This window comes from Nicotiana sylvestris, chromosome 1, assembly GCF_000393655.2.
Source record: "Nicotiana sylvestris chromosome 1, ASM39365v2, whole genome shotgun sequence".
In the NCBI taxonomy this organism is placed as follows: Eukaryota; Viridiplantae; Streptophyta; class Magnoliopsida; order Solanales; family Solanaceae; genus Nicotiana; species Nicotiana sylvestris.
Window position 1 is genome coordinate 134,744,038 of NC_091057.1, and position 72,089 is coordinate 134,816,126.

Genomic DNA, 72,089 nt, shown 5'->3' on the forward strand with positions numbered 1-72,089 from the left:
CAAAAGTTGTCTGAAGCCATTCAGGACCCTGTACGTATAGTTTATATGAACGAGTGATTATTACCTGTTACGATTAATATAGTCGAGTTGATGTATGTCGTCAATTAGTTTCAGCCATTAATGGTAACAACTTGATTCATGTTGTTTGTTTCTGCTGTGATCGTATTTGAAATACATTAGGAACTGAATTGTGTTGCCTATTGATTTTGTTCAATTTGAATCCAAAAACATTTAGGGGGTAAGTGATAATGGCAGTTCAGACTTTGGTCTTAAATGGATGGCATGTTTACTTGGTTCAGATTGTGGGCAGCATGTGTATGGTCAGCTGTTAAGGAATTAAAATAATTGGACAGCATGTGCTGTCAGATTATATTCCTGCTGCCCATACTTTGGCTAAATAAATAAGAGATTAGGACACTTTAACAACAAAATAGAGAGGGGCTGTAAGCACGTGATTTTTGCCCCATATGAGAAATACTCCCAAAAAATGCAAAATAAAATGATTTTTCTTGATGTGCAATTTTGAGTGTTTTTGTGATATTTTTGGATAATTATTTGTATTTGTCTGTGTTTGCTTATTTGTTAAATTAATAAAAAATACAAAAATATGTCGCATTTTGCATGTAGGATTTAATTCTACAATTGTTAGTAATTAAATTAGTTTTACAAAAATTAAAAATTACAAAAATAGGCATTTTTGCATTTTTAGCATTTAATGTCCAAATGAACAATTTTGTGCTTAATTATTACCTAATTGTGCGTTAATTGTTATTGGGAGTTAATTTGCGCTTTTATAACTTAATTTAGTTCTTAATAATAATTTAAGTACTTTTATAATTTAGTTTTAGAAAAATAAAAGAAGAAAAGAGAACAAAAATACAAAGAAAAGTCGGATTGGGCCATTTCTTCAATTATAAGCCAAAGGCCCAAAATATTGCTCAATCTTCTCTATGACCCAGTCCACTTCAGACCGGGTCGACCCGGTCCGCCCCATTGACCCATTGACCCAATACCCTTTCTTCATTTGTCAAAAGACAAACCAAAAAACCCTAAGAAAACCTAAAAACGATCCGCCCCCACCCTTTTGGCTTTCTTCTTCCCAAAGACTCAAGAACACCTCCCATGGCTTCTTCTCCAAACCTTCAGAACTTCAGGCTCGTCCATGGCTGCCCTTAGCACCACCATCCACATCGACCTCCCCGTCTGCTTCGCCGCTGCTTCGCCGGAAAAACCCTCGGCCAAAATGGAAAGAAAACCCATCGCCATGGATGCCATGTTTTGTATGTTGCTACTGCTTCATCTCCTTCACTGCCCCATCTGCATCGTTGCACCCCACCAAAACTAACTAAAAATCAGTAGCGAAACCCACCAGCCCATCGAACACCACCCAAACACCGTCCAAACACCATCTACGGCCATAACCAGTCGACGACCAAACGACCCAAACCATCACCCTCGTCCCCAGCTGCTCGTCGCAGCTGCTGCTGCGTCGTCACTATCCCGTCGCCCCAGCTCCCTCTCCATCTTCACGTCAGTCAACCACGTCTTCAGCTCCACCAAGACAGCCATGGCTGCTGCACCATCTTGTCCGAAAACCACCAGTCCAAACACCACCCCCACGACCCCTCGTTCTTTTGAAGCAGCAACAACCACTGTTGCGTCGTCAACCACCATTGCATCGCCTCAATATCGAGCAGCTGTCCGTCGACCTCCCCGTCGACTTTGTCGCCGTTGCTTCTCCGTTTCCTCCATTTGATGCTGCATCGACTGCTGTTGCTGTGTCGACTGCCGCTACTGTCTCGACGTGCTTCTTAAAGTCAAGTTCGTCGTCGAGTTAGTCGTTGAATCCGGACAGATTTATTCCCATTCGAGGTTTGACGAAACAGTCCGTACATATTTCATTTCAATCCGGTTAGTGATTTTTGAGTTTTATTTTGTCCGTATTTTGTTTTGATATTTTTCGAATCTAAAATCGACAAATGTTTGTTTTGTTTATCGTTTGAATTAATTTTTAGTTCATGTTCATGTGTTGTTTGTTAAATTAATTTTTTCAGATTCCAAATGAAAGATTAATTAATTATTTTTCATGTTTATTTCATGTTTGTATTGTTGTTTAAGTGAATATTTGTTTGTTTAATGTTTGTTAGATTCAAATTGAAATTTGATTAATTATTTCTTCAATTTGTTTCATGTTTTTTTGTATTTTCCAGAAAATATTAATGTTGCTTGAATCGTTAGAATCCGTCATGTTTATTGCTTAAAAATAGATTTAATTCATGTTCGTCTTGGTTTGAAGTTCATGTTTAAATCCAGTGATTTAATGTGAGTTTATGTTTGTCTGTGATTTGCTTGATTTAATTTGAATCATGCATATTGTTGTTTGTATTATTGTCTCTTTGTTCATCCATTAATGGTCTAAATTAACCAGGATTGGTTCCCGATATGGTTGATTTATTTCCATTAATTTGGAGTTTGTGTTGTTCATCATGTTCATGTAAATTGTTGTTGAAGATTGTTGAGAAATTGGTCATCTTGACTATATTTTGGTTGAGTTATGATTAATTGATTGTTTAGAGCAGAGGGGTAATTTGGTAAATTGCATTGCATTCGGGGGTAGATTTGTAATTGCAATAAGGCCGGAGGGGTAGTTTGGTAATTGAACATTATTTTGATTCTTTATGTTAAGAATGGGGGACAAATATAATAGGGTGGGGTTTTTGATGTACTTGTTTAATATAATGGGGGACAAGACAAAACATAATGGAGAGGAATCTTGTACTTGTTTAATATAAGCATGAGAGACAAATTGTAATGGGTTGGGAATCTTGTATTTATTTAATGTAGGCATGGGGGACAAAATTTAAAATAAAGAAGACATTTAATAGTGGGCCAAAGCATGTCATTGGGGGAATAATTTTGGGGTTGGGAATGGAAGACTTGTCTTGCTATATATAGAGTCATTTTTGACTTGAAAGGGGAGGATTTTTTGAGAGAAAAAAAAGAAGAGAGTTTTTAGAACTTGAATATTATTGAGAGGATTTTTTAGGAGAGTTTTAGAACTTGAACATTATTGGAAGACTTAGAGATTATTATTGAGAGATTTTTACACTTGAGAGAGGATAGACTTGAAACATTTTGAGAGTAAAAGAGAAATGCAATTTGAACTTTAACTCGAATAATTTCCGTTTGCTTTTCTTCGAGTGTTATTCAAAAATCCGAAACTACTGCATCTTGTATCTTTTCTCTCTTCTGCTTTGACTGCGATTGTACTTTTTCACTACTGAGTTTTCAATCTGTTACTGGGGTTATTCTACTGGTTCTTACTGGTTTTGTGGTGTTGCTGAACCTGCTGTTGCTGTGTTATTACTGCTGTTGACTCCTACTTCTTTTGTTCCTGTACTGCTGTTTCCAGGTACACATTTGTACACTCTCGGCTTGAAGAGAAAAATGAAATATTAATCAGGCTTTGTTCCTGTTGAATTCCTCCTGTTGGATTTGTGTTTGAATATTAATTTCCCTCTCTTGGTATAAAAATGTAGTTGATTGATTAAATGAGCAATGATGTCGCATATGTATAACTTCTTCATCTAATAATGTTAGTTTACATTAATCGAAGAATAGTTAATCTGTTTTGATATTATTGTGTATTTATCTCATGTTCTAGCAAATAATAAAATGTGGAATGAAAGCAGTTTTTCCTTGTACAAACGCGATCGCAATTTTCCGTTCACATTAGCCGTAACTTAATAACTAATAAGTTGCGTTTTTCAGCATGTAAATAATTAGGAGATTTTTCTTTTATTTTAGAGACGAACTTAATAGAAAAATGTAGTCGCTATAGGTTTATCCTTTTAAAATAAAAATGAGACGAGCCTCGCCAAATAAATCACAAACCGCCGGGGCCCTCAATAAAATACATAACCATTGACTAGACTTTGGATTTGGCCGTTTAATGAACCTTCACGGCCTCTTCCTAAAATAACAATACGTTAGACTCTTTAGGACGCGCCTTAATAAATCTTACCTTCTTAAACTCGGGTGCACATTTATGTGACCCAAATCCAATTCTCAACGGAGTCGAAATGTGTTTCTAATCACGGGTACATTGATTGTGACGTGGTTCGAGATGCGTGTCCATGACGTTGCAAATTCATTTTAAAAAATAAGAATGAGATGAGCCTCGCCAAATAAAATACAAATTGCGGGGCCCTCAGTAAATATTTGCTTTAAAAATTGTTTAGACTTCGGGATGGACCGTTTAGTAAAATTCCACGGTCCTACCCAAAATAAATACGCTAGTCGCTTTAGGCGCGCCTTTAATAATTTAATTTCCTTAAACTCGGGTGCACATTGATGTGACCCAAATCCAAATCTCAACGGAGTCAAAGTGTGTCGACGAACCACGGGTACATTGATTGTAACGTGGTTCGAGATACATTTTTATAACGTTGCAATTCTTGATAAAAATAACAGTAAATGATAAAAGCGGTTGAAAGATAAAATTTGCACATAAGTTCATATTGTATTTAAAATCAGATAAATAAGCCAAATATAACAGTTGAGCGACCGTGCTAGAACCACGGAACTCGGGAATGCCTAACACCTTCTCCCGGGTTAACAGAATTCCTTATCCGGATTTCTGGTACGCAGACTGTAATATAGAGTCATTCTTTTCCTCGATTCGGGATTAAAATTGGTGACTTGGGACACCCTAAATCTCTCAAGTGGCGACTCTGAAATAATTAAACCAATCCCGTTTCGACTGTCCTTTAATTGGAAAAAACTCCCTACGCCCTAGCGGGTGCGGAAAAAGGAGGTGTGACAGCTCTGGCGACTCTGCTGGGGATAAATACCCAGAACCACTGGTTCAGGGTTAGAAATTCAAGCTTAGATAAATTGTTATATTTGGTTTTATCTGATTTTTACATGTTTGAGCCTAATGTGCTAAATGCTGCTTTTACCGCTTTGATATTATTTGAACTGTACATATAAACTGTGCCGAAACCCTTCTCTTCTTACCTCCGGGGAGAAGCTCGCTGGTCGAGACTCCCTATTCTGTTAGTGTCAATACCTGAAATAAGAAAGAGGCCGGATAAGTTACAAAGCCGGACGACCCCGCGGGTCCCAGGTACGTAGCCCCCTCCTCGACTCGAGTTGTCCGCTCGGGTACACAGTCTAGAACAAATACCCAGGTTTTTGAACATAGAATAACATGACTTCATGTCGGATCCCTAGTAGGAACGTTTATTTGCATCATGTGCATTTGACTTAGGGGACTCAACACAGGGGTTGGGTCCGTCTAGGACAGGCAACCTGAAAATAATAGACCATCTTTTGGAATCCTAAGTGCTACATGTTGTATTTATTCAAGGGTGGATGGGTCATTTGGCGGACCAATGATATTTGTGGACAAATGACACTCCTTATCATGCTGATCACGTTAAATAAGAAAGTTGCACGATTTTTTTTAATAAGCATGCTATTATATTAATTAAGCACATGGGGAACATTGTGGAATTCAAGAAGCCTTGGTATTCCACATGTCCCCCACGCTTCATTTTTGGGAAAAGGCACATGGGGAACATTTGTGGAATCCAAGAAGTCTTGGAATTCCCTATGTCCCCCATGCTTCACATGTTGGGAAAAGCGCATGGGGAACATTTGCGAAATCCAAGATGTCTTGGAAATCCTTATGTTTCCCATGCCACATTTTTGAAAATAATAATAAATATAAAAAATAAAAATACATATAAAAACAAAGCATGAAAATTCAAAAGATTTTGTATGTTTTCATCATTTTCCACGGATTAAAAAAACGTGAAAAAATGATAAAATAACAGTGTAGATATATAACTACTTATTTTTATAAGAAAAAAAAATGAATGTCCGAGTAGTATCGAAACTCTGCCGAAATTTTGAGAAAATGTCTTATTAGTTTGTTATATTAAAAGCAAAGGAAAAATAGAAAAAAAATCATCATTGTTCTGTCAAAAAATATAGAAAAGAAAATAGTTTGTTTTGCCATGAAAATGAAAATGAAAAAGAGTCTGGTTTTTAAAATGTTTTATTTTATTTTATTTGTCTATGAAAATGCCAAAAATAAAATAAAAAGAGTCGGGCGTTGAACGTGATTTTATTATTTGTTCCAAAATAAATATGTATATAATCCAAAAAAAAATTCAAAAATATTTTGATTCTTCTTTAAAAATTCAAGCATTTCTTTTATTAAAGGTAAAAATTCCAAAAAAAAAACATTTTCTTTAGAATAAGAAAAACAAATGAAAAAGAAGGAATGTTTTAGGTTTTACGTTAGTTAGTTTGTTTGTTATGAATGAAAAATAATAGTTTGTTTGTTTGTTATATAAAAAAAGAATAGAAAATGGAAAAGGGTCTTCTCAAAAATAGTTTATTTGCCCGAACTACGCGGGTTTGATTCTCACCGGATGTGAGATACGTAGGCAACCCTCATCGGGTCCAACCCCACCTTTTGCTAAAAAAGCCAAAAAACAAATAATTAATAATAATAATAAAAAAACAAATAATATGTCAAATATTGATTTTTGTCGTAAATAAGTCAGGTGATGTTGTTTTGCCATAAATAGCCGAATGTTCCCGAAAGGGACGCCGGAAGGCTGACTTTGCATAAACAGCCACCTTCGGGTCATTTTTTATGATTTGGTCCAGTTGACCCACACAACCTTAAAAATCTTCGTCCCCGAGACGTTGAAAGGTCGTGCTTGCAATATTGAGTTTTCTAATTTGAAAAAATGATAAAAAGAGTCATAAATAAGTCAGGTGATGTTGTTTTGTCATAAATAGCCGAATGTTCCCGAAAGGGACGCCGGAAGGCTGACTTTGCATAAATAGCCACCTTCGGGTCATGTTTAGAATTTTTGGTCTAGTCGACCCACACAGCCTTATAAATCTTCGTCCCCGAGGCGCTGAAGGGCCGTGTTTGCAACACCACGTTTTTATTGTAGTTTGGAAAAAAAGTCAGCGGTCAGGTGAATACCTTTGGGTTTTGTCAAAAATAAGCCAAGCCAGCTTCAGCCGCGTCTTAAACCGTTCTTGCCGAAATAGCCTTAGAGTATCTTTCAGTTGTCGAAAGGCTATTTTCGTAAAAGAACGGACAAGTTTGTAAAGTGTCATAAAATAATCCTCCTCGGCCTCAAAATTCATGTGAAATTTGGAAGGGGCCACATTTGCAAAAATAGCCGTTTGGTTGCATTTGACAAACGGGGAAAGGAAGCTGGCGTTTGTTTTTGAGTTTGTAAATCTTTTGATTAGAATATGCGGGTTGTTTGATTTTCAAGTTTGTAGGTCATCTTTAAACCTTTGAAACCCAATTTGTTTTAATATGAAAATAAAAAAAATGTTGAGTATTGTTTATCTTTATTGGCCCGAACTACGCAAGGTCTGATTCATGCGGGGTCATGATACGTAGGCAATCTCCATAAGATTCGACCGCCACCATAAAACAAAAATAAAACATATAATAATAACACCACTAATAATAATAAATAAATAAATAAATAAAGGAAAGTGTGGGAGAATTTTCAGAGGGGCACAATTGCCTAACTACTTAGGTGCACTGTATTTCTGACATATGATTGTCTGTCAAATGCCCTAACACTAACGTCATGTCTTCCCTTTGCTGTGTTCATATATAGAAAAGTGGTTGGTTGTGGTAACTCCTCCCTGCAATGCAAAGTCAAAGGACGATGACTCAAAACCACAGAACCGAGTGGGTCGGTACTGATGACCGACAACAATTGGTCGAACGGAACAATGAGTTGGTAAAAGAAGTGAAAATGCTGAGACAGCACATGGCCGACATGTATCAGGCATGGACGACTGGGAGCGCACCACCCCCTCCACCGCCAAGCTTCTTGAACTCTGTCTTTACCCAAGCACCCAATACCATAACGGAGGATCCCCCATACTCTCCATACCAACCCACTTATGGCAGTTTTTCCAGCTACCCGAGTAGCTCCATCACTCGTCAACACTGCTATCCTCCCCAACGCTACTATTCTCCACGAGATTCCCAAGAACGGACTTCACTGTACAAATACCCAGCTCCACAAAAGGCCTATCCACCCTCACAAGCCTACCGAAAGCCCCCTGGATCAGGTTTCCGGCCCAATAAAACATTTAGGAATGAGAGGTTGCTGAAACGAGAAAAGGCTATCACCCCTATCGGAGTATCTTATGCAAGTCTGTTCGAAAGGCTAAATCATATTGGCCTGATGGAGCCGCTCCCCGCATATACTCCAGATCCACGTGCAAGAAACTTTGATCCGGCAGCACGATGTGCATACCACTCCAATGTCAGAGGGCACAACATTGAGAGCTGTCGTAATCTGAAAAGGGAAGTAGAAAAATTGATCCAAAAGGGGCGGATTGTGATCTATAACAGTGACATAGAGCACTCGAACCCTATCGAGAACTCGTTGACGGAGGTTGATGGTATTGAAGCTGGTAGTGGTCTTGGCAGTATTGAGGCAAAGCTCAGTGGCTAAGATGCCAGGTCTGATAAGTGGGAGGACGCTCCGTTCTTTGGTTAGCAAGAGAAAGCTTGTTGGTGGCTTGTTTTGTTGTCAATTCTGTTGTTTGGATTATTAGAATTGTAATTCGGATTTTGTCCAGTGTCAAACCTTTTTATCTTTCCGTTTTGTCATAGCGATTTGTTTAAATTTGTCCAGGTTATTTTAGGATTTCATTCTGGTTTGTTTGTTTGTTTTGTTATTCAAACCATTTTCACCGGTAGTCTAATGCAAATCCGGTCTTTTATTATTTCCAGTCCTCTTTTTGTTTAGTCCTTTTATCATTTTGTTCAATGCCAATTCTAGGGACAGGATATGCGCACCCAGTTTGGGCCTAATCTTAAAAGTTAATCATAAAACCCTGGGAAGGTGATCAAAGCATTTAAAGGAAATAAGAACGGTTCAAGATTATTTGGAGCCCGAGTCATGTGGAACTCGGGCAAGTAAAACATAAAGAAAACCGTTAAATGCAAGATTCGCCAAATTGGCATGAGGGCCGTTCAAGATAATGAGAGTTAGAGTGTCGCCCAACGGTGCGTTAGAAGTGACAAATGAACAAACAGATGTTGAATACAATTGTCAAGTCCAGCACCATCAGAAGAGACTACAAATTTAAATGGTGTTGTTTGCACTTGGCATATTTTGAAGACTGGAATGACGAAGGCATTTTGTTCTGCTACCTAAATACTTTATCCTTCGTTACCCCTTTTGAGCCTTGTTTATTTTTCTTTCATACCCCTCGTTCGGAATTAGTAGCAACGACTAGAAGATGCGAACATGGAAGATAAAAAAAAAGAATAGCAAAACAAAAAAAAAGCAAAAAAAAAAGAGAAAACGAAAGTCAAATGAAAAAAGAGGAATTGGGAACTACGTTTGACCTGATTCCTCAAAGAGGATACGTAGGCGCTTCACGGCTCGGTCATAGTTTTGAAAAATGAAAAAAAATCAATTAAAATATCCCCAAGCAAGAAACTGGGGCAAAGGTTGCGTTTGTTGTAAATAAATCTAATTCCGAAGGTTGTAATTAATAACCCAAAATTAATGCACTTTTTTTGAGCATTTAATACCCTTTTTTTTCTAGCCCTATCCAAAACCCACATTACGGTTCAAAGAAAGACCTTCTGACCAGTCTTCAAAAGATCCAAGTCAGACAAATGAGAGTCTTACCGGCGAACATAACATTCTATTCCACAGCAGAAAGGACTCTAATCTCCAACAGAGAGAGTCATACCGGCAACACTCCAAATCCCCAGCCGGAAAGTGATGCAAATGAGAGAGTCTTATCGGTGAAAACCTTCACAGGCACCATAAGGCGATGAAAGCTGAGAGAATAACCAAAAATGAGAGAGACTTGATAGTGAAAACCCTTCGGGCACTACAAGTCGAATAAGATTAAGAATCAGATGGGGAATCGCCAATTGAAGATCTTGAAAGATGATTGACGGTAAAGGATAGGCCACATACGCATGTCATGGCCATTAGAGTCGGTATCTGCATTTGATAGGTTTTTATTTATAGTTTCTTTTGTTAAAGAGTCGTTTTTCCTTTGGTCTTTTTATTCTGTTCCCTTTTATCTTTTTCCTTTCATAGAAAAATCCTCAATAGAGTCTGTCTGGTCAGAACAAGTGTGAATTGACTTCAAAATATGCCATCAGCTTTCCAATTATGCAAGATAAGATCTGACTAGTACATCCAAGTGGTATAGTCAGCGAGGAACAAGCGCGAGGCCAGTGTCAATAAAGATATCCCCAGCAAAAGGGAATTGACAAAAGGATTGACGAGCGTCAAGAGGGATATCCTTGCCAAAACCAAGGTTATAAACCTCAAAGACAAGGCCCGTGAACAAAGCAAGGAGAGCAGTGAGCATGATTTGGCGAAATCCATACTAGACTAAAGGGTCGGGGAAATGCCAGTTTCCAAGCTATGCCATAAAAGAAGAGGGATATCCCCAGCAGGAGGGGATTATCCCCAGCACATAATATCATCCCCATCAAGTCGTTGAATGCAGAGCAAGGAAGGAGAAAAGGAAAAGCCATCCCAGTAGGAGTATCACAACCAACCACCATGTTTTAAACTAACAAATTTTGTTTGATTTGAAGCAGGTAAAGGAAATGGCATTGATGCCAGAACTGCATGCCGCAAGGGATATTATCAAACTGGGGCAGAAAATTTTCCTTTCATTTAGAAAATTTTCTGAAAGTCAGATACCCATTTGGGGAAGGATAAAGATAACACAAATCTCAAGGGAAGTGGTCTTTGAACCAGTGTTTCCCCCAACATAATAAGTTTCAATGGAGGAAGTTGTTCTGCAGCGGACAGCAAAGGGATGAAACTTGAGCTCAGGAAGCACTAGTTCTAAAGGAATCAGAATCCCCCAGCAGTGTTATCCTCGACAGCGTTATCCCCGGCTGATAACATTTTACCCCCCAACAGGTAAGTAAATAATTCCCCAACAGTGTTATCCCTAGCAGTTTCGAGGAGTCCAACACAAGTTTGGTGAAAATCGGTATCCTCAGCGGTTAGTCTTCGAAGGAAGAAGCTAATAATAATAATAATAATTAAAAAAAAATAAAAAAAATGGGGAAGGTAGAAAGGGAAAATTCATCCCAATTCCCAGCAAGTATTCGAGGTAAGACATTTTCAAGTCTTAAGGATATTTTGGGTTCATCCGCCCTCGAATAGGATATTTTGGGTTCATCCGCCCTCGAATAGGATATTTTGGGTTCATCCGCCCTCGAATAGGATATTTTGGGTTCATCCGCCCTCGAATAGGATATTTTTGGGTTCATCCGCCCTCGAATAGGATATTTTGGGTTCATCCGCCCTCGAATAGGATATTTTGGGTTCATCCGCCCTCGAATAGGATATTTTGGGTTCATCCGCCCTCGAATAGGATATTTTGGGTTCATCCGCCCTCGAATAGGATATTTTGGGTTCATCCGCCCTCGAATAGGATATTTTGGGTTCATCCGCCCTCGAATAGGATATTTTGGGTTCATCCGCCCTCGAATAGGATATTTTGGGTTCATCCACCCTCGAATAGGATATTTTGGGTTCATCCGCCCTCGAATAGGATATTTTGGGTTCATCCGCCCTCGAATAGGATATTTTGGGTTCATCCGCCCTCGAATAGGATATTTTGGGTTCATCCGCCCTCGAATAGGATATTTTGGGTTCATCCGCCCTCGAATAGGATATTTTGGGTTCATCCGCCCTCGAATAGGATATTTTGGGTTCATCCGCCCTCGAATAGGATATTTTGGGGTCATCCGCCCTCGAATAGGATATTTTGGGGTCATCCGCCCTCGAATAGGATATTTTGGGTTCATCCGCCCTCGAATAGGATTTTATTTTTCTAAGTTGTTTGTTTGAAGACAGGCACCCACCTGAATAACAAGAGGAATACATTTCTGTCTTTTCAGTTCTGTTCTAGTTCACCCACCAGTATAATGCGGGCATATCATTTTTCATGTCTTTACTACCAGGCGCCCACCTGAATAACGAGAGGAATACTTTCCAGTCTTAGTTTAGACAGGCGCCCACCTGAATAGCGAGAGGAATACTTTTTGTCTGTTCATTTCACATTTTAGGCGCCCACCTGTATAACAAGGGAATACATTTTGTGTCTTTACCATTAGGCGCCCACCTGTATAACAAGGGAATACATTTCACGTCTTTTCCAATAGGAGACGCACTTCCTAAGTCTAGTTTTACCAATAGGAGACACACTTCCTAAGTTTAGTTTTATCCATAGGAGACGCATTTCCTCCTAAGTTTAGTTTTATCCATAGGAGACGCATTTCCTCCTAAAGTTTAGTTTCACCCATAGGAGATGCATTTCCTCCTAAGTTTATTTTACCCATAGGAGACACATTTCCTCCTAAGTTTAGTTTTATCCATAGGAGACGCATTTCCTCCTAAGTTTAGTTTTATCCATAGGAGACGCATTTCCTCCTAAGTTAGTTTTTACCCATAGGAGATGCATTTCCTCCTAAGTTAATTTTAGAGTTCTACCCATAGGAGACGCATTTCCTCCTAAGTTTAGTTTTACCCATAGGAGACGTATTTCCTCCTAAGTTTATTTTACCCATAGGAGAGGCATTTCCTCCTAAGTCTACTCTTACCCATAGGAGACGCATTTCCTCCCAAGTTTAGTTTTACCCATAGGAGAGGCATTTCCTCCTAAGTTGTTAAAATCAGGAGCCCGCCTGAAGAGAGGAATGGCGTTTATTTTAAAAGTTGTTGAAATCAGGAGCCCGCCTGAAGAGAGGAATGGCGTTTATTTTTAAAGTTGTTGTTGAAATCAGGAGCCCGCCTGAAGAGAGGAGTGGCGTTTATTTTTAAAGTTGTTTAAATCTCACCAACCTAAAGAAAGGAATGGCATTTTATTTTCAAAGTTGTTGAAATAAGGAGCCCGCCTGAAGAGAGGAATGGCGTTTATTTTAAAAGTTGTTGAAATCAGGAGCCCGCCTGAAGAGAGGAATGGCGTTTATTTTTAAAGTTGTTGTTGAAATCAGGAGCCCGCCTGAAGAGAGGAGTGGCATTTATTTTTAAAGTTGTTTAAATCTCGCCAACCTAAAGAAAGGAATGGCGTTTATTTTTAAAGTTGTTGTTGAAATCAGGAGCCCGCCTGAAGAAAGGAGTGGCGTTTATTTTTAAAGTTCTTTAAATCTCGCCAACCTAAAGAAAGGAATGGCATTTTATTTTCAAAGTTGTTGAAATTAGGAGCCCGCCTGAAGAGAAGAGTGGCATTTTATTTTAAAAAGTTGTTGTTGAAATCAGGAGCCCGCCTGAAGAGAGGAATGGCGTTTATTTTAAAAGTTGTTGTTGAAATCAGGAGCCCGCCTGAAGAGAGGAGTGGCGTTTATTTTAAAAGTTGTTGTTGAAATCAGGAGCCCGCCTGAAGAGAGGAGTGGCGTTTATTTTTAAAGTTGTTTAAATCTCGCCAACCTAAAAAGAGGAATGGCATTTTATTTTCAGAATTGTTGAAATCAGGAACCCGCCTGAAGAGAGGAGTGGCGTTTATTTTAAAAGTTGTTGTTGAAATCAGGAGCCCGCCTGAAAATAGGAATGACGTTTATTTTTAAAGTTGTTGTTGAAATCAGGAGCCCGCCTGAAGAGAGGAGTGGCGTTTATTTTTAAAGTTGTTTAAATCTCGCCAACCTAAAGAAAGGAATGGCATTTTATTTTCAAAGTTGTTGAAATCAGGAGCCCGCCTGAAGAGAGGAATGGCGTTTATTTTAAAAGTTGTTGTTAAAATCAGGAGCCCGCCTGAAGAGAGGAATGGCGTTTATTTTAAAAGTTGTTATTGAAATCAGGAGCCCGCCTGAAGAGAGGAGTGGCGTTTATTTTTAAAAAGTTGTTTAAATCTCGCCAACCTAAAGAAAGGAATGGCATTTTATTTTCAAAGTTGTTGAAATCAGGAGCCCGCCTGAAGAGAGGAATGGCGTTTATTTTTAAAGTTGTTGTTGAAATCAGGAGCCCGCCTGAAGAGAGGAATGACGTTTATTTTAAAAGTTGTTGAAATCAGGAGCCCGCCTGAAGAGAGGAGTGGCGTTTAGCTTTAAAGTTTGTTAAAATCAGGAGCCCGCCTGAAGAGAGGAATGGCGTTTACTTTAAAAGTTGTTGAAATCAGGCGCCCACCTACATAACGAGTGGAATACATTTCAGTCTTTAAATTTCATGTCAGGCGCCCACCTACATAACGAGTGGAATACATTCAGTCTTTATATTTCCAGAGTTGAAGTTGGGAGCCCGCCCAGATAACAGAGGCATACATTCCAGTCTTTATTTTCAAGCGTTGAAGTTGGGAGCCCGCCCATAATAATAGAGGCATACATTCAGTCTTTATATTTCAAGCGTTGAAGTTGGGAGCCCGCCCATATAACAGAGGCATACATTTCAAGATCAAGTCAGAAGACAATAAAACAGAGGGTTACAACAAGAATCCCCAGCAGGAAACAATAAAATCCCCAGCACCGGGAAACAGAAGGTTGCAACAAGAGATCCCAGCACAAATTCAGGCGCATGAGTCAAAAGGAAGAAAAGAGGCGTCTTGAAAGAAGCAGTTGGTGAACATTAAATCATGCCCATCATAACAATGTCTGATGAAGAAAGCCGTACCCACCAGAGGAAACGCCAAAAAGCTTAATGAAGAAAGCCATGTCCCCAGCGGACCGAGCAAAATGATGAAAACTGGTATTCAGAAAAGCAAATGGCCAGTATCATTCCAAGTTCAAGGAAGAAAAGCACCGGAAGAAGCACAAGCCGACAAGAAAGCAAGGCAACAAGAACAAATTTCAATCTAGCCTAGCTTCTTGTTTTTATTTTAAGCACGATGTAATAAGGAGATCGATAAGCAGTGATAACAGCATGCAACAGCAGTAAAATTGCAGTCCCACGGTAGTCCCAGCTACCAAAAGCTTCCCGAACTACATTAACCTGATTCCCCGTTAGCCAGGGATATGTAGGAAACCTTTGAAGCAAAGGTTCGGTTAAATCTTTTTCAAAAAATGCTTCACACGGAGTACTCGGATGGGCAAAAATCGCTCGCTTTATCTTTGCGCGAAAACCCTTCGTGTCTTCGGGCAAAGAGGGGCAGCTGTAAGCACGTGATTTTTGCCCTATATGAGAAATACTCCCAAAAAATACAAAATAAAATGATTTTTCCTTGGTGTGCAATTTTGTGAGATTTTGTGATATTTTTGGATAATTATTTGTATTTGTCTGTGTTTGCTTATTTGTTAAATTAATAAAAAATACAAAAATATGTCGCATTTTGCATGTAGGATTTAATTCTACAATTGTTAGTAATTAAATTAGTTTTACAAAAATTAAAAATTACAAAAATAGGCATTTTTGTATTTTTAGCATTTAATGTCCAAATGAACAATTTTGTGCTTAATTATTACCTAATTGTGCGTTAATTGTTATTGGGAGTTAATTTGCACTTTTATAACTTAATTTGGTTCTTAATAATAATTTAATTACTTTTATAATTTAGTTTTAGAAAAATAAAAGAAGAAAAGAGAACAAAAATACAAAGAAAAGTCGGATTGGGCCACTTCTTCAATTATAAGCCAAAGGCCCAAAAAATTGCTCAATCTTCTCCATGACCCAGTCCACTTCAGACCGGGTCGACCTGGTCCGCCCCATTGACCCATTGACCCAATACCCTTTCTTCATTTTGTCAAAAGACAAACCAAAAAACCCTAAGAAAACCTAAAAACGATCTGCCCCCACCCTTTTGGCTTTCTTCTTCCCAAAGACTCAAGAACACCTCTCATGGCTTCTTCTCCAAACCTTCAGAACTTCAGGCTCGTCCATGGCTGCCCGTAGCACCACCATCCACGTCGACCTCCCCGTCTGCTTCGCCGCTGCTTCGCCGGAAAAACCCTCGGCCAAAATGGAAAGAAAACCCATCGCCATGGATGCCATGTTTTGTATGTTGCTACTGCTTCATCTCCTTCACTGCCCCATCTGCATCGTTGCACCCCACCAAAACTAACTGAAAATCAGTAGCGAAACCCACCAGCCCGTCGAACATCACCCAAACACCGTCCAAACACCATCTACGGCCATAACCAGTCGACGACCAAACGACCCAAACCATCACCCTCGTCCCCAGCTGCTCGTCGCAGCTGCTGCTGCGTCGTCACTATCCCGTCGCCCCAACTCCCTCTCCATCTTCACGTCAGTCAACCACGTCTTCAGCTCCACCAAGACAGCCATGGCTGCTGCACCATCTTGTCCGAAAACCACCAGTCCAAACACCACCCCCACGACCCCTCGTTCTTTTGAAGCAGCAACAATCACTGCTGCGTCGTTAACTACCATTGCATCGCCTCAATATCGAGCAGTTGTCCGTCGACCTCCCCGTCGACTTTGTCGCCGTTGCTTCTTCGTTTCCTCCATTTGATGCTGCGTCGACTGCTGCTGCTGTGTCGACTGCCGCTACTGTTTCGACGTGCTTCTTAAAGTCAATTTCGTCGTCGAGTTAGTCGTTGAATCCGGACAGATTTATTCCCATTCGAGGTTTGACGAAACAGTCCGTACATATTTCATTTCAATCCGGTTAGTGATTTTTGAGTTTTATTTTGTCCGTATTTTGTTTTGATATTTTTCGAATCTAAAATCGGCAAATGTTTGTTTTGTTTATCGTTTGAATTAATTTTTAGTTCATGTTCATGTGTTGTTTGTTAAATTAATTTTTCAGATTTCAAATGAAGGATTAATTAATTATTTTTCATGTTTATTTCATGTTTGTATTGTTGTTTAAGTGAATATTTGTTTGTTTAATGTTTGTTAGATTCAAATTGAAATTTGATTAATTATTTCTTCAATTTGTTTCATGTTGTTTTGTATTTTCCAGAAAATATTAATGTTGTTTGAATCGTTAGAATCCGTCATGTTTGTTGCTTAAAAATAGATTTAATTCATGTTCGTCTTGGTTTGAAGTTCATGTTTAAATCCAGTGATTTAATGTGAGTTTATGTTTGTCTGTGATTTGCTTGATTTAATTTGAATCATGCATATTGTTGTTTGTATTATTGTCTCTTTGTTCATCCATTAATGGTCTAAATTAACCAGGATTGGTTCCCGATATGGTTGATTTATTTCCATTAATTTGGAGTTTGTGTTGTTCATCATGTTCATGTAAATTGTTGTTGAAGATTGTTGAGAAATTGGTCATCTTGACTATATTTTGGTTGAGTTATGATTAATTGATTGTTTAGAGCAGAGGGGTAATTTGGTAAATTGCATTGCATTCGGGGGTAGATTTGTAATTGCAATAAGGTCAGAGGGGTAGTTTGGTAATTGAACATTATTTTGATTCTTTATGTTAAGCATGAGGGACAAATATAATGGGGTGGGGTTTTTGATGTACTTGTTTAATATAATGGGGGACAAGACAAAACATAATGGGGAGGAATCTTGTACTTGTTTAATATAAGCATGGGAGACAAATTGTAATGGGTTGAGAATCTTGTATTTATTTAATGTAGGCATGGGGGACAAAATTTAAAATAAAGAAGACATTTAATAGTGGGCCAAAGCATGCCATTGGGGAATAATTTTGGGGTTGGGAATGGAAGACTTGTCTTGCTATATATAGAATCATTCTTGACTTGAAAGGGGAGGATTTTTTGAGAGAAAAAAAAGAAGAGAGTTTTTAGAACTTGAATATTATTGAGAGGATTTTTTAGGAGAGTTTTAGAACTTGAACATTATTGGAAGACTTAGAGATTATTATTGAGAGATTTTTACACTTGAGAGAGGATAGACTTGAAACATTTTGAGAGTAAAAGAGAAATGCAATTTGAACTTTCACTCGAATAATTTCCGTTTGCTTTTCTTCGAGTGTTATTCAAAAATCCGAAACTACTGCATCTTGTATCTTTTCTCTCTTCTGCTTTGACTGCGATTGTACTTTTTCACTACTGAGTTTTCAATCTTTTACTGGGTTATTCTACTGGTTCTTACTGGTTTTGTGGTGTTGCTGAACCTGCTGTTGCTGTGTTATTACTGCTGCTGACTCCTACTTCTTTTGTTCCTGTACTGCTGTTTCCAGGTACACATTTGTACACTCTCGGCTTGAAGAGAAAAATGAAATATTAATCAGGCTTTGTTCCTGTTGAATTCCTCCTGTTGGATTTGTGTTTGAATATTAATTTCCCTCTCTTGGTATAAAAATGTAGTTGATTGATTAAATGAGCAATGATGTCGCATATGTATAACTTCTTCATCTAATAATGTTAGTTTACATTAATCGAAGAATAGTTAATCTGTTTTGATATTATTGTGTATTTATCTCATGTTCTAGCAAATAATAAAATGTGGAATGAAAGCAGTTTTTCCTTGTACAAACGCGATCGCAATTTTCCGTTCACATTAGCCGTAACTTAATAACTAATAAGTTGCGTTTTTCAGCATGTAAATAATTAGGAGATTTTTCTTTTATTTTAGAGACGAACTTAATAGAAAAATGTAGTCGCTATAGGTTTATCCTTTTAAAATAAAAATGAGACGAGCCTCGCCAAATAAATCACAAACCGCCGGGGCCCTCAATAAAATACATAACCATTGACTAGACTTTGGATTTGGCCGTTTAATGAACCTTCACGGCCTCTTCCTAAAATAACAATACGTTAGACTCTTTAGGACGCGCCTTAATAAATCTTACCTTCTTAAACTCGGGTGCACATTTATGTGACCCAAATCCAATTCTCAACGGAGTCGAAATGTGTTTCTAATCACGGGTACATTGATTGTGACGTGGTTCGAGATGCGTGTCCATGACGTTGCAAATTCATTTTAAAAAATAAGAATGAGATGAGCCTCGCCAAATAAAATACAAATTGCGGGGCCCTCAGTAAATATTTGCTTTAAAAATTGTTTAGACTTCGGGATGGACCGTTTAGTAAAATTCCACGGTCCTACCCAAAATAAATACGCTAGTCGCTTTAGGCGCGCCTTTAATAATTTAATTTCCTTAAACTCGGGTGCACATTGATGTGACCCAAATCCAAATCTCAACGGAGTCAAAGTGTGTCGACGAACCACGGGTACATTGATTGTAACGTGGTTCGAGATACATTTTTATAACGTTGCAATTCTTGATAAAAATAACAGTAAATGATAAAAGCGGTTGAAAGATAAAATTTGCACATAAGTTCATATTGTATTTAAAATCAGATAAATAAGCCAAATATAACAGTTGAGCGACCGTGCTAGAACCACGGAACTCGGGAATGCCTAACACCTTCTCCCGGGTTAACAGAATTCCTTATCCGGATTTCTGGTACGCAGACTGTAATATAGAGTCATTCTTTTCCTCGATTCGGGATTAAAATTGGTGACTTGGGACACCCTAAATCTCCCAAGTGGCGACTCTGAAATAATTAAACCAATCCCGTTTCGATTTTCCTTTAATTGGAAAAAACTCCCCTGCCCCCTCGCGGGTGCGGAAAAAGGAGGTGTGACAGGGGCTGACAGGGATCTCATGGGAGGTCTGGTTATTTAAAATAGCTGAGTGGAAAAACAGCAGGGAGGGGGAATTCTGAGTTGTCCAGCAGACTGTAAAGTGCTGAGGGTAGGCTATAAAAAGGCAGACCTTCCGTTAGAAAAAGGGAGAATTTTTGGAGCCTGGAGAGAAGGTTTTCTTAAAAAAAACTGAAAGAAAGAAACAAAAAGAAATCTCAGAACATTGTAACAAAGACTGTCTGAAAACAGCATAAGAATTTAAGTTGGCCAAGCTGTCTTGGCCAATTGTTGTTGGTTATTTGTCGAACTGTGTGTGATTGTTAAACTGTTGGTGCTGTTACATTCAATATTCTGGGCTTCCCGCTGTTGTTTTCTACTCTGTTTCTGGGAGTTGTCTGTTTGATACTCGATCACCTGTGGACTACACAGTTGTTGCTGGTTGTGTTGCTGTGTTGTTGCTATTTTTTGTTGTTGTTGGTTGCTTGCTGCTGATACTCTTTCTCTTCCTCTTCTTATTGTGCAAACATCCAGGTACACGACTAATACTGTCAATGTAACTTGAAGTTGAGTATGAATGCAAAAAGAGAAGAATTGAAGATTGTTTATTTTAAGCATAGACTGTTATATTGAATATCATGTAATGCATAATAGTTTACATTTTGGATACTGAAGATAACTTGCACGCCCAGTAGATATCAATGTATGGTGATTGAATGTTAGTTGTATATGTATGTTGTTAGGTAAAAATATTCCCAATGCAGTAGGTTGTATCCAAGACTTATTTTAATTGTGTAACATATTCTTTAATACATGCCAAGCATGAAACTATCCATTACTAGTTAAGTTCATCTCCTTTTGATAAACTGCTTTGTTATAATTATTGATAAGCCACACCTTTAGAACAAAGAACATAAGTTTACGGTCTCAACCTCATGGGGGTCGAGCCCAGGTCGAAACAGACCAAGCAGGCCCGCATCGGATAAACAGATCCATGAACTTATGTGAATTGACGGTTCTTGGTGCAATCAGATATTTATGCCTTAGCCCCTCAGTAATGTCCATATATCCTGCTACCTCTTCTAAGGTTGGGGTGAGTTCAAAATTAGAGAAGTGGAATACGTTATGGGTCGGGTCCCAAAATGTAACCAAAACTTTTATGATGTCATATCTGGGTCTGACGTTCAACAAACTGGTGAGGCCTCCCAGATGTGATTTGTTCTTATCTCGCTCTGACTTTTCCAAATCCTCCCACCATAAGCACAACTCCAAAGAGATTTTGCTTCTAACTGTTACCGGCAAACTTGGACCCGTGCTCATTCTGCATGTTTGTTTGGGGTGATTAAGACTCATTGGACTCAAAGGAAGAATTGACACACATTTAAAACTCCGATCTTGTCAATACGGCCCTTCAACACTTTAAAGAAGATTCAAAGGCTGTGTTTTACCAACCGGACAAAACCTTAAAAATGACCAACAGTGGTTGTTCTCGCAAAAACAGCCTTCCGGCGTCTTTTTAGGGACATTCGGCTATTTTTACAAGAATGGAATCACCCGACTTATTTACGACGAAAAATTAAAAATTTTGACATTTGTGGCTATTTTGCAAAAGGGGATGTTGGACCCGATGAGGGTTGCCTACGTATCTCACATCCTGTGAGAATCAAACCGGCGTAGTTCGGGCAACGAAAATAAACTAATTCTGAAAACAAGACTTGTTTACTAAAAATGTTTTTTTCATTTTTTTAAAATTTTGGCAGAGGGGTTGCTCTGATGGTAAGCAACCTCCACTTCCAACCAAGAGGTTGTGAGTTCGAGTCTCCCCAAGAGCAAGGTGGGAAGTTCTTGGAGGGAAGGATGTCGGGGGTCTATTTGGAAACAATCTCTCTACCTTAGGGTAGGGGTAAGGTCTGCGTACACACTACCCTCCCCAGACCCCACTAAGTGGGATTATACTTGGTTGTTGTTGTTGTTGTTGTAAAATTTTGGCAGAGTTTGCTATTTGGACACTATTTTTTTTCTCTTTTTTTTTTCAATATTCCAGTATTTTTAGAAGCCGGTCAGCATGCAAGTCTGCAGCAATTAAATGCGTAAAACAAACAGGATGCAAGAGGATGGTCTTTTCATTTCAGGTTGCTTGTCCTAGACGGACCCAAACCCTGTGTTGAGTCCCCTAAGTCAAGTGCACATGATGCAAAATAAGCGTTCCTACTAGGGATCCGGCATGAGGTTTTGTTACACTAGGTTTATCCTGGGTGTTCGTTCTAGACCTGCCTTACCCGAGCGGACAACTCGAGCCGAGGATAGGAGCTGCGTACCGGTAACCAAAAGATCATCCGGTTCTGCAACTCCTCCGAATCCTCGTTCTATTTTGGGATATGACGTTAACAGAAAGAAGTCACGACCAGCGTGCACTGCTCAAGAGAAAGAAGAGAGGGATTTCGTAGCAGTTTATATATACAGTTCACATAATATCAAAGCGGTAAAAAACAACATTTAGCACATTAGGCCCAAAGATGTAATAAAACCAGATATTAAACAAAGCCAAATATAACAATTATTTTAAGCTCGAACTCTTGAACTCTAAACCAGAGATTCTGGGTTACATCCCCAACAGAGTCGCCAGAGTTATCACACCTACTTTTTCACCTACACCTCCGCTAAGGGGCGTAAAGGGAGTTTCTCCAATTACAGGACAATCGAAACGGGATTTTATTTAAAGATTCAGAGTCGCTACTTGAGATATTTGTGGTGTCCCAAGTCACTGGTTGAATCCCGAATCGAGGAAAAGAATGACTCTGTATTACAGTCCACGCACCAAAAATCCGAGTAAGAAATTCTGTTAACCTGGGAGAAGGTGTTAGGCATTCCCGAATTTCGTGGTTCTAGCACGGTTGCTCAACTGTCATCTTTGGCGTAAATTATCTGATTTTAACAATTATGAGTTTATGTATAAATGTTAACTTTTAACCGCTTTTATCATATACCATTTTTATCGAGAATTGCAACATCGTGAAAATATATCTCGAACCACGTCACATCAATGTACCCGTGATTACCGACATATTTCGACTCTATCGAGATTTGGATTTGGGTCACATAAATGTGCACCCGAGTTTGAGAAGATAAATTTAAAGGCGCGCCCTAAGCGACTAACATAGTGTTATTTTGGGCGAGGCCGTGAAATTTTACTAAACGGCCCGTCCCGGAATCTAAGCAACTTCATAAACACGTATAGAGGGCCCCGCAGCTTTTGCATTTTTTGTTTGGCGAGGCTCGTCTCATTTTTATTTTAAAGGTCGTCCTATAGTGACTATGTTTTCTATTTCGTTTGTCTCTAAAGTAAATGAGGAAAAAGGTCCTACTTTATTTACATACTTACGAGTTATTAGTTGAGTTTCGAACATGATTCGTTAAATCTAAAATGAACGTAGTAAGAGCAATCTATTTGATAGTTATTGGCTCAGGTCCGACATATAAGGGGTAAAACCGGACCTGGGCCATACTACTTCAAATTGGACTTAGTTACTGGTTTCTATACATATTCATAATTTGCCAAACTAAAAACAGTGTCATTTTTGTTAACAAATTTTTACCAATTTAAAGTGATATTCTACTAGAATGAATGAACCTGAAAAATCTGATTTTTTATCCTAGACCACTCAGATGCTGAAATTAACCAATTGAACTTGTTCTTACGAAATTAGATAAGCAATTTGTTAACTGAAATAATTTAAACTATTGAATAATCAACATATGGCCTGATGTGTGTTTGGAACATGCTTTTAAACAAAATAGACTGAAATGACAAAACATTACTACTACATCATTAGTCTTTATTAGCTAAAAGCATACAGAAGGGGGGGTGGATTTTACAACTAAATTACTATAGAATAGGCATGTCCAGTTATACATAAACAAACACCTACATTACTCTAATAAAAGAAAGGTATTCTAATGTACATACAAACAAATAGACAACTATAATGAATTTTAAAACTTCAACTCCTCATTTCTTTGTATTCATGCTTCAAGTTTCAGTTTACAAGAACCAGTGTATCAAATTTGTGTACCTGGTATTTGGAAAGCAAAGAGAAGAAGAGGAAGATCAGTGCAGAAAAACAGCAGTAGCATACACAGTAACACAGTAGTACAACAACAACCAGTAGACGAGTAGCCAATAGTAACAGTAGCAGAAAATCCCAGGAGTAAATTGAAAATAAAAGAATAACCCCAGCAACTCAATAGAACAGAGCTTTAAAAACTAGCAGAAATCCCAGGAAATTCCAAATTCAAACCAAACAATTCCACAAAGCAATTACAGTCAAAACAGAAGATAGACAGGTGTAAGAAAACTGTCTTTCTGATTGTGAACCCTCAAAGAAGAAAGCAAACTTAAGCTCTTTAACGTAAGCTTAGCCCTTAAACATTTTTCTATTCCTCACTTAGTAAGATCACATAGCCTATATGCACTCTCCTCTTTGGTTCTGAAATTTCTCCTAATTTTCAGCTCCATTTTTCTCTCTTTTTAAAATTCTCCCCCTTCTTAAAAAATCAGTCCCCAGCCCCTTTTATACAAATCTGCCCCCCCCTTCAAACTTAATGCCCGACCCCTTTTCCTTATTCAAATCAGAATTTTCCCACAAAAAATCTGATCTTCACTTTAAATTCCACTAAGGAAAGCTTTTCCTTTTCCTTATTTTCAGCCCCCCATTCCCTTTTGTTCCCCATTAATACTAATCAATTTATTAGTTTAATGGTATTTTAATACTTAGTGGACAGAACACTCAAACCAACCATTTCTCCCTGTTTTCTATTCCCAAATTACCCCCCTAAAATCCCTGAAATTGCAGTTGTAGCCAATGCTCCTAAGTTTTGAATGCAGCCTTATGACTTATTACTATCTAGTTGACATTATCATACCAATACTGAATTCAAATTAGTTGTCAGATTCATTTCAGACTCTAGACAGTAGGATTCGATTCATCAATTGCTTAACTTGAATCAAACAACAACAAAAATAAAGGCTAAGGCTATTAATGATCCAGAACACCCTTACAGGGCATGACACAGCAGGTTTAGGTGACAACCAAAATAGCAGCTGTGATGAATCAGTTCGATTGACCAAACAATTCAGAACATTTCAAATGATTAAGCAAAAACAATGTGACGAACTGAATATGCCCACAGGCTCAGTACTAAGTTCAAATATAACAACGAACTCATTTTAGTACAACTTTAGAGCATGAACGAAGCAGGAGGGGAAACAGACAGAATGAATCAAAACTCAGACTATTATCATATTAATCTAACATTCAATATGCCAGACTAATTGACGATACTTATTTAATCGATTACACACATTGTAACTCACAACAATTACAGCAAACAGAAGCAATGCCAGAATTGGACCAAATAAAAAGTTCTATTGAAGATGAAACAGAACTAATTAAAAGAAAAGTAGAAAAATCACACAAATTACTAAAACAAGCAACGAGATACACATAGAATACATGAACAAAAGAAAAGAAAGAAAGGAAAAATACCTCTGAATCTTAAAAACAAAAATGTCCCAGTCTTGAACCGGATTTGACCTCTTTGAGGTCGAACGGACTTTAATCGAAGCATTCTCAATTGAGAATACCTCGATTAAGGTCTATTAGACCCCAACCCTTCATTTAATGGACAGATTCTATGATTTGGAATCTTAGGGTTCCGTTTTTTTCGGATTTAAGGTTTGAACATTTCTAGGCAGATTCGAACCAAACCAAACTTGGTTTGGTTACGAGGGAAGTCAGGGACATGTCTGGTATGAGTTTGGGACTGGTTAGGGTAGATCTAGGTCCTGCTCGAATCTTCGATTGAAGATTCGAGAAGTTGGAGGTTGCTTCGAGGCAAGCAATCAACAGATCCGTAACAAGGGTGATCAGGGGATGCCTTGGTGTGAGTTTAAGGCGGATTGGGGTAGGTTCAGGCCTTGCTCGAATCTTCAAATGAAGATTCGAGAAGTTTGAGGATGATTCGAAACAAACGGGTATTGGATTTGGATTGGGGGTGGTTAGGAGGTTCAGGGGTGTTATTTTGGTGGCCGGCGGCGGCGTTGCCGTCGGGTTTCAGGCGAAGGGGAGCTAGGGCGGCTAGAGTTTAAGGGGGAGCATCGTTTCAGAGACGATGATGAACAGGAAGACGAGGGAGGGGTGTTTGGTTAGGGGGCTGGGTTAGGAGGTTGAGTTTATATAGGGGAGGGGTGGATTGATCTTGGCTGTTCGATCAAGAGAGATCGAAGGTCCAGATCAATTCACTTAACTCAAACGGTGTCGTTTGGAGTAATATTGGGGCGGTCCGGGTATTGGAGTGACGGGTCGGGGGTCGGGTTTGGTCAAGGCTTTGGGATCGTTTGATCAGTTGAGATCAATGGTCCAGATTGAGACGCCTGAAACGACGTCATTTGATAAAGGCTGGAGATGGGTTGGGTTGGACCTGGACATGGGGTGTGATTTTTTGGGCCTGAAATGGTCCAGAATTGGCCCAGTCCGTTTTCTTATATTTTCAACTCTTCTCATTTTCTTCTTTTAATTAATTAACAAAAATTCTAAAATAAATTGTAAAAAACAAAATTAAACTACAAAATATCAATTAACTTTTAACAACAATTATCACACAGGTTAAAACATTTAATTAAAAATAAAATCACACAATGGCACATTTAAATGACAAAATTACAACAATTACATATTTTTGTGATTTTCCCTCTTTTAAAACCAAATTATGGTTTAATTAATTCCTAATAAAAATAAAAAATCCTAAGTGCACATGCCGCATATTTTTTATTAATTCAATTAATTATAACAGGATGAACATTCACTGACAAAAACACAAATAATTATCCAAAAATGCCACACAAATCCTAAAAATTGTACACCAAGAAAATTTTGTTTTATTTTTTGATTTCTTTTGGAGTAGTTTTCGTGAAGCAAAAATCACGTGCTCACAAAAGCTATGGAACTCCATTAGTTGAGACCTTGAGTGAAGACTTGAACATCCCAATCATCGGTGACCGGTAGCAAATCCATTCGATCCATTTAAAATGGAGATACAGATTTTCTGAGCATCTCGTTGTCTTTTTACCTTACCTTGAATAGGTCAAACTTTCTAGTTGCAACCTTAATGGCTCCAACGTGCGCCTTCACAAAAGAATCTGCAATCATAGCAAATGAATCAATAGAATTAGGTAGTAAATTATGGTACCATATCATGCACCATTTGATAGAGTTTCTCTGAATTTTTTTAGCAACACATATTCAATCTCGTCATCTTCCAAGTCATTTCCCTTAATGGCGCACGTATATGAGGTGACGTGTTCGTTTGGAACTGTAGTTCCGTTATACTTCAGAATCTCGAGCATACAGAACTTTTTTGAGATTGGCTTCGGAGCCGCAGTTAGGGAGAAAGGTTTTTGGACAAACTTTTTGGAATCAAGTCCTTTCAATACTGGTGGTGTCCCCGGGATCTGGTCGACTTTAGAGTTATAAGTTTCCACCTTCCTATCATTTTTCTCGATCTTCGTTTTCCCTGATTCGATTCTCTTCGTCAGCTTCTCGAGCATTTTTACGATAGCGGGATTAGTTTCCGATTCTCTTTCGCTCGATCTCTTTGGCGCTGATTCGGCTCTATGAACAACTTCTTGTAATGACTCGAGCTCGACCCTGCTCGGTGCACAATTTTGATTTTGGAGTTATGATATTGCAGCATGCTGAGTCTGCAACATCTCGAATATCATTTGAAGGCTAATTCCGCTTTCTTCACCGCTCTATGCATTCTGATTGGTTGTTCGAGCATCTCTACAGACGCTATTCTAAGGTCGACGCCCAAATTCCCATTAATGGAAATATGGGAGCTGACGTCAATTGGATCCAAGGCCGGAGCTCCTTCAGGATTTACTGGAGGTACTCCGTTTCCTAAGGCGGCTATGTTTTCGTTCTTACCATGAAGACCAAGGTCATTGCCTGTGTGTGCGGGTGCTACTTGGGAGTTTCACATGTTGATCATGAAATCAAAGACACTTCAAAGAACAATCGTAAAATAATGTGTTACGGAAATTGCACCAGGCAATCACTATTGTCCTTAGCCCCACGGTGGGCACCAAACTGTTTACCCTTAAAATCGGATAACAATTAAACCTATAAGTGGTTTTAAGGATATGTAATTTCACGTAGCACCAGTTGATAAATATGATGATTAATAGTAGAAATAAACAACAAAGTAAAACAAACCAGTATTGAAATGCAATTTAGCCCTCGAGCTAGGTCACCCTCGAACTAAGTGAGTGAGAATAAAGTTATGAAATAAACTAATGAATAAGAGAGTATGAGAGGAAAAGGGTATTGTATCGCTTTGATCTGCTTGAATGTAAGATGGTTATAGAATGATTAGACCCCTCTTTATATAGTAGAGGAATTCTATTTATGGTACAATTCTAGTTACATAAGTAAATCCCATGATTGGCTAAATAACCGTTCTTGATTTGATCTGTTCTGAGATTTTCGCCATGATCCTCGGCCAGTCACAGATATCTCGCCTTTCCGTTATTATGCTATCTTCGGTCTCGCTCGATACCTATCCTGTTTGACCTCGATCATCACCGGTCTCGACCTCGACAGGTACTTCGAATCCCAAACTCGGTGCCTTATCCTCATACCTCGGTCTGATATACTACAGTGCCGATCCTCGATCCATCCCCCTAGTCACGATCAATTAATAAAATCGGGTGGGCGCGGTTTTGTCCGTATACAAAAATATTTAATACATCTAACCTAAAATTGAGGTGTTAAAATAATGTTTCGTGGCAAATAAATTGTCGATGTATTTAGCAAAAATAGAAGAAGAAGAGGAGGAGTGAATTCACTAGCGATGCTCCAAGGTCATGAAATGGTAAATCTTATATTTTTCGTAGTTCAAAAAGGGAAAAGCATTATTCCTTCTTGTTCTTTATATTTGTCACTTTAATAAAACATCCGTCGCAAATATTTGGCACTTCAAAAAATTAGAAGAAATTAATATATTTTCTTTTTCACCCTTACTATTTCATGAATCTGAAAATCAATAATTTTAATTTAAAAAAGAAATAAGTGTTATGAAACAATAAAAGAAGAAGAAGAGTATTGCAGAGAAAAGTAAGGAGAGAGAACTCTTATTGATTTTGGGATGAATTACAATGGAATAGAACCCCTTTATTTTAGGGGTGGGCGTTCGGTATTTCGGTTCGGTATGTAAGAATTTCGGTTCGGTATTTCGGTATTCGGTTTATCAATTGTGTATACCAAATACCATACCAAAATATTTCGGTACGGTTTGGTATTTACTATTTTGGCTCGGTACGGATTCGGTTTAACAATCAATGAATAATCAATGCTAAATTGCTAAATGCTAACGCCTAACCTAACAGTGCACAACTGCACATGCAGTCATGCACAATTGGAAGAGGAATCACAAATGCAGTGTTTACACAATCGAAATTCTAAAGTGTTTGCACAACTGCACAATGTGCACAACTGCACATGGCTCATGGCTGAAAGCCTGAAACAAGAATAACATATTATTCTGCAGACAACAACTTCACAATCTGGCAACTACAGATGCAAACTTGCACGCCAGATCTGGCAATCAACTTAATAGTTAACACTTAACACTCACAGTGCAATAAAAACACAGTCCAAACTTAAACACATGGCAGCTGAACACTTAAACTGCAGATGCTAACTTGTACAACTGCAGTCCGCAGATGCTAAACACAGTGCAATAAAAACACAGTCCAACAAAAACAGTCTTAACACTTAAACACATGGCAACTGAACTGGCCAACTGCAACTGCAAGTCTACAACTGCAACAGTCTTAAGTCTTAAGTCTTAACAGTCTTAACACTTAAAGTCTTAAACAGTTAAACATAGTGCAACAAAAACAGATAGAGCAATGTTTGCACTCTACTTTGCGAACTTCTCCGTTATCTTCTTTCACCACAAAGTATTCCCAAATATCGGAGCGTTGAGCAGTAGCACGGAGCATGATTGCACTTGAACCTAAAAAAATATAAATCATAAGTTAGAATATTATAGTTTGATGATAATAAAACAAAACTACAAACTATTAAGTATATCATTATCACCAAACAAATAGAGTATTAAACTTACCACTCAAGATGCAAGTTGCAACTATACATCAAACAATGCTAGTAGTGCTTCCATTATTTTCCATATCTAAAGATAATACGACCAAATATGTCATACAAATGAAAAAGCATGATATATTATTTTGAATTAAAATACACACAAAATATTAAAGCTTACCAAGCTCGAGTTCCTCAAGATACTTCAAGTCTTCTTCAACACTAATAGGATTCTTCTCTTCTCTAATCCAATCTTGAACACAAATAAGAGCTTGCACACATTTAGTAGTCAATGAACTCCTAAATGAATCAAGAATACGGCCACCAGTGCTAAACGCGCATTCTGACGCCACACTAAAAATTGGAATTGCCAACACATCACGAGCCAACTCCGAAAGAATAGGAAATCTAGGAGCATGTGTTTTCCACCAACTCAAGATATCAAATTCTTCACTAAAAGGCTCTTGTTCTTCACTAATGTATTTATCCAACTCCGATTTAGCACCCCCCACTTCCATTATCTTCCTTTTGTTTCTTTAAGCTAAGCTTAGTCCTAATTTTTGATGCACTTATAACACTCCCACTAGGTATATTAGATGTGTTGTTAGATGAAGTAGAACTAGATGGAGATTGAGGACAAGATTCGGTTGAAAACTTTTTTAGATACTCTCCAAACAAAGAATTCATATAAGCATACACCTCAGCATTTATTTTCTTCCCTTTTTCCTTCCCAAAAAGTTCTTCAAGTGCTCCCTCAACATATTCAAATTTGTTACGTGGATCCAAGAAGAAAGCAATAAAAATCATTTTATTCATCTTTTCAGGCTCACCCCAATACTTCTTGAACTTTTCTTGCATTTGCTCAGCCATTTTTCTCAAATGGCCATCCTCTAGCTAAACACATTTTCAAATGACAATAAAGTTCAGATACATCCTCAAAATGAGAATTACAAGTGACATAACGTGAACCTGAAACTTTTTTAGTTAGCTCGTGAAATCTTGCAAGAAACTCTATCACATTCCTCACATTCACCCAATCATCAGATTCAAGAGGACCTGCATTACCACCATCTTCACAAAGATAAGAACATTGATATGCAGAAAATCCATCATAAAAAAGATGCAACTTGTCAAAGGCTTTTTCAAAGTGTTGAGCTGTATCCAACATCAAATAGGTGGAATTCCACCTGGTAGGAACATCCAAACACAACGTTTTGGTACATTCTACCTTTACATGTGCACAACACTGTTTAAACTTTAAGGTCCTTGCAGGCGAAGATCTCACATACCTCACAATATTTCTAACACGTGTCACAGAAGCATCAAGTTCTTTCAAACCATCTTGCACAATTAGATTTAGTATATGAGCCATGCATCTCACATGAAGATGTTTACCACTCATCATATTAGTTTTCCACATATCTAACTGTTTAGACAATTCTTTGACAGTGACATCATTTGAAGAAGCATTGTCCACAGTAATAGTGAAAACCTTGTCTAATTTCCATTCAAGCAAACAATCCCTAATAGCTTTAGCCATCTCTTTACCCTTATGACTAGTGATAGGGCAAAAATTAAGTATTCTTTTATGCAACTTCCAATCCCTATCAATGAAGTGGGTTGTCAAACACATATAATTTATTCTTTGTAATGAAGTCCAAGTGTCTGTTGTTAGGCAAATTTTTGGTTGTGCTTCTCTAAAAGAACTTTTTAGATTTTGCCTCAATTCACCGTAACAATTCCTTGTTATTGTTCTACGAGAAGGAATACGAAATAGTGGTTGAGTTTTTCTCATAAACTTTTTAAAGCCTTCATTTTCTACAAAGCTAAATGGTAGTTCATCAGTAACTATCATCTCAATTAAGGCCCTCCTAACCACTTTTTGATCAAATTTCCAAATTGATCCTTCATCATTTTGGCAAGATTGAAAATTTATCTTTGTTTGACTATTATCTTCTGCAATTTTAAGTGGGTATTCTTTGCATCTAAGCAAATGATTCTTCAATCCTGTTGTTCCATTCTTAGATGAATTAGCAGCATAAGCTTGTTTACAATATCGACACCGTGCTTTCCCAACCCCATTAACCTCAAATTTATCAAAATGGTTCCAAACGTCAGACCTAGGTTGCATTGCTTTCCTTTTCTTGGAATCTTCACTATCAATGGTGTTGGTGTTACTATCTACCGTAATAGGTAAACTTTCACTAGAACCAACATCACTTACTTTACTTGTATCTTCCATCTATACAAAATTAAACAAATATAAACATAAATTAACAATCAACAAATTAACTAATAACTACCTTGCTATCAATAACAATCAACAAATTAAGTACCTTGCTACCTTACAAAATTAAACAAATACAAACATAAATTCCCAGTAGTTCAAGTAGTTCATAGCCCAAAGTCAAAAAAAGTTGAAGGTTTCAATGACTCTATTGTTCAACAAATGATCCTGGGTTAAAGAATAAGAGAGTGACTAAATCTTTTCTTGAAATTCTAGAAGCCAACATACTAGAAGATACTGTATTTCATGATTTTCAAAGAGAGCAGTCTGCTATTGTTAGTTGCTCATATGATATGGTAAAGTTCAAAAAATCAGACCTAAACAAGGTAATACAACCAAAAGAAAGAGTATGAACGTGATACAGATGATATTTTCCTACTAAAGAGAAAAGCTCGGAACATCAGTTCATTCAATCAGCAATACAACTAAAAGAAAGCGAAACATACCTTTGAAATTGAAATTGAATCGAGCTCGGAACATTGGAACAGGACAGCAACGTCTTCGACACTTCGTTTGACCGGAATTTGTTGAGGAATCGAATCAAGCTGGAAATCGCCGCCTATAACCCTAAAATAGTTTGATACCGAAAATCAGAAATTAAATCTCAAAAAAAACCTCAGAGAGTAGTCGAGTACTGGGATGAGATCATGAGAATGAGATGAGACTTACAAAACTTACAAAAGTAATGAAGTTAACCGGTGAAGATGAGATGAGACTCGAGCTCGAATGTCAACTGGTCGTAACTCGACTCGTTGACTGATATCCTAGAGTCGCAGTCGATTCTCGTCTTCTTCTTCTTCTCGTTCTCGATGATATCTCCTAAGCACCGAAGGCTGAAGCAGTAAGCAAACCCTAATACCCTATCTCGAACTCGAATTCTCGATGATATCTCCCAGCCCTAGTGTATTAACTGAGTCTGAGACTCTGAGTGTTGGACTGTTGGGTAATCGTCTAAGTCTAATCGATTATTTGATTGGGATTGGGCTTGGGTTGGGAGTTGGGGGAGATGGTCCTGGGTGGGAGTGGGACGCAGCTGGGCCTGGGTGTGGGCGTGTGGGCTGTGGCCGCGTGGGCTTATAAAATAGGTAATTGGGTTTGGGGATTTGGGTTGTATGATATATTACCAAATTTCGGTATTTCGGTTTACCGAAATAGTTCAATTATAAAACCGAAAACCGAAATACCGAAATTAAAGTACCGAATTAGACCGAAATACCGAAAAAATCGAAACCGAAATACCAAATTAATTTGGTTCGGTTCGGAATTTGATTTTTCGGATTTTATGCCCACCCCTGCTTTATTTATAGGGGAAGAGCGACTTAACCATCAAGTAACAAACTTTAAAATCTCTCTAAATATAGACATTCACCATAAATAAAATCTTATTTATAACACTCCCTCTTGAATGTCTATTCAAGAGATAATGTGCCTCGTTAAAACCTTAACTAAAATAAAACCCAATGAGAAAAAAATTCTAGAGAAGGAAAAAAAGTACACATATCTAACTATACGCCTTTTGGTTGCCTCGTTAAAAACCTTGCAAGGAAAACCCAGTGGGACAAAACCTTGTAAGGGAAAAAGAGTACAACGTGTATTAACTCCCCCTGATGAGAGCATTAATTCACATCTTTAAGCATTTGCATTCCAATACATCATCTTCAAACGATCTTTGGTAGAGACATGATAAACAAATCAGCCATATTAACTTGAATGAATATATTGCATCTTGAAATCATCATTCTTGATAGAGATGTAATATCTCTATGTGAAGATATTGAACTGACGATTCTAACAAGATCATATGAAGACAATACATCTTAGCTTCTACTCAATTGGTTAGAGTCTCGTGCTGATAACGTGTTATGAAACAATAAAAGAAGAAGAAGAGTATTGTAGAGAAAAGTAGGGAGAGAGAACTCTTATTGATTTTGGGATGAATTACAATGGAATAGAACCCCTTTATTTATAGGGGAAGAGTGACTTAGTCATCAAGTAACAAACCCAAAATCTCTCTAAATATTGATATTCACCATAAATAAAATCTTATTTATAACCATAAGAGTAATTTAGTTAGATACTACCACTTCTGTGTAGAGCCCCCGCCCCCGCGGCCAAGAAAACGTCTAATTGATGAGTGATGATTAATAAGGCCCACAACTAGCAACATATCAAAATGATGTGACCTGAAAATTGCAACTCTGCAAGTTCCAGGCCCCACCAGTTATTCCAGTATACTTCTCCCATTTGACATACTTTTTTATTAGTGCGTCAGAAAGAAAAAAAAATTATAGTTGAAAATAATTCAATTTTATACTTTTTATAAATGGTACTGTATTTCGAAAAGTTAGTGTGTACGTAAATCTTATCCTTATCTTATAGAGGTTGTTTCCAGTGGTCCATCGGCTCAAGAAACAGTCAAGATAAAGCAACAAGTAACAACCAATAGTAACACCCATATTATCCTTAATGAGAAATATTTATACTCATATTAATGTTATAGACCTTCAAAGATTTTTCAACTTAAGCTTTTAAAATTACAAATTTTAAAAGATTTTTTTTTAAATTCGTATCAAATTAAACTACCTCATATAGATTGAAACTCAAAATACTATACATTTCTTGACCATACAGATTCTTGTTTCAGCAGATAAAATAATGGCGAGGACTATGAAATACCAGCACACTGATTTTTTTGTTGACAAAAATGAAACCAAACTATATGTACAAGCGCGACATAGCATGTGGCAGAGATGGAGCTAGAAATGAAGAGGGGAATGTCTTTTATTTTCTGTGAATAATAGTTTATAAAAATGACAATAATAATGGGGAATACGTAACTATCAACAAAAATTTCAGAACGCAAGCGTAAAGAACAGGGAATCACAGGTTACACAAATAAAATAAAACTAGGGAAGAAATTCCTGTTGTGTGGTGGAGGAGGGGGCGGTCTTATGAAGGAGGCGAGCAAATGTCATTTAATGCGAAGAGCTCTTTCTTTTTTATTCCTTACATTCGCTAAATTTGCTAACCTTTTCTTGTTTCTGTTTCCAATAAAAATTTAGCCAAGTTGCTAAAAAGTAGTATTTGGTTATCAACTTTCCACATCATTCCATATTGAACTTCACGTGATCAATGACGTCTTCGCCTTTCATGTCCTTTTAACTTCTTGATATACAGTGAATGTTGAATTAATAAATTTAATTTAGAAGCACCAAAACTGATTGATTCAGAAAATAGATTAGGATTTTACTCGTCCAGAACATACTTAAATGGTAAAAGTTTACCTGTATATATCATAAAATGTATAGTATGTGTAAATTATATCACTTATGCCATCTAAATTTAATTTAACGGCCTTGGGTGAGTGATATAAACAAATATAGGTTCATTCATAGTGGATTAATCTATTTCAAATGAGCTAAGCGAGTGTGAGTTAACGTAATTTCGGTCCCACTCAACAACTGCCAGGTTAGGTCCATTACTCCATTCGTAAGTCACGATCAACACTTTTAGTTTAACGGTTTTATTTATTTTTTACTTATTGAACTTTAACCTCAACTCATTCATTTATAGCCTGTTTGGCAAGTTTTTTTTGGACCAAAAGTGTTTTTTTTTGTTGTCAAAAGTATTTTTGGTCAAAAATTGAGGTATTAGACCAAGCTTTTGGAAGGAAAAAAAATGCTTTTGAGAAGAAGCAGAAGCAGTTTTTGAGAAGTAGAAAAAAGTAGTTTCTCTTCAAAAACACTTTTCTGAGAAGCATTTTTGAGAAAAATATACTTAAAAGCAGTTTTCAAAAGTTTGGCCAAACATTAATTACTGCTCAAAGGTGCTTTTTAAATTAATTAGCCAAACACAAACTGCTTCTCAGCATAAACACTTTTTAAAAAGATATTTTTGAGAAAAACACTTCTCAAAATAAGCTGATTTTAGAAACTTGGCCAAACACGCTATTAAACTCTTGAGTTTATCTAACCCGAGGAGCCTATTATAGAAGCAGATTTAGGATTTCTAGAATGAGCGTACCCTAAATAAAGGAGAAGAAAACACTTAACTTGAATATTTTTTCTTATATAAAAAACACATTGATTAATAGAGAAATATTGGAGCAACGGTAAATTAGTTATCTTCGCATAACTTACATGTTACAAGTTCAAGCCGTAGAAACAACCACTAATGTTTGCATTAAGATAGACTGGTTATTGTACATTGGTCAAAATCTGACCGTCACGGTCAAACTGACCAACGTCCCACCTAAGTGACCGGGCAGTGAAAGATAACACAACCCATTCTACGTCCCTTTCCCGACACCCATCGAGTCGGAAAGAGCAATGCCTAAAAGGACGACCAAGACACACTGGAGGCGAGAGAGCGTCAGGCCAAGTAAATGGCCAAGGTGCCATGGCTATATATAGTAGGGGAAAACCTTCGATTAAAGAGAGAGGTTCCCTCCACTTTTCTCTCTCCCAAGCTCTCTTCTTGTCATCTTGATAGGAAAGAAGTAATCTACAGAAGAACATGTAAAGCTATCTCTCCCATCGATCGATGGGGGTCAATATTGAATTTCAATAAGATCGTTTATATCTTCTTCGTCCTATATACAATTCATACTATTAGCCCTTTGATCTGGAATTTATTATGCCTGACTAAGATTTACCCCTTCATCTTCTTTGATTGATTTGTTCAAAAAGGTTTCGATATCTTTTGAGTTAAACAATTTGGCACTGTCTGTGGGGATTTCTTAGTGAAATTTCCTAGTCTCTCCCAGATCAAAGACAAGAAATACGATCACCCACCAAAAAGAGTGCGAAGGAAAAACCCAACCCATGCGAGACAAAAGCACAGCACGGTAGAGGGAGGAGAGCCGAGTAGAATCGACAAACTTAGAAATCTTCGCCCCATCAACCATCGAAATGCCAAACAAGACGAACAGCATTACCAACCTGTTCTCCCCCATTGGACCACCGGGTAGGGGCAAGGAAAGTATCATTTTAACTCACCTTCTGCTCTTTGCTCAAGAAGGAACACAAAAGCCGCGTGGACTAGCGAGTAAAGAAGCATCTCAATAAAAGAACGAAAAACTACTACGAAACAACCAAAACACCGCCCGCTGGTGACACCTCCAAGCCGGAAGGCAGAAGTCAGACAAGGAAACTACAATGTGTGCGCAGAACGAACCTAAGCGAAATAGCGACGTTTTCTATTCTCCAACGTTGCAACCCCTGATGCAAGCAATGTCAAACGAACTGGGACTCTCCCAGAAAATGTTTGGCACTCCGAAAACTGGGACTGACTCCGGGTTACTATTTCGATAAGTTCGAAATAACACCCTTTAAGGCCAAAGGCCTTCGCCAAAAAAGAAGAGTTCGACCTTAATTGAACGATGACGGGTTACTATTTTGATAAGTTCGAAATAACACCCTTTAAGGCCAAGGACCTTCGCCAAAAAAAGAAGAGTTCAACCTCGATCGAACGACGACAGGTTACTATTTCGATAAGTTCGAAATAATTCCCTTTAAGGCCAAGGGCTTTCGCCAAAAAAGAAGAGTTCGACCTTGATCGAACGAGGATGGGTTACTATTTCGATAAGCTAGAAATAACACCCTTTAAGGGCAAGGTCCTTCGCCAAAAAAGAAGAGTTTGACCTCGATCGAACGACGACGGGTTATTATTTTGATAAGTTCGAAATAACACCCTTTAAGGCCAAGGGCCTTCACCAAAAAAATAAAAGTTTGGCCTCGATCGAACGACGACGAGTAACTATTTCGATAAGTTCGAAATAACACCCTTTAAGGCCAAGGGACTTCGCCGAAAAAGAAGAGTTCGACCTCGATCGAACGACGACAGGTTACTATTTCAATAAATTCGGAATAACACCCTTTAAAACCAAGGGCCTTCGCCGAAAAAGAAGAGTTCAAACTCGATCGAACGACGACGGGTTACTATTTCAATAAGTTCGAAATAATACTCTTTAAGGCCAAGGGCCTTCGCCAAAAAAGAAGAGTTCGACCTCGATCGCACGACAACGGGTTACTATTTCGATAAGTTCAAAATAACATCCTTTAAGGCCAAGGGCCTTCATCGAAAAAGAAAAGTGTGACCTCGATCGAACGACGACAAGTTACTATTTTGATAAGTTCGAAATAACACCCTTAAGGCCAAGGGCCTTTGCCAAAAAAGAAGAGTTCTACCTCGATCGAACGACAACGGGTTACTATTTCGATAAGTTCGAAATAACACCCTTTAAGGCCAAGGGCCTTCACCAAAAAAGAGGAGTTCGACCTCGATCGAACGACAACGGTTTACTATGTTGATAAATTCGAAAAGGCCAAGGGCCTTCGCCAAAAAAGAAGAGTTCGTCCTCGATCGAATGACGACGGGTTACTATTTCGATAAGTTTGGAATGGCCAAGGGCCTTCACCAAAAAAGAAGAGTTAGATCTCAATTGAACGATGATGGGTTACTATTTTGATAAGTTCGAAATAACACCCTTTAAGGCCAAGGGCCTTCGCCAAAAAAGAAGATTCGACCTCGATCGAACGGCGACGGATTACTATTTTGATAAGTTCGAAATAACACCCTTTAAGGTTAAGGGCCTTTGCCAAAAAATAAGAGTTCGACCTCGATCAAACGACAACGAGTTACTATTTCGATAAGTTCAAAACGCCAAAAAAGAAGAGTTTGACCTCGATCGAACGGCGACGAGTTACTATTTCGATAAGTTCGAAATAACAACCTTTAAGGCCAAGGGCCTTAGCTAAAAAAGAAGAGTTCGACCTCGATCGAATGACAACGGTTTACTATTTTGATAAGTTCGAAATAACACCCTTTAATGCCAAGGGCCTTCGCCAAAAAAGAGGAGTTCGACCTCAATCGAATGACGACGGGTTACTATTTTGATAAGTTCGAAATAACACCCTTTAAGGCCAAGGGCCTTTGCCAAAAAATAAGAGTTCGACCTCGATCGAACGACGACAAGTTACTATTTTGATAAGTTCGAAATAACACCCTTTAAGGCCAAGGGCCTTCTCCAAAAAAAAGAGTTCGACCTCGATCGGATGACGACGAGTTACTATTTTGATAAGTTTAAAATAACATCCTTTAACGCCAATGGCCTTCGCCAAAAAGAAGAAGTTCGACTCAATCGAACGATGACGGGTTAATATTTCGATTAGTTCGAAATGATACCCTTTAAGGTCAAGGGCCTTCACCCAAGAAGGAAGTGCAACCTCGATCGAACGACGACGGGTTACTATTTCGATAAGTTCGAAATAACACCCTTTAAGGCCAATGACCTTCGCCCAAGAGGAGAGTTAAGGCCATAAGCCATCGCCAATGAGAAAGTGCGAAATATTCCTAAGGCCAAGAATCATCAGAAAGTGCAAAAACTGGGACTCGTCGTGAGGGAATCTATCTCGCATCGAAATCACGCGAAACGAAAGCAAGAGTAGAATACAAGACAAATAACAACAAAAAAATCTCCTTTATACAAAGTCTCCGTGCAAATGGTCGCGGGTTACATAAGACCCAAGTCAATAATCTAAAAAAAACAAACTACAACAAAGGGAAAAAAGAAAAAAGGAACAACGACAATCGACTTCGAACGAAAATTTGGGAATAAAACAACAAACGGAAAACAGATCAATATCACTATCCCTCTACTCTGCCTCATCATAGCCACCCTCTCCACTGCCATCTTCGGGAAGCTCTCCTTCGGCGTCTGTGCCCCCATTAGCTTCTGCTGTCGCAACATCATACCCGCAATTGATGCGAGCCTCCCGCGCTTTCACTCGCGCCTCTTCATATGCAGCCTCAGTCACAGTGCCCGCCTCCCACAAACTCTTGTATATATCCCGCTGGGCTTTGGCATAAACCCAAAGCTCGTGCATGTGGTGGGGAACGACGGTGGAGGAAGATTCAATCTAAGCCAACAGTCTCCTATTTTCTGCCTCTAGTGCTGTGACCCGGTCTCCCAGAACCGATGCCTCTTGATCAATCCCGCTAATGCGCTCCTCAAGCCTTGCCTCCATAAGGGTAGTCGTCGCTCTCTCCGACTCCTGCTCGGACTGGAGGACGTGGATAGTGTTCTCCAGGGCCGCTTCCCTCGTCGAAGCCGCAGACCAAGCACTCTCGATGCTCTCCAACCCAACAACCTTGTTCTCCAGCTCAGTCAATTTCCCCATCCATTCCGCACTCAACAACTCGACCTTGATCAAATTCTGATCCATCTCCGACTGCATTGACCTCAATTTCTCCTGCAGATGCTCGCACTCTATGACGACCCCCTTGCCCAACTCGAGCTGCTCGTCCTTTATTCGAAGTTGCTCCTCAAGCACACTCCTGTTGTGGATAGCTTGCATCAATTCCTGGTCCATTTTCTCCAACTCCTCACCAAGAGCCTGATTACCGGGGTTTGCCTTCAGCCGCTCATGCATCTCGCGACACTTGTTGTGGTAGCGACAATATTTCTCTAACATCTTCTAGAAAATCTTGGCCCGAAATTGGCCCTGCGAATGCTTTCCATTTCCACCAGATACATCTAAAAAATGTAAAGACGGATTAGAATCGTATCACCAAGAAAGGCGAGGGAAAACGAAAGTAAACGTAATAACCCTTAAGCCCATAGCAGCCACCTCATCCATTAAATCAACATCAGGAACGGACCGAAGGGCCGCATTCTTGACTACGAAGCATATCATGCTGAACTGTGGCACCAGATCCTCCATGTCCACCAAGAGATTGACATCCGAAGGGATCTCAAGGATACGGGTCGAGCCTCTTGCACGAACCACCAAGTGAGTAAGGCCCTCCTCAAACATCCTGACATCATCAGGGTCGAGGTCTGATTCGAATTCGTAATCATCGACCACCACGCCTTTTCCTCTTTCAGCAGCTGAAGAGGAAACACGACCAACTGCAGAGGATGAGAGTACGTTCGAAACTACAACGGCGACCCCAGAAGTCTAACCTTCTGCCATGATAGGTTGCTGACCACCGACAATGGTAGGAATCTCTGCTTGAGCCGAGACAACGACTGGTTCCGTCCCTACGGGGGGAGCCACGACAACCCCCTCTCTAGATCCCGTCGTAGGAGATTCGTCTATTTGAATCACTGTTGGGGGCACGATCTCAAACTCCACTCGTTGTTACTTCGATGGCCTCTCTTCTTCCCCAGTAGACGGATTCACCCATTGGGTGAGTGATACGGGTCGGAATTTCGGCCTGAGAAGCGACCCTCGCAGGAGTAACCACGACCGCGGACTCAACTAAAGAGACCCTTGATGAAGGTCGGGCAGTGGGTACCGCGATAGGGTGAGCAGAGGAAGCTGGCTGCCGGAAAGCTAACAGAGAATCCCTCACTCTCCGCACCCTCCCTGACATCAATGAACAACACGTGAGGAATTAAATACAAAGGAAAATAGAAGCGAATAGAAACTACATCTTACCAAAAAGAGGCTTGCGCCCGTTCTTGTCATAGAAAGTCGCCTACGTGCGGACCCCCTCCGTATGAGGGAGAATAACACTCATCCACTCACGGATATTTTTGACAGGCGGAGGGAGCAATTTCTCAGCTGCAAAAACAAAATAGGGTTTAGTGCTGTAACGGAAAATGGTCGGATATACCTCCGGCTAAAAACATGAGACTTACGTGCAAAGTTCCGTTTCTTAGGAAACCCCGTCGGATCCGCCACAATGTGTTCAGTCCGCACATAGAAGTACTTCTCATAAAAACGACGGTTAGTCCTATCGTCCATTTTCACCACCAGACTTTTCGACCCCCGAGGATGCATGTGAAGCATCGTGCCGCGGATGAGTTGAGGGGCGAAGATACTGAGTAGATGGTCCAAAGTGATCTCACAACTGGCGAGTTCCACAAATTTGAGCAACATAAGGAACAACTTGTACAGGTACGACGAAAGTTGGGCGGGGCATACGTCATAAAAATGACAGAAGTCTACCACTAGGAGAGGGAGAGGAAATGTGTATCCAATAAGGAAGGGGTAGGCGTAAAATACACAGTACCCAGGATGGTCAAAATGAACAATGTCGGTTCCTACCGCCGGTCGCATGTCGACGTAGCCGGGGATCCCCCACCTGGTTTTCAACTCTGCAATGTCTGCTTCTCTTAGAACAGAAGGGATAGGCTCCGGCTCCACCCCGGCGCGACTGCTGAAGTTGGTCAGTTCTCTCCCAGGGCGAGGCAAAATCTCAACTATCGACGGGACCTCCTTGTCTTCCACTGCATCTACCCCTCCGGTGGCCTGAGCAGCACTTTCCGGTGCCGGAATTGTGGCAGGGAGATCGGTGCGAGAGGAATCATCAGCCATTTTGTCCAGAAAATGCGGCAAAAAGACATCGGAAAGAAAGGATGGAGATTTTCAGTTAATTAAGGGCAAACGAAAACTTGGAGTGTCACAAAGAAAGTATACCTGCAGAATACTCTAGAGTAAAAGGCAAAAGAGTATGTCAATCGAATGATAAATTCCCTCTATTTATAAGAGCCATAAATCCCTCGAGCACGAAACCTAAGAGTCGCTAATCGAATTTGATAGGGCACGAAACATTTCAGTTCCCCAGGAATGTGTGTCATAATGGCGGTAACCACGAAATAGCGGTTCGATGCCAGAACGTTTCGGTTCCGAAATGGCCGCAACAGTTCGCGGGTATCGAAAGAATGCCACCATCTCACGTAAAACTCGAGTAATGTTACTAAGGAACGAGAAGTCAGATTTCGCTCGAATTCATAGCAATCATGATCCGTCTGCCGAGCCCGATAGAGGACAACCCCGACAAACGGAGTGACTAACTGTATTGGTCAAAATTTGACCGTCACGGTCGAACTGACTAACGTCCCGCCTAAATGACCGGGCAGTGAAAGATAACACAACCCACTCTACGTCCCTTTCCCGACACCCATCGAGTCGGAAAGAGCAATGCCTAAAAGGACGACCAAGACACACCGGAGGTGAGAGAGCGTTAGATCAAGTAAATGGCAAAGGTGCCATGGCTATATATAGTAGGGGAAAACCTTCGATTAAAGAGAGAGGCTCCCCCCACTTTTCTCTCTCCCAAGCTCTCTTCTTGTAATCTTGATAAGAAAGAAGTAATCTACAGAAGAACATGTAAAACTATCTCTCCCATCGATCGATGGGGGTCAATGTTGAATTTCAATAAGATCGTTTACATCTTCTTCGTCCTATATACAATTCATACTATTAGCTCTTTGATTTGGAATTTATTATGCCTGACTAAGATTTTACCCCTTCATCTTCTTTGATTGATTTGTTCAAAAAGGTTTTGATATCTTTTGAGTGAAATAGTTATATCACACCCTTTGGAGTGCGATTCTTCCTTAAATAATCTTGTGTGAATACGGAATACTTTATGTACCAGACTGCCCTACGTAAAAAAAAAAACACGTTGGTTGCTTGTTGGTTTAGTTATACTGTCTTCTCAAAACCTCCCCAAATAGGCCGGACACCGATTTCTATTGGTCAGTAGAGGCATAGTTATTCCTTGTTAATTCAAATTATTTCATTTGAAGAAGTATTTTAATACCTTGAATTATATGATACAGTGGATATACCTTGAAAAGGGAACACTTTCCTCAATATTAAACATAAATAGAGTGTGGTCCATAATGGACTAATCGTTACTAGAAGGTGCTCTTTTGATTTGAAAACACAAGAAAGAGTATTAAAACCTGTTTGGTTCGGTTTCGTAAGGCCTAAAAGGGAAGTGGTTGATAAGCAACTGTTTCTATTTCTTTACTCCGTTGCTATTATCCTATTCGTCCAACTTCGTTAATTCCTTTTTTTTTTTCTTTCAACTTCATTGGTTCCTTTGACATTTTCTTTTTTGTTATTGGACATATAAAATAATCAAAACTTTTTTTTGTTACACTACTTGGGCCTCACGTTACCCATTTGGGCCGAGACACATCCGATGATGTTTGGGCTCACCTTTCTCCCTTCTAATATATAGCCGGGGCATTTGCATCTATACCCGCTTTTTGTGTCACATTTTAAATTGTGCCCGCTTTGCAAAAAAATTTGCATTCGTACCCGCTTTTTCGCATAACTTTAGCACACGAGGCTGAAGTAGCAAAGACAATCACGCAAAACTTCACATTCTAGTAGCCGGGCCTGAAGTTCAGCTCTAGAGCTGAAGTTTATACGTTGAAGTTTTTGTCTTTGTAACATCCATAACTATCAAATATCTTTTGCCTTTTAATTTTCTATATAACTGCTCTAATAATTGGTCATAGCTCTTGTCATGATATACTGCTGTCACATCAGAAGTACCAAAGCTTAAAACATTTATAAGAATTTCTCTTGCATCATATTCTTGAGAAATAGTAACCCATGAAGAAACATCAAAACGAAATAATACTGATGGATTATATTGCTAAAAATTTATCTAGCAAGAGCTCCCGTGCTTGCCCAATGAGTTGATCTCTTATGTCGTTGAAGTCATCCTCCATGCCAACGAGAGTAATATCCTCAGTATATTTGATTTAGCTTCATTAATCAAAGAGAACAATGTTGAAGTCATCGTTGTAGAAGAAGAAAAAAGAAAATGAAGGAGGAGAAGGGAGAGGAGAAAGAGAGTTGAAATTGTTTAAAAAGTGGGTACAAGTTAAAAGTTTTTAAAAAAATGGGTATAGATTAAATAGGGGCGACCAAATAGGGCGCCCCGTGCAATTTTTACTATATAGCCGTTCCGCTTCCTTACATTTTCAAAATTCAAATTTAGTCCTCATTCCGCAAATATCTCTTAAATAATGCCCTTTTCCACAACGGCACCGATCCCTTCAACAAACCCTATATAAACCATCGTATTCTCTCCCCTTTTTCAAATCAAAAGCCCAAACCCTTCCGCCATCACTCTTTTCTCTACCCCACTGCTCCAGTTCTGCGTATATATATACACTGTACCGCTTAGTTATATATACATTTTCCCTTGATTTTATTGATTCATCGGAAGCGAAAATGTCGCTGAGACCGAGTGCGAGGACGGAGGTTCGTCGGAACCGGTATAAGGTAGCCGTGGATGCGGAGGAAGGAAGGCGTAGGAGAGAGGATAACATGGTTGAGATTCGTAAGAATAGGAGAGAGGAAAGCTTGCAGAAGAAGCGACGTGAAGGTCTTCAGCCGGATCAGCTACATAATGTTCCTGTTCAGACAGCCTCTGGCGAAAAGGTGGAAAATAGATCTGTATTTTTCATTTCCTTATGTTTTATCGACTAGTACTGTTAGATTAAGTTTCTGATTTTATTGAATATTGACCTTTCCTGATTTTCTATCAGTTAGAACATTAACTTATGATTTCCTTGATTTTCATCATGTATTTGTCTGTTTGGTGAAATTTAGGATTTTCCTAGTAGTATTTTTCTGAACATGGATAGATATAATGAATAACGATTTTCTGTTGAGTTGTCGTTAAGCTTTTGACAAACATGTATTGACTTGCTATGAAGTGTTTTCGAATGTTTATGTTTGGTCGTTGTTGACTTGTTTGTAAATATATGCCCAAACGATGAGTGAGGTGTTGTATAGATTTGAATATTCGTTTTGTACTAGACTGTGACTTCTTCCAAGTATCCATTGGTTTGTTTATATCTGCACGTGAAAACAGTTGCATGGTTTTGTGAAGCGTATTGAATATATTGGTTTTGCAACAAAGTTTTGTTGTATCGATCTACAATACTTGGAATATATTGTACTCTTTTCTTCATTTGTAGCTACTGATGTTTGTTTCAAATGCCTTTATTTTGCAGTTAGAGATGATACCACAATTGGTTGCAGGTGTTTGGGGCGAAGATGGCAATGTACAGCTTGAGGCTACTTCTTATTTCAGAAAAATGCTCTCAATCGGTAACCATTGTTATGTAGATACAAATATTCCTGTTTTTATTGCCGAGTTTTCTGGTGGTTTCTTACCCAGTAGACATATTTTTCGATTTTGGTAACTATACAGAAAGGAGTCCCCCAATAGCGGAAGTAATTCAAGCTGGTGTAGTTCCTCGTTTTGTTCAATTTCTAATGAGAGATGACTTTCCACAGCTTCAGGTGCTAAACCCCTCCACTACTTGCATTATCCTTGTATCGTCCTGCAAGATAGATAGTCTGACTACGAATTTCCTTGTATCTATCAACATTACTCAGTTTGAGGCAGCTTGGGCTCTCACAAATATTGCATCTGGAACATCTGAGCATACAAAGGTGGTAATTGATTCTGGTGCAGTCCCAAGTTTTGTGAAACTTCTTGGTTCTCCTAGCGATGATGTCCGAGAGCAGGTATACACGAAAAAATAGATTAAATTTTGTTCATAGTTATTTATAATGGATTTGTCTTGTCCTTGCTCTTCTTCTATTATACTTCTGAGGTATGCAATAATATTTGTATTTCTGGTTCTGACAACATGACTTTTTCATCATTTAGGCTGTGTGGGCTCTAGGAAATGTTGCTGGTGATTCACCAAAATGCCGTGATCTAGTCCTTAGCTGTGGTGCTTTGGCTCCCTTGTTGGCCCAATTTAACCCAAATGCCAAGCTATCTATGCTGAGAAATGCCACTTGGACACTTTCAAATTTCTGTAGAGGGAAGCCACAACCTTCTTTTGATCAGGTGTGTCCTAAACGCTTGATTTATTTGTTGATCAGTGATCAATGATACATACTTTTAATAGTAGTCATATTAGTCCTTGCTGATGAGGAATGAGCGAGGAGTTCCATTTCCCTTATCATGTGTAATACTGTGGGAGGTTGTTCCTTCCCTCATTTCTTAATAGCTTATAGCAAATAAAATACAAATGCCCCGAGTTGAATTTAGGTGAAGTTGTTTCATTGGACAAAGCAGGATTTTTTTTTCAAGACTGTAACAAACCACCAGGTTGTCCTAGATGCATTTTACCTGTTACAGTCTTCTTTTTCAAGCAATTAATAATTTACTGATTTTGTCGAAAACTAAAGATAGGTTTTCTGAACAAAAGCAGTGGAAACTTCTATCTATTTATTGTTTGAATAGCGTTAAGACACATTACTACGATTTCCTTTTCTACATATGTATGTTTTTAAGTTATTGTTTTATGATATGTAAGACACGTTAGCCCAACTTTTTCCGTCTTCATTTTAAGACTTTTTTATCCCTTAGGTGTGGTCGATCGAAATTGACATTTACTCCCTCCATTTCAATAGATACATGACATGTGTCTTGCATATGAACTTCAATCATTTAACCATGGTAAATTATATGCATTCTCATCTAATTGAATTAATTAACCATAGTGAGTTAATATAGTTTGGTGTAAACACCCGGTGTGGGTACGTATTTTGTGTGGCACATATATATGAGGCACATATATATGCATTCTCATCTAATTGAATTAATTAACCATTGTGAGTTAATATAGTTTGGTGTAAACACCCGGTGTGGGTAAGTATTTTGTGTGGCACATATATATGAGACACATATTTTGTGTGGCTATAAATCATTGCATAAAGGTAAATTATTTCCAAATATGGGAAGGGGTCATTCATTTTGGCACGGACTAAAAAGGAAATAGGTTCACATAAATTGAAACAGAGGGAATATAATTTATTATCCAAAGTATAAAAGAAACATGTTATTTGGAAACTGAATGAAACGAACATGTTATGAGGAATAAATGTTGATGAAACTGGAAGCTATGCCTCTCATAATTTGTGAACTGGATGTACAGACAAGGCCTGCTCTTCCAGCTCTTCAACAGCTAATACATTCGACCGATGAAGAAGTTTTAACTGATGCATGCTGGGCACTCTCATATCTTTCCGATGGTACAAATGATAAAATTCAAGCTGTTATTGATTCTGGAGTATGTCCCCGACTGGTTGAGTTGTTAGGGTAAGTACCCTGATTTTTTTAGTGTACTTCTGGGTTATCGAGTTCTATAATTATTATCTTTCTCACTGATGGGTGGCATTTGTATGTCCTGATCTTAATTATTGTTTTTCATATTTTTAGTCATCCTTCTCCATCGGTGCTGATTCCTGCTCTAAGGACAGTTGGAAATATTGTCACCGGAGATGATATGCAAACTCAGGTATTTGTTAGAATAATTTTTCAGTTTATACAAATAATGTCTGCCTTGCGTTCGTAGTAGTCCTTGGCTCTTCCAGCGCATGATTGCTGAATGTATGTTTTTTTTTTTTCCATTTCCTATGGTTTAATCTGCATCAAGCAGCATTACATTTATGTTTGTCCTCTCTACTTGATGTCTGCCTCAATCAGTTTATACAAATAATGTCTGCCTTGCGTTCGTAGTAGTCCTTGGTTCTTCCGGTGCATGATTGCTGAATGTATGTTTTTTTTTTTCCATTTCCTATGGTTTAATCTGCATCAAGCAGCATTACATTTATGTTTGTCCTCTCTACTTGATGACTTTAGGTTAATTTGTTATTTTGCAACTGCCTTTTGGATTTTTGATTTTTGAGGATGGTATACTCATCTGGTGGGAAGTGTTTGATTGCTTTTCTGTGAGAGTGACTTTTCAAGTTTCACTTGACTATTATCTTGCTTTCTTTTAATTTCCCACCCCATTAATCTACTTTGGAATTTGTGCATAGTCATTCTCTTTATTCTTAGCTCTTGAAAATGCTCTTAACCTGATGTCGGAAACTAAAAGCAGAGATGAATAACTTATAGTATTTCCGTTTATGTGACATGTGAAACAACTTCCAATAAAACTCTTTTCTCTTGATGTATGTATTGGAGATGTAGAATGTTGAAGACCAGAAATTTCTGAATTTTCAAGAAATTGGCTGTAGAAATAAACACATTGAACTCAATTGCTGCCTCCCATGTTACTGAATGTTTGGATGATATTACGTTGACAAACTGTGCTTTTATTATGTTGCACGCACATGTTACTGAATCTTTTATATATATGTCATCTTATAAGAGGTTATAAATGATTATGTGATATTAACTAGGACCCCAAGAATTAGGGAACTTTTCTTATTCCATGTAGTTCAAAACTCCTCTATAAGGGAGCATTTTTTTTAGTTATAAGGACATTCTCTCTTCTCTCTTTAAATACTAAACAATTATGTCTCTTTGTTTCGTTCAGTGTATCATCAATCATCAGGCTTTGCCCTGTCTCTTGGTCTTGTTGAATGGTAATCACAAGAAAAGTATAAAGAAGGAAGCTTGTTGGACAATTTCAAACATTACAGCTGGCAACAAGGAGCAAATTCAGGTAAACAGTTGCTAGCAGTATAACATCGCTTACCCTTCGTCCACACCCCCAACAGAAAAAAAACATCTGGATTACAAATTTAGCGATCTCTTTTGGCAATCCTTTAACTTGAAGATGTATATTGATTGTTTCAACTGCACTTCATGGTCAAATTATTCTTTCTTGCTGCAGTGTGTAATTGAGGCTGGTGTTTTTGGTCCTCTTGTTAATTTGCTTCAAAATGCGGAGTTTGAGATTAAAAAAGAGGCTGCATGGGCAATCTCCAATGCCACATCTGGTGGTACTAATGAACAGATCAAGTAAGAATTTGATATTCTGGTTTCTTAGAACCATAATTTTTATGGCATACACTCAGACGATCTTATTTTGTCTTGCATCATATCCTGCAGATACCTTGTAAGTCAAGGTTGTATCAAACCACTCTGTGATCTCCTAGTTTGTCCTGACCCGAGGATTGTCACAGTTTGTCTTGAAGGGCTTGAAAATATTTTGAAGGTTGGCGATGTTGAGAATTTGGGTGAGGCAGGAAATATAAACGTGTATGCTCAAATGATTGATGATGCAGACGGTATAGAAAAAATAGAGAATCTTCAAAGTCATGACAATCAAGAGATTTATGAAAAGGCTGTGAAGATTCTTGAGACATACTGGTTGGAAGAAGATGATGAGACCATGCCACCTGGTGATGCGACCCACCAGGGTTTCCAGTTTGGAGGTGGGAATGTCTCTGTACCATCAGGTGGATTCAACTTCAACTGAAAGGTATGTAACTGAACTTTTTATCCTTAATGTTCCTAAGAATTTGGTCAAGGAGTGGTTTGCTAGTGCATATATATTTCTCTCTGTTTTTTAAGCATGGAGCATCAATTTTCAACTGCAGGATTTTTCGGGTGACGCAATACCTCTACAAGTGAAAACTGATTCTGCTGGCTCCAGTTTAGGTTTTGCATAGCTGAAGGGCTTGCGTAGGAGCAGTATCAGTGTCCATTCAATGTATTTTCTATGAAGGATCCTCAAATATTCTAATTGCCTATTTCACCTTCGAAAGCAATTGTTGGGAATTTTGCTACGTTCCCTAAAATTCTTTGTTCACCCGACTTAAATGATTTATTGACATCATATCTTCTTGGTGTTGAATTTAATTGCTTAGATCTTAGTGTTATATTCCTTGTCTGTTTCGATGATGAAAGTTAGTAGCATTATTACATACTTCCATTGAATGCATCAAGTCTTTTGTTGGATATGCCAAACTTTGTGGCTTGATTTTATCCTCGAATGAATTAACCCATTTCTTGTGGCTGATGCTCGTTGATATTTTATGTGTTGGTTTTTTACATCTTCAGGTTAATCTACTATAGCATGATTTAGTAATATCGGTAATAGAGTTTTAACCCGCTGTAATTGGTTGTGTAAAATTCTTTATTGCCAAATCTCTAACTGAAGGTAACAGTATTAGCCAAAATATCTCGATGAAAATTGATATAATCTATAAAAGCTTCAATACCATTCTCTGCTGACCTGCAATTTATTGTAGTGAGAAGCCGTAATTTTGAAAAAAGATTGTAATTCCAATGTGAAAACCGTAATTTTTATACTCTTGAATGAGTTACAGTACAAGAATAGCCACCTAATGAAGCATAGTGTTTATACACAGCAGAAAATAACAAATATGTAGCATAGATTGCCTGTAAGTGTAATCCTGCATTGCATTCACTACTAGATTGCCTTGCCACTGTAAGTGTTAGAAACATACAAATCTAGAGACCCTCATTGATGTTCAGCAACAAAAGTAAATGTGCACGTATACATTCGAGCAATGGCTTCTCATTCACATTCTCCAATTCCAACTTTCCTACGTACTTCTCATTCATATGCTCCAATTCCAACTTCTCTGCCTTAATAGGAAGTGTACCATAAGGGTGAAAAGCTGTCGTGAACCCTTTTGAGTTTACACTCGCAGTTTGACCACCACAGGCACTGTTAATATTGTTGTTTAATGACAATGCTTTCACCACCAATTGCTCAGCTTCTTCTTCAGTCATTCCTTTCTTCCATTCTTTCTCCAAGAAATCATTCAAATCAACAGCCCCATACCCCCCTACACCAAAATTTGACTTCTCCATTACCACACCACTAAAACCTATCTCATATATTTTACCTCCTCCATTCTTGTCCCATCCACCAAGTAGCACACCAGTTTGTAACATATTTTTCTTGTTGTTAATGTCATATGCAGATAATACCATACCAACAATCTCGGCCGCAACCGTAGCAGTAGTTTCTTGATCAAGAAAGTTGCGAGCATCTTCTAAAAGGACTTGTGTATCTGCTCCAAGTGCACAGTGACACAAGAAAACATTAGCAGTCAGCTGTGTGATTATGTCAGTGGAGCCAAGAATGACGCCGTCGTCGTACGTGACGCCGACGATGGTGGTGGTGGTGTTCGACTGGTGGGACTCGTCGGAATCAGTGATGAAGATGCACATACTTCAGGTGTTAATTAAAATTTGATCAAACTAAAAGTAATGAGAATGATGCGTGGTGGATTAACCGAGGGGTGTTTATATATAAAGAGTTTTCACTACTAATTTGATTCGGAGTAGGAAATAGTAGGAGATTTCCTAAATGGGATAGTAGAACCGTTGTTCTGTTACTAGTTCAAGTGGGATTATGAAAAGAATACTACCTCAACTAGGATTATGAAGAGGGAAACTTTCCTAAAATGGAATTAAAGTTCTTACAGCTTTTAATTAGTAATTATGATATTTTGAATCGTACCAACTGGTCGACTCTCTCATTTTTATTTATGCTTTGTACATTTGGAATTTTGGAAGATTGTTGAGATAGTGGAATAGGAAATCATTAAGCCTCAACATAGTCCGGTTGGACATTATTAGAGATATATACCGTGAAAATTTATACTGTCAATATATTTTAATTTGGTATAGCATATGTTAATGTTATCTTTCATGTTAATTAGTCTCTATGTTCGTGCGTTGCACGGAATATCTTGTTTCAAATATTAGAAAATGCATTGCGTAAATGTTCTAAAACTACATATTATTGAATATGTATGATATATTTTAGGTCCGTGAATATTATGAAGTTCAATAATATACATAATATTTAACATTATTGAATTTCATAATATTTAGTATAACTAATAAATGGGTCCTAAAAATATTCAAAACTAAGCCATTTATAACAATAAAGAAAAAAATATTTCAAAAAAATATTAATCCTGACAAAATATATATGCTTTTGTCCAAGTTGATAAGTTGTTTATGAGAAAAGGTCAAGTTAACAACTTAAAGTAACAAATCAGTATGTGTTTGCGAATACCATATTCATCACCCACATGTTTACCTCACTCAAGCATAATTTTATCAATAAGTTATTTCTATCTCATATAATAAGCATTTATCTCAAATTTGTTACTACTAATTATCTGATACGAGTAAAATTTTACATATGCTCAAGATTTATTAAAAGCATATCCATAATATTATTGATTAAAAGAAAAAAAAAAGTAAATATTTTAAAGCTACGGTCAATGAGAATAGTGGGAGAACTTCACCAGACAAAAATGTTGCTGTATATTATATGTCAAAATAAATATTGTACGCTAAATATATTAATCAAAGAAAAGAAAATTTATGCGCGTAAACTCTTTTTACCTAGAATTCGGTAAAGGCTCATTTAATTATTAGAACTCTTTGTGTGAGTAAACTTACGTGATTAATTTGGTTTCGACGTTTTGATTCCTAATGAATATCGAAGTCCTAAACATTAGTGTCTGAGATAGTATTCCCGTAGAACTCAAAGTTCAAGTGCAGTTGAAGTAAACAAAATAAATTATTGAAATCACAATTTTATCCACAATAAAATCAATTGTTTGAAAGAATAATTTAGTTTTAATGGGCAAAAGAGTCTGATTAATTAAAATCAAAATATCGAGAATGTAAAAAAAATAAATATTCTTCTATATGGAATTGGCGTTTGAAAACAGTTGGGCATAATCGAAAAATTAGACTCCAATGGAGTTGGAAGTTTATGCAATTCACTTTAGGCCTAGCAATTAGGATTCTATGCAAATTTGTATATGGCCTAGTTTTACAATTTTATCCTATATGTAATTTATCGTTTTGAAGACATATTTTAACTTTTAAGGACATAAAAGTTAACCAATATTTAGGGGATATTTTTGTCGATCAATATTTAGCGTCTAATATTCGTGCTTTTATAATAACTAGTTTTTATGTACGTGCGTTGCACGTAGGTCTTCAGCCAACTGCAATAATTTTCTAATGTTGAAATCAATATAGTACAAAAAATATCTGGATTTAGCTACGAAGTTCATCACGGATCCGTCGCTACCAGAATTTTTTAATATTCTTTGATTAATTTGTTGTTAAATAGGATTAGCAACAGATTTTGCAGTTTAGCTACATAATTTGTTTGTCGCTAATATAAGTTTTTAGGTAATATTATTACATTAATTTAATACTTAAATAAAAGAATAGATATCATTTGAACTAACAAAAATGATAATTTAGTTTAGTTAGTTAGATTCCACATTTGTCGCTTTGGTTGTTCTGTCATGATCAGAACTCTATTCTCTACATAAATATCGTTCCTGAAAGTGCAACATAAGGTTGTCCGTATGGAAAAACATGTTGTCGTAGTATAGTCCAACATTTAGGATTATTTGAACATGTAATTTATTCATTATCATTGCATCAAATAAGCGTAAATATTTTGAGATAAAATTAAAAGGATTAGTGAAAGAATAAAAGGAGCAAAAGGAACGTCTCAAGGTAAGCATTAACCAAATATATTCAATATATAATAAGAGGTTTCGGTCGTTAATTAGAGTCTTGTAACCTTAGTTTATGAGCAATATACAAATGAAAAGTTTTCAAAAAATTCATAAAAATATTATATGCTCATAAAATCTATATTTAGGACAAAATCTTCATCTAACTCCTACTAATGCATTATCGAGAATCTTTAAAGAAGCAACATAACACAACAAATATACTTCACATACTCATCCAGCTAAATATTATCACATTATTCACAAAATAAAAAAAATTAAAAGCAATGCTTTTCTTCTATTAACTTGTTTATGTGTTGTCTTTCCGTTTATGTATTGTCTTTGAAAAATAATCATTTTTTCTAGAGTTCTGCAAGTAAAATTTACACAAAACAACATATAGTCGGGAGTCATACATATTTAGGTTCACGTACGCCCAATATATATGTACAAAAATTTGTACAAACCTAGCTACCAAATCTACTTCCAAACAGACACGAGAAGCAAGAGAAATATTGCCAACATATAGTCAATAACCACAATCTAATTTTGAACTTGCTATACAGTAGATAACATTAATTCATAAAATTGGAACCAAATTTTTCGAAGAAACTATATTTTGTTATTTATAAAATTGATCTACATAGTTACCTCGAGTAGAAAAGAAATCATGTTCAAAATAATCATAACGAACTTCAAAAAAGTATTTTTTTGTGTCATAAGTACTAAAATATATATATGAGAATCATTGAATCACCATATATATATAACAATTATTTTTTTTAAAACATTAGTGATACAAATTTAGAAATACTTAGTAATACTATATTGAAGAAAAGAGATTATGGCATCAAATAAAGAGGTCACAACAGTTATTATGAACCAATGCTATCACCTTACTTTCTTATTGTTGAATAAAGAAGAGGTACTGTGCGCAAAAGCTTCTTGTTTTGGGTTCACGACTTTGCTGTGCTCTTTTTGGCCGAATGGATATATCCTTTAGATTCAGAAGTAGTGTTGTTGCACCAGAAGCTAAAGTTTATATGGAGATTCTCATTCTATTCTACGTTATGTTATAGCTTTAAAAAAGTTCTACTATCACTTGGTTTCAAATTCCTATAGGTAGGGCACTAAATAAACTGCAGATTTTATCCAACATTCTGCTTTCTTTTTGGAGTTGGTTTTGAACTCCTATATTTTAGGCATTAAATGTTACCATATTACCCAACGTTTTATTTTTCTTTCAAAGAAATAAATTTATTTTGAAGGGTATAAAAGTCATCTAATATTTCAAGGATATTTTTGTCGTTTAACATTTGGTGTAAAATATTCATGCTTTTATAATAATATAGATATAGATAATCTCACATTTTTATGAATAGTAACATGTAATTTTAAATCGCGTAAAAATTTCTTTTATGGTATAAGTGATATCATAAGTTGGATTGTTTTCAATATATTGCTTGAATAGTTTATCCATAGAGAAAATATAGTTTGAAGGAAAAAAAAGGATAGAGAAAATATAATTGCTCTCAAGGTGAAAAAGAATGGGTCAGTACAAGAATATTTTCACCTTTAAATTCTTAAAGGCGCTTGAACTTTCCATCTACTATAATCAAAACAGAATCATAAGATATTCAGTTCTACTCGTATCTTAATTATCAGTATATATTAATAGTAATGTGCCCACTCTCAATACCACTGGTACCAATACTGGAGAACAAATTACAGAAATTGTTCATAGCTCACCCTCACAATCCTTTTCTTTTCACACGCATGTACCCTATTTGCAACCTATATCCTCAAATGCTCTATTGACTGTGAACCCGAGTCATATGAAGAAGCAACAACTATACCTGTTTGGCAACAGGCCATGAACCAAGAATTTGATGCCCTCTACTCTAATCATACTTGGGACCTTGTCCCACTACTGTAAATGAGTATATAAAATCAAACATAAGGCAAATGAAAGTGTTGAAAGATTTAAAGCAAGATTAGTTGTCAAGAGTTACACTCAACAAACAGGAATTGACTACACTGAGACTTTATCTCCAATAGTGAAGATGACTACTGTGAGAGCATTAGTTGGTATTGCAGTAAAGAAGAATTGAGAAGTTTTTCAACTTGATGTGAACAATGCTTTTCTACATGGAGACAAGAAGTGTACATGCAAGTACCACCAGGACTATTAGTAGAAAAACAGAACTTGGTGTGTAAGCTAAACAAATCCTTATATGGTTTGAAGCAAGCAAGCAGACAGTGGTATGCTAAGTTGACAGAGGCCCTATGCTCTAAAGGATATGTGCATTCTATGCTAGACTATTCTCTTTTCTATAAGAAGGAGGGAAAATCAGTTATTTTTGTAGCAGTATATGTGGATGATGTCCTCTTGACATGAACAAATTTGGAAGAAATCAAGGCATTGAAGTCTTTCCTACATGAGACTTTCAAAATAAAGGATTTGGGAAGATTACACTATTTCCTAGGATTGGAGATACTGTACAAGCATGATGGAGCAATAATCACACAAAGAAACTTCACAACTCATCTGATAAAGGAGTTTGAGTGCTCACTGTAGACATGTGATTTTTGATCCTCCCCAAGATTTTTCATATTTTAGCACATAAATATTTAATTTAGGCCTAATATAGCTATTTCAACTATTTTTTACTTCTTTACTTTATTTTCGTCATAAAAATGGAAAATTACAAAAAAATACTTTAGTCTGTATCTTTCATAATTCTTAAAAAAAAAATAAAAAAATACAAAAATAGTACCTTATTTTTATCTTTATATAATTTTGAAAATACAAAAAATATATAATAGTTTCATGTTAGCTTTTGCATTGTGTAGTATTTTTATCTTATTTTAAAATGAGTCAATTAAGGTGTTGGATCACAATTTTAAGAGTTTTTGGACACCAATTCTTGGCCAATTCGGATTAGTCCATTAAGCCTAGGGACCCTTCTAGACTCTTCTTTGGAATAAAAACAAATAAAAAGGACCCTAAGGACTTAATACAAAAGGACCTAAGGACTAATTGGCAAAATACACAAAATATACCTAAACCTAGACTCTACATATAAAGGGATGCTTAAAAAAAAATCTGAAGGAGGCTAGCAGCTAAAAACCTAGGGAAAAAGGCTGAAGGGGCGCCGTTTCTGAGAATGAAAAAAACGAAAAGACATTGAACTCCATCTTCTTCATGAAGACACGAGAGACCTAGGAGCTAAGCAGTGCCATTGACGACCAAAAAACGACCTCCCCTTCTGCTTTCTTCTTCAGGTTCTAAACACACAGCCCCAAAATCGATGACTTCTTCTTAACAGAGACCTAGAACCAAAAGCTCGATCCCAACCATTTCTATGGAGTCTTGGAGCCTTCTTCTTCACTGAAACAACCTAAAAACGCCTAAGAACCCTGACCATTAGCAGCCGTTACATAGAAAATCCCACCCCCTCGGCTTCGTCTTCTTTACGAGACCTGAAGCGACGCCATTCCTCCTCAGTCGCTGAACGACCACCTGGCTCGATCTCTAGAACAACCGCTAGGATCTTCATCCGCTGGCCATCATCCATCACTGCTTCAGCTTCTTCCCGTCCATAACATCTCGCCGGAGACTCTAAAACACCATTTTCGTAAGCCTCCTGCGCATCGTCTTCTTCAAGAAGAGGCAGCCATGAGAGAACCTAGAACCTAGGATTCTAACAGCTGCACATCATCAAGAGCAGCAACCCAAAACCTGGAAGCCAAGCGAGGATTCAACAAAAATAGTAACAATAAGGGCGACTGTTTGATTAAAGAAGAAGAAGGAAAACATTTTCTGTTTTGTCTTGGTTTTTCGGATTCTGAACCTTCTTTTCTTATTTGTTTCTTAGTTCAGATATAAGAATTAGTTCTTATTTTGGTTCCTAATTCTATGAGATTTTTACAAACAAAAAAAATACAAAAGAAATCCATTTGATTCCTTCTGTTAAATTGGATTTCAACGAAGGATTTGATCTGAAATATTTGATCCGGAATTCCGTTTGAAGTTCAAATATGTCGACGAAGATGTTTCTATTTCTTCATTAGGTTCTTATTTTTGGTTATTCGAGTATGAGAATGGAGTTTAGTCGAGGTTGATTCGAGTTAGTTGCCGGTTTTCGGTGCCGATTTGGGTTCCCGTCTGCGGTTCGTCACATTTTTGAGTTCAAGACATTGAAACAATCAATTTTCCGGTTATATTGAGGTTCAACTCTTTCATCCTCTACTCTTTTTATGCAAGCTCTTATTAATTATTTGTTTGGTGACGCGACCCCATTGTTTCTGTAATTATTCTCCGTGGTTTTGAATTTGCTTGCTCGGTTATATATTCGTGTTTACTCAAATTGGTTATAGCTGAACGTGATTTTGTCACAGTATAGAAATTGGATTGCTGAACTATGTCAATTAATTTCCTTAAACTCGGGTGCGCATTTATGTGACCCAAATCCAAATCTCAACAACGTTATATAAAATGTGTCGTAGACCGCGGGTGCATTTATGTGACGTGATTCAAGACGCATTTTATGCGACGTTGAATCCTCCTAAAAATATGTGAATAAAAGCGGGTATAAAGTTAAAATTGAACCATAGGCTCAAACATTTTTTCTAAAATCAGATAATAGGCCAATTATAACAGTTGAGCGACCGTGCTAGAACCACGGAACTCGGAAATACCTAACACCTTCTCCCGGGTTAACAGAATTCCTTACCCGGATTTCTGTGTTCGCGGAATGTAATATAGAGTCAATCTTTTCCTCGATTCGGGATTTGAACCGGTGACTTGGGATACCTTAAATTATCCCAAGTGGCGACTCTGAATCTTTTAATAAATAATCCCGTTTCGATTGTCACTTTAAGTTGGAAAAAAATCCCTTATATATACCCTTTCCGGGGGGTGTAGGTAAAAAGGAGGTGTGACAGCTCTGACGACTCTGCTGGGGAAATGAACCCAGAATCTCTGGTTCAAAGTTCAGATTTCGAGAGATGAATTGTTGTATTTGGATTTATTTGTTATCTGATTACATGCTTGGGCCTAATGTGTTAAATGATGCTTTTACCGCTTTGATATTATCTGAACTGTATATAAACGACTACGAAACCCTTCTTTTCTCATCTTCGAGGATGTGCTCGCTGGTCGAGACTCCTTATTCTGTTATTGTCATACCTTGAAATAAGAAAGAGGCTCGGACAAGTTACTAAGTCGGATGGCCTTTTGGTTCCTGGTACGTAGCCCCCTCCTCGGCTCGAGTTGTCCGCTCGGGTACCCAGTCTAGAACACATACCCAGGTTTTGAACCTAGAATAACTCAGTCTCATGCCGGATCCCTAGTAGGAATGCTTGTTTACATCATGTGCATCTAACTTTGGGGACTCAACACAGGGGTTGGGTCCGTCTAGGACAGGTGTACCCAAAATAACAAACCATCTTGATGCATCCTATGTGCTACATGTTGCATTTTTTCAAGGGTAAAAAGGTCATTTGGCGGACCAATGATAGTTGAGGGCAAATGAAAAATAAAAAGAGGTTGAAGTGTAAAGATAAAGCGAGTGGGGCCCAATTATGTTTTCTGTCACATTCTTGTTAAAAACAAAGAGCTTGAAAATTCAAAAAGAAAGAAGAGATTTTGCACTTTTTCATCATTTTTCGTAAATCAGAAAAGAAAAAAAAAGAAAAGAAAAAAAAATCCAAAAAAAAAGTTACACGTCTCATCATTTTAAAAAAAAAAAGACAAAAAATATGTTTTCTCTAAATTAGTTATTTTTTTTTAATTCTCGCCCGTATCCAATCTGCCCGAACTACGCATACCTGATTCTCGTCTTTCGGGGCATGATACGTAGGCAACCCACATAGGGTCCGGTCTTCCTAGTAAATCTTAGGTTCTTGGCTTTGCGGGATCCTACACAAATTTTGCATTTCTAGCCACTTTTTGGCCAAATAAGCCATTTTGCAAAAATAGCCTAAATCATGTCTTGCATGTGTCTAGTAGGGAATGCTATTGTCTCACATAGTGTTGGTTTAAGTTTTCTTATACATGTGAGGATTTACTTACCAGAGTTTGAGCATGACAGATACCCTATGATCACTGCATTCGGGAGCTGCTCGAGGAGCCATTTTATATTTTTGAGTCTATTGTTCATGTTTCACTTTCTAGTCTTGTATAGTAGTATTCAGTCATTTAGTTGATATTCTTGAGTCTGTCATAGTCTAGTTAAGTTTGTCAGTATTTTGTTATTATTTCCCTTTTTGTATTTGAAAATGTATTATGAATCAAAATCCAAAAAAATATATTTTGCGTTTTTATATTTCCGTTAGAATTTTCTCTAGAAATACTACTCCTAGAAATTGAAAAAAAAATCAATTGAGGTGGCTTTTCCTTTAGGCAATTAATACTTAGAACTTAAAATAATTGTTTTTATATTTCCCTTAGTATTTTAAGACTAAAAATCCAAAAAAAGAAGAGAATTTTCTTTTAGTACCTCTTTAATAGGTTTTCTTTAAGGTATTAATTCCAAAAATCCAAAAAAGATTTTCTTTTGAGGTTCTTCTTTGGGAATTAATGAAAAATGAAAAAAAATTCTTTTTATTTTACAAGAACTTTAGGACATCGTACATAGAAGAAATAACATACCTTATCTTCTGTTTATTTTTAAAATTTCTCCTTTAGGTAATTAAAAATTGAAATCCAAAAACAATTTTTATCTTTTTCATTTCTCGTTACGAAGTTTTTCTTCAGGGATATCAAATGAAAATTCAGAAAAAAAAGAGTCAAAAAAAACATATATCTTTCTTTTCTACGATTTTTCCTCAATAGAGTATTTGTTTCCAAAAAGAAAAGAAAAAGAAAAAATCCGTTAAGCTTGAGTTTAGAATAGGTTATAGAACATTAAGTCTAGAAAATTAAAAAAAAAATTGCTTCTTTTATTTCTCTTTGCTCATTAGAGTAGTCATTAAGGTAAACAAAAAAGGAAACAAAAAGAAAAAAAGAAAATGAGAACGTTAGTTTGTTTACTTTATTCCCGATCTTCCCGAACTACGCAAAGATCTGATTCATGTGGCGTCATGATACGTAGGCAACCTACATAGGGTTCGATCGAATCATTTTTCTATTTATTAAAAGAAAAAAAAACAACCAAAAAAAGGAGATGAAATCATGGGATGTGAGAAATGAAAGGGAAGAAAAGAGCGATAATCAGAAAGAAAAAAAAGGAAGGAAAATGAGCGAGCTAAGAAGTGCGAGCAAAGAAAAGAAAAGAGAAGATTCAAATGGACAAATTGGGATGATGCTAAGTGACCTTGTGACCCTCGAAGTCATTCTTGAACTGTTAATTGTTGCTAGGTGCATTGCACGAAATGTGATATTTTTAGCTGTTAAATGTCCTAACGCTAACATGATGACTTCATTTTGTTCCTCTTTGTTCTCCTCATTATAGCAGAAGGGTGGTTGGTTTGTGGTTCTTAAGGTAACTCGTCCATACAACACAAGGTCAAAGGGCAAGGTAGTCATGGCTAGCAAAAACTTGGGCACAAGAGTTGTTGACCCATCAAGGGAGTTTGTGGATTCGGAGTCTGAATTAAAAGAGGAGGTCCAAAGGGTGAAACAACAGATGACAGAAATGTATCAGTCTTGGATCAGGGGGCATTCTCCACCTTCATTCCCCACTAACTACACTGAAAACCCTGCAACTGTCCCACCACTATCACAAATCCAGATTACCACTGCTGCTGATATCACCCCACAACTTTTTCACACTCTACCTGCCAAAACCACCTCGTATCCCGCTCCTTTGGCCACTCATGCTCTTGTAGCTCCTCCCCCAGCTACTTTTCCTCGATCTCTAACGAGGCTGCGTTCAAAGTCCCTAATGCCCAACACTATGCTCCAGAACCAACTTTCAAAGTCTCAGATTCATACTCTCCCGCTCCTCATTTTGAGCCTCCCGGTGAGACTGAAAAGCCTGCTAAGACAGTGGAGAAGGATGAGATATCCAGGAACGTGAAAATCTTAGAACAGTCTTTAAGAAACATGCAAGGGATAGGGACCCAGATGAGCATGGCTTACAAAGACTTGTGCTTGTTTCCTGACGTCCAACTGCCTGATGGGTTTAAGATGCCAAAGTTCGATTTATATGACGGACATAGAGATCCCGTGGACCATTTGAGAGGCTACTGCAATAAGATGAGAGGCGTAGGTAGGAAAGACAAATTATTGATGGCGTATTTCAGTCAAAGTTTGATTGGGGGAAGCTCTGGAGTGGTACACCCGCCAAGATGCTAGCAGGTGGTACACGTGGGATGATATGGCTCATGCCTTTGCCAGGCACTTTCAGTACAATATAGAAATTGTCCTAGATCGCATGTCCCTCTCCAAGATGGAAAAGAATCCTAATGAAAGCTTTAGGGAATACGGGCTCAGATAGAGAGAGCAAGTTGCCAGAGTCAATCCTACCATGGAAGAAAAAGAGATAGTCGAGTACTTTCTTCAAGCTCAAGAATCAACTTACTTTGGGCATTTGATCACGGCTGTGGGTAGGTCTTTTAATGATGTGGTAAAAATGGGAGAAATGATAGAAGATGGGTTGAAGTCCAGCAAGATCATGAGTTATTCTGCTTTAAAAGCCACAACACAAGCAATTCAGAACGACACATGAAGCTTGCTGGGTCAGAAGGAACATGATGATTTTGCCATGGTTGTTTCAGAGTCACGACGTGGACCAAAAGGTCCGCCTCACCAATATACCCAGCCTCAACTCCAATTCCAAACCTGTCCCTGAGCTCCACATAATCCACCTCAGTATTATCCTCCGAACAATGTTCGGTCATATGTCCAACCACCAGGTCACTCCCTATGGCGAGCGCCAGCACCGCATAATAAATTCTTGCTTTCACAACATTTTCGAGCACCCAACAACCCTAGAAAACAGGGTCAGGGAAGGGAACAAAGGCAAAGAAATAGTTTCACGCCAATTGGGGAGTCCTACACAAGCTTGTTTGAAAAGTTAAAGCATTCTGGCCTGATTGAGCCGCTCCTCGGCTATACTCCAGACCCATATGCAAAAGGCTTTGATCCTACTGTACGATGCATGTACCACTCTAATGTCCAAGGGCATAGCATTGAAGATTGTCGTTCTTTGATAAGGGAAATAGAAAGAATGATTCAAGAAGGGGTAATAGTGATCAATGACAATGACAGGGAGCATGCGAATCCTATTAGGAACTTGCAGACTGAAGTTAATGATATTAAAGTTGTTAATGGTTTTGGAAATATTGATGTGGAACCCAGTGGCTAAGATGCCGTGCTTGGTAATTGGAAAGACGCTCCATCTCTTGGCTAGCTAGAGAGGAGTCTTGGTGGTTTATTTTGTTGTCATTTCTGTTGTCCGGATTATTTTCAAGGTTGTAATCCGGATATTGTCTTGTGATTCAACCCTTCTATCCTTTCATTTTGCCTAGTTTATTTTTCGTAGTAACTCGTTTAGTGTTGTCTAGGTTTGTTCCAGGGTTGTAGCCCAGTTTAGTTTGCTTGTTTTGTTGTTCAAACCCTTTCACCATCTGTCTAATGCAATTTTCTGCTTTCTGTTATTTTGTCATTTTTGTTTAGTTTTCTTTTCCTTTTATAGTCCTTTTCTTGTTGACTCTAGTGACATGACATGCACTCGTAATTCTCAGACTGGTCTTAAAAAGTTAGTTTAGTCATGAAGCAAAATTTTGAAGATGATAGGGACATTTGAGGGAAAAAAGTAAAGGCATTTTGAGATCACTTCAAGCCCAAATTATGAAATTGGGGCAGGTAGAACATAAAAATACACTATTGAAATGCATCATGCTGCATCAAGTGAAGATAATGGCAAGTTTGCCCCAAATTTGTAGGGGGTCGTTCGTGGTAATGAGAGTGAGGGTGTTGTCCATTGGGGCTTGGTAATTGACAGATGTGGAAGGCGAATGCGTGGATATGATTATCAAGTCTAGTGCAATCAAAAGATGTTACAAAGGTTTTCCTTGGTTTGTTAATTGTGTAGTTTGCACTTGGCATGTTTTGGGGATTGGAATGACGAAGGCATTTTGTTCTGCTATCTAAACACTTTATCCTTCGTTACCCCTTTGAGCCTTATCTATTTTCTTTCATACCCCTCTTTTAGAATCAGTAGCAAAGATCAGAAACGCAAACGTGAAAGATGAGTAAAAGAAAAAGAGAAAAGAAAAAGAATGAAAAGAGAGAGAAGAAAAAGAAAAAGAAAAGAAAATAAAAAAAAAGAAAAAAAAGAAGAAAAACAACAACAAAAAGAAAAAGAAGGAAAGAAGAGAAAAGAAAAAAAAAAGAAAAATCACAACAAACAAAGTAATTCTTATAACATAAACTACGTTCGACCCGATTCCTTTTAAGGATACGTAGGCAGCCTCACGGTTCGGTCTCATCAAAATAAAAATTAAAAGTCTCCAAGTAAGAAACTGGGGCAGAAGTTGTGGTTGCTGTAGGAAATCTGATTCTGAAAGTTGTAATTTTGAACCTATTTGAATTGTTTTGAGCCTTTTATACCTTTTCTTTCTAATCCCGTCCAAAGGCCCACGTTACGGTCCAAAGAAAGACTTTCTGATCAGTCTTCGAGAGATGCCAGGTCGAGCAAATAGAGGTGATTCATATCAGGGGCAACACTCTGGTCCAAGCAGGAAAAATAATGAAAATGAGAGAGTCTTATCGGTGAAAATCATCACAGGCACCGTAAGGCGACGAGAGCTGAGAGAAATCAAAATGAGAGAGTCTTATTCGTGGAAACCTTCACGGGCACCGTAAGGCGATGAAAGCAGAGAGAAATAAAAAAATGAGAGAGTCTTATTGGTGAAAACCTTCACGGTCACCTTGAGGCGACGATAAGTTGAGAAAAAGAACAAAATGAGAGAGACTTCATGGTAAAAACCCTTCGGGCACTACAAGTCGAAGAAGAATTGTGAATCAGATTGGATAATCGAAGCATTGAAGCCCGGTTTCACGGTTTAAAGGTACAACAAGAGTTGAACATCAGACTTGCTTGACAGAATAGGCCACAGGTGCATGTCATGGTCATTAGAGTTGGTATCCACATCTGATAGGTTTCTACTTTATAGTTTTCTTGTTAGGAATCATATCTTTCCATTGTCCTTTACTCTGTTCCTTTTGCCTTGTTTACTTCCTCTTCCTGAGTCTGTTTGGTCAGAACAAGTGAGAAATGACTTTAAAAATTGCCACCAGCTTTCCAATTGCACAAAATGAGATCTGGCTAGCACATCAAAGTGGCATAAGTCAGGAAATAACAGCAAGCGCACTGAGTTGGTAACAATCAATATGCTTTGGGATCCATGTGAAATACAAAGGTTTGGTATATATCAATTCATGAACAATGCAACAGATGGAGGGTGTTAGGTGAACAGGTCAAATGTATTTTCTGTGATAAGATTGACAAAGAAAGTGGTTAACCAGTGACAAATAAGGTTTTTCGAGCAGAAATCAAAGTTATCATGGCAAGTGAGGGAGCAATAGACCTCAAGGCCAGGGCCAGGGGTTTAAGTCAAGAAAGAACAACATGCGCAATATGTGGGTGGCAATTGTCGTGCTTTGAGATTCATGTGAGACTCAAAGGTTTGGTAAATGTCAGTTCATGAGCAATGCAACAGATGCAGGATATTGGGTCTGAATGGAAAAGAGGTATTTTCCGGGATAAGGGCGACATAGAAAGTGGTTAGTCAATAAATAAGCAAGGTCTTCGAGTGGAAATCAAAGTTATCATGGGAAGTGAAGGAGCAACCGCCCTCAAAGTCAAGGCCACAAACCAACCACCATAGTTTTAAACTGACAAGATTTTCTTTGATGTGAAACAGGGGCAGAAAATTTCGTTTGCTTCGGAGAAACCCTCCGTAAGGAAAAGCAAGCACCAGACAGGTTTGACCGTAAATTCTCGGGACCCTCCTGGATAATGGGATTTAATTTAAAATTCTCAGGACCCTCTTGGATAATGAGATTTAGTTTTTAAGTTTTCAGGACCCTCCTGGATAATGAGATTTAGTTTTTAAATTCTCATGACCCTCCTGGATAATGAGATTTAATTTTAAATTTTCAGGACCCTCATGGATAATGGATTTAATTTTAAAAGTTCTCAGGACCCTTCTGGATAATGGGATTTAGTTTTTAAGTTTTCAGGACCCTCCTGGATAATGGGATTTAATTTTCAAAGTTCTCAGGACCCTCCTGGATAATTGGATTTAGTTTTTAAATTCTCAGGACCCTCCTGGATATTGTGATTTAGTTTTTAAGTTTTTAGGACCCTCCTGGATAATGAGATTTAGTTTTTAAATTTTCAGGACCCTCCTGGATAATGGGATTTAATTTAAAATTCTCAGGACCCTTCTGGATAATGGGATTTAGTTTTTAAGTTTTCAGGACCCTCCTGGATAATGGGATTTAGTTTTTAAGTTCTCAGGACCCTCCTGGATAATGAGATTTAGTTTTTAAGTTTTTAGGACCCTCCTGGATAATGGAATTTAGTTTTTATGTTTTTAGGACCCTCCTGGATAATGGGATTTAATTTTAAAAGTTCTCAGGACCCTCCTGGATAATGGAATTTAGTTCTTAAGTTTTCAGGACCCTCCTGGATAATGAGATTTAGTTTTTAAATTCTCAGGACCCTCCTGGATAATAGGATTTAGTTTTTAAGTTTTCAGGACCCTCCTGGATAATGAGATTTAGTTTTTAAATTCTCAGGACCCTCCTGGATAATGGGATTTAATTTAAAATTCTCAGGACCCTCCTGGATAATGGGATTTAGTTTTTAAGTTTTCAGAACCCTCTTGGATAATGAGATTTAATTTTAAAATTTCAGAGCCCTCCTGGATAATGGGATTTAATCTTAAAAATTCTCAGGACCCTCCCGGACAATGGGACATAGTTAAAATTCAAAACGTTCATGAGTAATAAGATCTAGATAGGCTCTATCTTGAGGAAATATAAGTTTGGCTTTGAAGTTTTCATGCTTAGGATAAGATTCAATTTGAAATTTTAAGGACCCTCCTGAATAATGGGACTTAGTTTAATACCTCCCTTAGATGCTAAGATTTAGCATAAGTTTCACCGTTAGGAAGTTGAATTTAGCTCTGAAATTTTCACCCTTAAGATGAGATTTGATTTTAAATTTCAGGACCCTCCTGGATAATGGGATTTAGTTTTAAGGTCGTTATAGATAATAAGATTTAGTGGAAGTCGTACCTTTGGGAAAAATAACTTAGATTTAAAACTGTCATATAACTAGGAGTTTTCAGGACCCTCCTGGATAATGAGATTTAGCTTTCAAATTCATAGAGATAGTAGGTAGCATGATTCAATTAACACTCACAGATGCGCCCAGCATCAAACTGGGGCAGAAGTTTTCTTTGTTTTTGTCTATTTTGTGCAATCAGGGGCCCACCTAGAGAACAAGGGAATACATTTCAAAATTTAGCAATCAGGCGCCCACCTGGAGAACAAGGGAATACATTTCAAGTTCAGCAATCAGGCGCCCACCTGGAGAACAAGGGAATACATTTCAAGTTTTGGTAATCAGGCGCCCACCTGGAGAACAAGGGAATATATTTCAAGATTTAGCAATCAGGCGCCCACCTGGAAAACAAGGGAATACATTTCAAGATTCAGTAATCAGGAGCCCACCTGGAGAACAAGGGAATACATTTCAAGTTCAGCAATCAGGCGCCCACCTGGAGAACAAGGGAATACATTTCAAGTTTTGGTAATCAGGCGGCCACCTGGAGAACAAGGGAATACATTTCAACTTTAGCAATCAGGCGCCCACCTGGAGAACAAGGGAATACATTTCAAGATTCAGCAATCAGGCGCCCACCTGGAGAACAAGGAAATACATTTCAAGTTCAGCAATCAGGCGCCCACCTGGAGAACAAGGGAATACATTTCAAGCTTTGGTAATCAGGCGCCCACACAAGGGAATACAGAAAGTTACAGTAATCAGGCGCCCACCTGGAGAACAAGGAAAGACAGTTCAAGTTTCAAGGGAAAGTAGTTCCGAAGGACCACAATCTAAGATTTGGCAATCAGGCACCCACCTGGAAAACAAGGGAATTCACTTCAGAATGCAATTCAAGTCAGCAATAAAAGAAGCTCGCGGCAGGAATGCGAGTCAACAGTCTGAGATGATCAACAGAAGTTAGTCACAATCTAGAATAATAAAAAAAAAAGCAAGAAGTGAATCCAAATGCAAAAGTTGATGAAAGATGTGAGCTGCTCAAGACATGACCGAAGTCACAAGCACTACATGCCTGGTCTTGATCCGAAAATCTGAAGAAGGAGGAACTAGCACCTGCAACTAGCAAGCATCAAGGTTCAAATCTAAAGTCTGCATGAAGAACCACTCAAAACTCAAGATCAAGCTTCAGAAGACTTATAGATAAGAATCTTGTAACTCGTAGTTGATAGGCTTAGCTAGTCTTTTTCATGTTTTGATTTTTGGTGTAACATCAGGACCGCGGGTCGGAACCTCGACGGAACGACACCTCGACTGACTCTCCACCTCGGCATACTCCATCATCTCACTCACCTCTAAACTACACGTGGCTTGATTCCTTTATCGCCAAGGATATGTAGGCAGCTCAGATACCAGGGCTCGGTCACATTCCCTTCTCTCTTAGTTTTGGTCTCTCTAAATAAGGGTCGGGTCAAAAAACCTATCTAGTCGTTCTTGGTCTGAAAATACTTCGTATTTTCAGTAAAAGAGGGGCAGCTGTAGACATGTGATTTTTGACCCTCCCCAAGATTTTTCATATTTTAGCACGTAAATATTTAATTTAAGCCTAATATAACTATTTCAACTATTTTTGACTTTTTTACTTTATTTCGTCATAAAAATAAAAAATTACAAAAAATACTTTAGTATGTATCTTTCATAATTCTTAAAAAAAAAATACAAAAATAGTACCTTATTTTTATGTTTATATAATTTTGAAAATACAAAAAATATATAATAATTTCTTGTTAGCTTTTGCATTGTGTAGTATTTTTATCTTATTTTAAAATGAGTCAATGTGTTGGATCACAATTTAAAGAGTTTTTGGAGCCCAATTATTGGCCCAATTCGGATTAGTCCATTAAGCCTAGGGACTCTTCTAGACTCTTCTTTGGAACAAAAATAAATAAAAAGGACCCTAAGGACTTAACACAAAAGGACCTAGGGATTAATTGTCAAAATACACAAAATATACCTAAATCTAGACTCTACATATAAAGGGATGCTTAAAAAAAATCTAAAGGAGGCTAACAGCTAAAAACCTAGGGAAAAAGGCTGAAGGGGCGCAGTTTCTGAGAATGAAAAAAATGAAAAGACCTTGAACTCCATCTTCTTCATGAAGACACGAGAGACCTAGGAGCTAAGCAGTGCCATTGACGACCAAAAAACGACCTCCCGTTCTGCTTTCTTCTTCAGGTTCTAAACATACAGCCCCAAAATCGTTGGCTTCTTCTTAACAGAGACCTAGAACCAAAGGCTCGATCCCAACCATTTGCATGGAGTCTTGGAGCCTTCTTCTTCTTCACTGAAACAACCTAAAAATGCCTAAGAACCCTGACCATCAGCAGCCGTTACATAGAAAACCCCACCCCTCGGCTTTGTCTTCTTTACGAGACCTGAAGCGATGCCATTCCTCCTCAGTTGATGAACGACCACCTGGCTCGATCTCTAGAACAGCCACTAGGAGCTTCATCCGCTGGCTATCATCCATCACTGCTTCAGCTTCTTCCCGTCCATAACATCTCGTCGGAAACTCTAAAACACCATTTTTGTAAGCCTCTTGCACATTGTCTTCTTCAAGAAGAGGCAACCATGAGAGAACCTAGAACCTAGGATTCTAACAGCTGCACATCATCAAGAGCAGCAACCCAAAACCTGGAAGCCAAGCGAGGATTCAACAAAAATAGTAACTATAAGGGCGACTGTTTGATTAAAGAAGAAGAAGGAAAACATTTTCTGTTTTGTCTTGGTTTTTCGGATTCTGAACCTTCTTTTCTTATTTGTTTCTTAGTTCAGATATAAGAATTAGTTCTTATTTTGGTTCCTAGTTCTATGAGGTTTTTACAAACAAAAAAAATAATACAAAAGAAACCCATTTGATTCCTTCTGTTAAATTGGATTTCAACGATGGATTTGATCTGAAATATTTGATCCGGAATTCCGTTTGAAGTTCGAATCTGTCGACGAAGATGTTTCTGTTTATTCATTGGGTTCTGATTTTTGGTTATTCGAGTATGGGAATGGAGTTTAGTCGAGGTTGATTCGAATTCATTACCGGTTTTAAATTTTCGGTGCCGATTTGGGTTCCCGTCTGCGGTTCGTCACATTTTTGAGTTCAAGACATTGAAACAATCAATTTTCCGGCTATATTGAGGTTCAACTCTTTCATCCTCTACTTGTTTTATGCAAGCTCTTATTAATTATTTGTTTGGTGACGCGGCCCCGTTGTTTCTGTAATTATTCTCCGTGGTTTTGAATTTGCTTGCTCGATTATATATTCGGATTTACTCGAATTGGTTATAGCTGAATGTGATTTTGTCACAGTATAAAAATTGGATTGCTGAACTATGTCAATTAATTTTCTTAAACTCGGGTGTGCATTTATGTGATCCAAATCCAAATCTCAACAACGTTATATAAAATGTGTCGCACGCGATGTGATTCAAGATGCATTTTATGCGATGTTGAATCTTCCTAAAAATATGTGAATAAAAGTGGGTATAAAGTTAAAATTGAACCATAGGCTCAAACATTTTTTTTAAAATTAGATAATAGGCCAATTATAACATTTGAGAGACCGTGCTAGAACCACGAAACTCGAAAATGCCTAACACCTTCTCCCGGGTTAAACATAATTCCTTACCCGAATTTCTGTGTTCGCGGAATGTAATACAGAGTCAATCTTTTTCTCGATTCGGGATTTGAACCGGTGACTTGGGGACACCTTAAATTATCCTAAGTGGCGACTCTGAATCTTTTAATAAATAATCTCGTTTCGATTGTTACTTTAAGTTGGAAAAAACTCGCTTATATATACCCTTTCCGGGGGTGTAGGTAAAAAGGAGGTGTGACACTCACACTGCACTCCCATGGCCTCTCTACTTGATCCCTCAACAAAGTTGAAAGCCAGTGAAGGTACCTTACTTACAGACCCCACTCAATACAGAAAGCTGGTGGGAAAGCTGAACTTCCTCACCAACACACGACTTGATATTGCCTACAATGTCCAATATTTCAGCCATACATGCAAAGTCCTCGAGATTCTCATCTCAAAGTTGCCATGCATATACTTAGATATTTGAAAGGTGATCCTGGTATGGGGATTTTTCTTTCGAACAGTGGAGATTATAGACTAAGAGCTTTTTGTGACTCAAATGGGGCAGCTTGCCCCAAGACTAGAAAATCAGTTAGCGGTTATATTGTATTACTTGGAGACAGTCCAATTAGTTGGAAATCGATGAAACAGTTCACTGTGACACTAAGCTCTGCAAAGGCAGGGTACAGATCTGCAAGAAAGGTAGTTGCAGAGCTTGTTTGGTTGTCTTAAGCTTTTGGAGGAACTAACTATACCCTTGAGTCTTCCCATTCCAGTATACTGTGATAATCAACCAGCCCTGCACATCGCCAGAAATTCAATGTTTCATGAACGAGCAAAATACATAGAGGCCGATTGCCATTTTGTAAGGGATAAGGTCGTTGAAGAATTAATCTCTCTACACTATGTCCATACAAACAATCAGCTTGTAGATATACTCACCAAATTCCTGACAGGCATCAAACATTCGTCACTGCTTCACAAGTTGGAAATGAGTACCTTCCTTCCAACTTTTGGGGGGGGGGGGTGTTAAGATTAGAACTTGAATATAATTATTTAACTAGTAGCCATATCGCTAGGATTAGCTATGGCTATTTTTGCAGTTAGTTAGTTAGGTTGTTAGTGCTAGTTTTGTAAGTAGTGTCACACTTCCTTTTTACACCTACACCGGTAAGGGCGT

The 72,089-nt window shown here is 37.9% G+C and overlaps 3 protein-coding genes and 1 long non-coding RNA gene across 4 annotated transcripts; 2 read left to right on the forward strand and 2 right to left on the reverse strand.

Moving 5' to 3' along the window:
- Positions 1-29,585: 29,585 nt before the first annotated feature.
- Positions 29,586-30,031, reverse strand: LOC104215392 (uncharacterized). Its single transcript, XR_011403005.1, has 3 exons — positions 29,871-30,031; positions 29,715-29,780; positions 29,586-29,603 (listed from the first exon to the last, which is right to left on the reverse strand). It is a non-coding gene; the product is annotated as an uncharacterized lncRNA (long non-coding RNA).
- A 14,786-nt stretch (positions 30,032-44,817) lies between these two features.
- On the forward strand, positions 44,818-50,377 carry LOC104215391 (importin subunit alpha-2-like). Its single transcript, XM_009765180.2, has 11 exons — positions 44,818-45,175; positions 45,754-45,850; positions 45,954-46,045; positions 46,142-46,273; positions 46,419-46,604; positions 47,698-47,861; positions 47,982-48,060; positions 49,087-49,215; positions 49,387-49,514; positions 49,605-49,977; positions 50,096-50,377. Exons 1-10 carry the CDS (start codon positions 44,966-44,968, stop codon positions 49,972-49,974), a joined length of 1,587 nt encoding a protein of 528 aa, XP_009763482.1. The 5' UTR covers positions 44,818-44,965; the 3' UTR covers positions 49,975-49,977; positions 50,096-50,377.
- Positions 50,378-50,972: 595 nt separating this feature from the next.
- On the reverse strand, positions 50,973-51,701 carry LOC104215393 (proteasome subunit beta type-6-like). Its single transcript, XM_009765181.1, has one exon. It carries the CDS (start codon positions 51,699-51,701, stop codon positions 50,973-50,975), a length of 729 nt encoding a protein of 242 aa, XP_009763483.1.
- Positions 51,702-71,338: 19,637 nt separating this feature from the next.
- Positions 71,339-71,641, forward strand: LOC138874709 (uncharacterized mitochondrial protein AtMg00810-like). The gene has a single exon (XM_070153488.1). The coding sequence runs from the start codon at positions 71,339-71,341 to the stop codon at positions 71,639-71,641; it is 303 nt and encodes a 100-aa protein (XP_070009589.1).
- The last annotated feature ends 448 nt before the right edge of the window (positions 71,642-72,089 follow it).

Bases quoted from the DNA above. Each gene is read 5' to 3' on its own strand.
- LOC104215391 (XM_009765180.2), top strand. From the start codon at position 44,966: ATGTCGCTGAGACCGAGTGCGAGGACGGAGGTTCGTCGGAACCGGTAT. The intron at 45,176-45,753 runs GTGGAAAATAGA...TTTATTTTGCAG, and splicing joins AGACAGCCTCTGGCGAAAAG to TTAGAGATGATACCACAATT. The intron at 48,061-49,086 runs GTATTTGTTAGA...TGTTTCGTTCAG, and splicing joins GAGATGATATGCAAACTCAG to TGTATCATCAATCATCAGGC.
- LOC104215393 (XM_009765181.1), bottom strand. From the start codon at position 51,701: ATGTGCATCTTCATCACTGATTCCGACGAGTCCCACCAGTCGAACACC.
- LOC138874709 (XM_070153488.1), top strand. From the start codon at position 71,339: ATGCAAAGTCCTCGAGATTCTCATCTCAAAGTTGCCATGCATATACTT.